Consider the following 72,089-nt stretch of genomic DNA (forward strand, 5'->3'; position numbering starts at 1 on the left):
CTGTAAAGGATAAAATAAACATATAGCATATATTATATGGAGATATGTATTCTGTACATAAACATATATTGAATGGAGATTTAGCTTTCTGTTTTCAAAATGATTCCAATCCTGCTGTATTGCATATTGTTATTTAAAAAAAAAAATTAAAATTGTTAATGCCCTTCGCAATGGTATCGCTTGTTCCTATGTCAGTTCTTAAGTTTGGAGAAGATCTTTCTTCTCAGTATCCTTGTAGTACACCTTTGCAGCAATATGAATAAATATGATAGAAATAATGGAGCGTGGTAAGGAAATACTTCACAGCTGAGCAGGAACAGACTGCAGGAATGCTGAAACCCCATGAGAGCTGCCCAACCTGAATGTGGCTGTCTCTGTCTTCCTTGTGGATGAGCATCCACAACAGCAAGCCATGAACAGGCAGACCAAAAACACTATCAGGTCCTAGTTGGTGCCAAAGCCTGTAACATGGCATTCACAAGAAAACTGAAGCACTACTGTTTTGAATGGCATTATTTATAGTTTCAGGGGTACCTCACACTCAGCATTATTTTAGCATTTATGCATCTTCTCACTGCGTACCCTGCCCTTACTCAGGCAATTTATTTGCTGCTTTGAATTGCGTAGGAAAATAAAATTCTCAGATATAGATGTCCTAAAATATATTTGTTGCAAATTTCTTTTTTTTACAAAAATCTATTGAACTGAGTGATTTAAATGGGGATAGAGCTGTTGTTTTATTTTTTAACTCCTAAGAAATTTCCATCAAAAAGAAATCAACGTTGCTGAGTTCTGAAGCTCTAGAAAATGTAGTTCACTGGAAATGGAGCATGAATCCTAAAATTACATTACATTTGAACTGAAAGAAGATTTATTTTAAAGTAGTGCTTCTGAAAAATAGGGGAAAAAATAAAAAGAGAGAGGAATAAATGACTGGAGATGTTCACACTGGTAAAGCAGCTACTTAGGTACAAGGAAGCACTGATGAGTGAAGAATGTTGCCATTGTACCAGGTAGGAAGTCTAAACCAGTTTCATGTTTCAGAAAAAAAAAAAAAGAAGACATTTCCCTGAGAATCATTTTTATCTACAGAGAGATGTTTCATTCAAGCAGTGATACACCTTTATCTTAGACTTGAATTTAAAAGTTTTGATGTTTTGAGTTAACCAAAGGTGGTCATCTGCAAAATTCTTTGCACTACTACTTGATTCCTTTTATGTGTAACCAATTAACATGGTACTCAGGCAAGGTCCAAGGCAGAGGTGTGGATGCTGACTTATTCTATCCTTTCTTGCTTCGCTGATGGCAGGTATCAGCCGACTTTATATCACACTGCTGTACTGTTCAGTTGATTTATGAATTGTAGTCAGTACTTCATTGTCTCAACACAAGACAGTCAGAAGTGATAAAGGAATTGTCCAAAGAAATCTCCCAGTATTGCAGATATCAAAAGAGGTGCAGATTTAAGGATGTATATGTAGTGGAAAAGAACAGACAAAGTGTGTAAATAAAAGATCAGTGATCCCAGTTAGTCCTGCGACAATTAGGTGATTTCTTGGGTTACTTCATTACTATCTGAGCATGTTAGAATTGCTTTTAAGTTTTTCTCTCTGCCCTGGATTAAATAAGAGTTAAAACAATGTTATCATGTCATGCAAGTACAGGGAAGACTGTCCGAGTGAAAAATAGTTCACAGTGTTTACCAAATCAAGATTAAAGATGTTAATTATTTATTAATGACTGATAAATACTGTCAATCAGAAAAATATACATAAACATTCAATATCAGTGATTCAAGAAGGAATCCATAATATTAGACACATAGGAAATATTGATAGACAGCTACACATTTCTTAATATTTTTCTGTAATTAATCCAAAGACCTCTACACTCATGGTTACAGAATTACCTGCCCTCAAAACAAATCTTACCCGTACAGTCATTTAAAGTACCCTTTTCTGGGATCTTCGGGACTCCGACTTACACAACTCTCCTGTGAGGGATGTGATTACCCCAGTTTTCTGTGCACTCCTACTGCTTCCCACAAGCTCTTGGCACACACACCATTGAGAAAGCCCCCCAAGGGGCCAGATGCACATACTCATGTTGTGGGGTCCCACTTGCTGGACCACACCATATATCACTTCATAGCAGGGTGCACGTTGCTGGCAGCACTTCATGAACATCATGTACTGCCCACACTGGGCAAACATGGGTGTGTCATCATGGGGATCTTAATAAGTCCCACAGTGGTGGTTTCTGCTCTACTTCCGCAGATTTCCCTTTTACTATACTCTTTTTCAGACTGACCTCTTTCCTTCAAAAGTATCTATGAAATTCCTGGTTAATTTCTAATCTGACTAATGATCTTCTTCCTCTTTAACATGATGTGTTTTTGACTGAGAACTTCCAGACCACTTTTTATAGTCAATATACAGACACACACACAGTTTCACAGAATCACTGAATCACAGAATCAAAGTGGCTGGAAAGGACCTCACAATATCATCAAATCCAACCCTCTGATAAAACATGTTCCCTACAGTAGACTGCACAGAAAAGCCTCCAGGAAGGTCTTGAATATCTTCAGAGAAGAAGATTTTACAGCTTCTCTGGGCATCCTGTTCCAGTGCCCTGTCACGCTCACAGTATAAAACCTCTTTCTCATGGTCAGATGGAACTTCTTGTGCTTAATTTTGTGCATGCTGTCCCTTGTCCTGCTGCTGAACATTGTTGGAAAGAGAGTGACCCCATCCACATGGCTCCTGCCCTTTAGATATTTATGAGTGTTGATAAGGTCCCCGCTCTCAGCCTTCTCTTGTCCAGGCTTGACCTCTTGTCAAGGTCTCTCAGCCTTTTCCTGTGCAGGAAATGCTCCAGGCCCCTCATCATCTGCTGAGTGGCCTTCTGCTGAACTAGAAGTTCCCCATCTGTCTTGAACTGAGAAACAGAGAATGGACACAATACTCCAGATATGGTTTCACCAGGGCAGAAGGAGATAATAACATCTTCTGACCTGCTGGCCACACTTTTTAAAATACCCCAGGATACCACTGACCTTCTTGGACATGAAGGCACACTCTTGGCTCATTTTCAGCCCATAGTTCGCCAGAACACCTTTGTCCTTACAGTTCAAAATCCACTCTCCCAGCTTCTCAGGTGGTGTTAAGTAGGCCTCTTGCTGAGGATATCTGTGGAGGTATCCTCAGGCAAATCTAGACACTCATCCCAGGTCAAAATCTAGGACTCATCTCAGGTCAAAATCCTCGTAAAATTATGTCCTTTATATGCTACAAGTTCAACAACGAAATATATTACTGGTTTGTTTCCTATCAGACAATAGTACCCCTTCAGTCACTTTCATAAGACTGGTGTGCAAGAAGTGCAAAATTAATTTGTGAGATGTTCTCATGAGATACAATTCTGCTGGGAAACCATTCCTGGTTTTGAAACATGCAGTAAGATTTCAAGAACATCTCATCATTCTCAATACTTTGGTGCAGGTTTGGAAACCAGCATTTTGAAGGCTTGTCAGTCAGTGCATATAATTGCATTTAGGTATTTATGAGTAAGATTTTTTCAGTATGAACATAAGAGATGTATTAGATTGCAAATTCTTTCTTCAACGTCAAGCCTACATTTGTGATTCAGATACACAGAGATTGTATGTTGCCTGTTGTGACCTACACTGCATTTTACAAGGCAAGAGGCCTGTCTGAAAATGGAAGTGCTTAAAAAGAGTTTGGGATGGCAATGGTGGAGTGAAAATATACAGAAAAGATTGCTGTGTTTTTTGTTTTTTGTTTTCTTTTTTTCCTAGGAGATGTTAAAAAGTCACATTATCACTATAGAAGTTCTTTCACAGGAAGATTCCTTTAGGCAAACTAAATTTGTGTACAAGCTCATTTTGGTAATTGAAATTCCACTGATTTCAGAAAAAAAAAAAAAAAAAAGCAAAAAAAAAAAGCTACTGTATTGTTTGTTTGTTTGTATATTTGTTATATGCATCTTTTCCACTGGTAAAGTCTCTTGCACGCAATGCTGGTTTTCCTTCTGAAAACAGCTAATTGAACCCTGCTGCATAGTATAATGATGCTAGCAGCTGTATTATGCCAAGATTTTTCACTTCTTGCCTAAGATTTAATTTTAAAGTGGCTAAGCCTTCCACAGTACTTTGAAAACATTTGTAAAAACAGTGTGAATAAACTGCTATGCAATATATGTGAATTGACCATTATTTTAGTGACAAGCTTAATATCAAGTAGAAAAAGAGTTGTTAGGCTTTCAGAAAAAAAAAGGTTTCTATAGGCATGTAAGGATAGTGAATTAAAATACAGCTTCAGTAACTTTGTGGAACTTACACAATGTTAAAAATTCAGAAGTAATGACCTCTCTTAGGACATTTACAATAATTTAGATGTTATCAATATCTTGTTTTCAGTAAAGTAATTGTGACATATCTTTTACAACAGTGCTTTTCATTTCCTGGAAAACATTTCAGAATCACAGAATCACAGAATGGCCAGGGTTGGAAGGGACCTCAAGGATCATGAATCTCCAACCCCCCTGCCACATGCAGGGCCACCAACCTCCACATCTAATGCTAGACCAGGCTGCCCAGGGCCCCATCCAGTCTGGCCTTGAACATCTCCAGGAACGGGCCATCCACCACCTCTCTGGGCAGCCTGTTCCAGTACCTCACCACTCTCTGTAAAGAATTTCCTCCCAACATCCAACCTAAATCTCCCCTCCCTCAACATAAAACCATTTCTCCTTGTCCTGCAGTTATCAATCCTTTCAAAGAGTTGATTCCCCTCCTTTTTGTTTGTTTGTTTCTTGTTTTTGTTTGTTTCTTGATACCTCCTTAGGTATTGAAAGGCTGCAATGAGGTCACCCCACAGCCTTCTTTTCTCCAGGCTGAACAAGCCCACCTCCCTCAGCCTGTCTTCATAGGAGAGGTGCTCCAGTCCCCTGATCATCTTTGTGGCTCTCCTCTGAACCCTCTCCAACAGCTCCCTGTCTTTTTTGCACTGGGGGCTCCACACTTGGATGCAGTACTCCAGATGGGGCCTCACAAGAGCAGAGTAGAGGGGAACAATCACCTCCCTATCCCTGCTGGCCACCCCTCTTTTGATGGAGCCCATTTCCAAAGATATATTTTGGCAGATGGAGTAGTATAGAAAAACAAGTTGATCAAGTTCACATTTCTGTAAGGGATATATGAACTTTCTCAACAGTTTAATATGCACACATAGGCAAGGCAAGGTTCAGAAGAATTGTTGTCTTTTCAAACCTGTCCATTGTAGGATTCTCACTTCTTCCATTTCAGTAAATAATTGAATACAGTATAAACAAGTTGTTCATAGAACGGGTGGATTCAAGCATTAGCTGTGGTGACTGTGTTTTGGGGTTTGCAGCAAGAAGAGGACTGGCTGAGTCAGAAGATTATAAAAGAAGTCTAACATCTTCTCATAATTACAAATGTTCTAGACTTTAGAAAAATAATAAAATTGAAAAATACAGATGCAGCCAAGAGGGGTGTTGCATCAAGACCAAGGCAAGGACAGAATAAATCCTTGCTGCCTGTGATGCCATGGCAAGAGTTCTGCTTAGTTCTCTGGGAGGCTTCGCATCTGTAGATGTCATGTGTGTGTCCAGCCAGATCTCAGGTTTCCAATTTTACTTTCATTCTTGAAACAGGAAAGTGAAGTTGCTTTTTCTTCTTCAAGCAAACCTATGATTAAAAACCTGCAGAGGACTGTCTTTTCCTGATGCTTATAAAAATATGGGCACAGGTGAATTTGGTGATTATATAACATTCACAGGTCTCCTAAGTTCCCATTTAAAACTTCCCAAAGCACCAAGCACCAGACTGGATTTATAGTGAACACTAAAGCACCAAGCAATAATGCATCCAGTAGAAGCAAAGCTTGCTCTCTGTTGGCCTTTGGAACTTTTTTCTTCCTTCCATAAAAGCAAAAGAGACACAGAGCCAGATAAATGAACTGCCAAGGAATTTACCCAGTGCCTTAGGTGCAACCTACTGTTTTCACACATGCTCTCTCTGGAAATGCAGGATGTCTACCTTACCTCTGCACTCTTACTATCCATATCTCTGAGAATGTGAGCAGCTAGATTCATGATTTAATTATGCTTCTCTTTGTCAGGCTGTCAAATCAGTTTTTTTTTTCCTGCTCTTCAGATATAAATGAGACATAAATCTATCCTTTGTTGGCCTGCACTCATTCTAATGCTACCCAGCCCATACTGCTTCACAGGATTATAATTTCTGCAATTGTAATAAGTTTACATTAAAAATAAAAAAGCAAACTGTTAAGAGGTCAGGGTTCATCAAGGGATTTTCAAAAGCTTCCACAGTTATTGAGAGAGAAGGTAAAATCACCAGGTAAAAATTGGGTCATTTTTGAAATTGTGGAGCATATGTGTAAATCTTCTTATGCATTTAAAGAGATTGAATGTCGTCAGAAAGGATATATTCCTGCTGCACTTATTATGGTTTCTATTCTCTTTTTATTCAGAAGATAGTTTAAAATTATTTTAATGATTCACTTTTGTGATAGGAATTGAAATAAAGCTGATGGTTAAATATTTGCCCTATTTTATAATACAAAAGTACATCTGGGGAACTTGCTTACTAGAAAAAAAAAAACCTAGAAAACAAAACTTTTGCAATGCAGGAGAATCCAGTAAGGGAAAGAATATTCACTTCATAAAGCTGGCAGTGAGGATCAGCAAGTTGTGATTTTAGTTTCTTATAGTACACAATAACACCTTGAATTCCCTTAAAATGTGTACATGAGCAAGAACAACAATGTAGGAAGCAGTCACAGGAGTAGGATTTGTTCCTCATCCATTGAACAAACCATCCATCAAATCCATATATTTCCAATTTGGACAGAAGGATGTTGTGGGGGAGGCATGTCAAAGGTTTACTGTGTGACATCAATAAACAACAGTAGTAAGCTATTGATTACACAAGTACAACTATGATTCTTTTTTGGAATTTTATTTTCACTTAGAATCACAGAATCACAGAATCGCTCATATTGGAAATGACCTTAAAGATCAACGAGTCCAACCACAACCTAACCATAGTGCCCTAACTCTAACAACTCCCCACTAAATCATGTCTTTGAGCACCACATACAAACAGTTTTTAAACACTTAAACCAAGGATGGTGACACAACCACCTCCCTGGGGAGCCTATTCCAGTTCTTACAACCCTTTCTGCAAAGAAGTTTTTCTGATATCCAACCTAAACCTCCCCTGTGGCAACATGAGGCCATTTCACCTCATCCTGTCACCTTTCACCAGTGAGAAGAGACCAACCCCGCTCTCACTGTAAGCACCTTTCAAATATTGGAAGAGAGCAATGAGCCTCTTCTTCCCCAGACAAAACAGCCCCAATTCCTTTAGTCACTCATCACAGGGCATATTCTCCAAGCCCTTCACAAGCCTTGTTGCCCTTCTTTGGACTTACAACATATATTCATCACATTTGGTGAAAAGAATACAGTGGGATCTCAACATGCCTTCATTAAAGTTATTACAGTCTTAAATTTTCTCTGCATGCTTAGTATGAACTTTGCTTGTGCACACCTGCCAATTCTGAATCTTTACCAACTGTGCTAAGGAGGTAATTAAGGTTTGGCTTTATATAGTAAGGAAGATAAATGGAGTATATAGTACATTTCCTTATCAGCTGGAAGTAGAATGCAGCTTTTTATGAGACAGCAGGATATATCACTGTCAGAAGAAAAAAGCGTCTTCATATAGGAGAATAGTTAGAAAGTGTTTACTTAACTTCTGCACATTCCAGCTTTTTGAGATTTGCATGGTAGTTTCATTCTTTTTGTGGTACAATTTCATTCCAATTGTATTGTCTTTTAAAAATAATGAGTTGTTTCTTAAATGTGAGAAGACAGCTAATATACTGCACTTGAAGTATAATAATTCAGAAAGATAGGCATGAAAATGTGAAATGAGAGCGGAATAGTGCAGGATTTCAGCTACCTTTAACTTAATATTTCAATTTCTCTGTGCCTCTATGTTAGGAGCCAAATTTTCTCCAAAGAGATACTATGCCAAATAAATAAAGAAAGTCCGCCTAATCTCTTTTGTAGACACTGCTTCTTTAGAATGGAAAAAATAACATGACCAGGGGGTTAGGTTCTAATCTTTGTCAAAGAATTTCTAAAAAAGTGATTATTTTATTTTATTACTGCATTTTCTTAGCTCTATTGTCTTGTTTCATACATTTTAGAAATGAACATCTTTTCATTTGCATTAAATCACTTCTTTTTATCATCACTCACATGGTACATTATAATGCCATACTTGTATTATAAAATACTATTATAATATTATTTAATGCAACTTCATAAATTTTATCAAAACCTCTGAATTATTAAAAAAATAAAAATAAAAAATAATAGGAACAAATCTGCATACATGTCATTCAAACAAGCAGAATGGCCACACTGTAAAGAGACAATAAGGAAACTGATTTCACAGTGTCAGTTCCCTATGCTGTCAAGTGGTGGATGTTCTGTTTAATTTGATGTATTTAAAGCCTTTTTTTAATTTTTCCATTTCCCTTCCCAAAACCTCATTATTACTTGTAAAGAGAACAGCTGCTGCTGTAGATTTTATTTAATTCTCAGACATCTTCATCAGAAAGGAATTTTATGGAAGTAAGAACACAAAGGGAAGCTCCTTATTTGATAGCTCTTAGCTCACACCTCCAGGAGAAGGGACAGAATACCACACTTTCCTGAACTCAGTGAAATGAAGCACTACCTTTAAAATCTCTTAATTCTCACATTTCATTCTGAACAAATCTCAACTTAATCCACTAACTTAATAAATTTAATAAATTTAATAATCTGCATCTCCAGAAAAAAAGGTTCTGAAAATGGTCATGCCAAAATTGACATCACTCTTACACTTTAACTATTATGAAATCAGTGCTCTTCTCTGTAGTGAGCACTTCTAGTGAGCACAGGAAATAATACTGGAGGTGTCTTCCAGAAGGAATGATAGGAGTTTCAATAACTAATTAATGATGATGGATGTGTAGGAATTTCTTAAGAGAAAATAGCCAGATGTCCAAGCAGTGGATTGAGGAACTAGGGTGAAGTATTGCCCCTGCAAGTCAGATTTGACACTGACCTCAGCGCAGAAAAGATACTGTTCTCTTAGAGATTCTGGCAATAACTTTTTTCAGTTTATTCAACCATTTTGCATACAATTGAAATCAACATATCTCCACAATGAACAGGGTCCTTCACATTTTATTTTTTATTTTTCAGTTGTTAAGATTTTATCTAAAAAGTGGATTTTGGATAACGAAAACTATTTTCTTTTCATGAAGTAAAATGAAGGCATCTTTAATGAGCCCTTGGATTACATGTTGTTAAACCCTAAAAATTGGTTATTCCCCAGGTAGAGAAGTGAAAAGACGGAAAAAGATGTAAAAAGCTAAAGGACAAGCAAATTCTACAGTATTAACTGTCTGAATTTATTATTTTCTGATGTTAATTTTTGAAGATATCAAGAAACTTGTCACAGATACCTAACATTTATTTGTAATGCTTATCATGCATACATTTGTGCTAGGATCTCCTCAGATAGTTAATATGCTATTTATGCTCTCAAGGAATATGAAACTGTAAGAGAAAAACAATGCCAGAAATAAAAAGAGAGAAGTAACTTCATAGGTGTCTGAATAACAAGTACTGTGTGAAAAGGCTGGCATTTGCTTTGAGGCAAAGCAGAACACAGAAGACCAGCCTCACACTTACCATCTGCACAGGAAACTTAGAGATGAAATTGTCCTCAAATATGTAAACAATGAGGTTGGAACTATTTGGATACTTAGTGTGCAGCACTTCCTAAGTGAAGAGGTAGGGTGATTTCTCAGCTGTGAAGATGCACCCTCTCATTCCAGCATGGCTGATTAATTTCTTCCTCTGACAGATCTTCAACTACAGCTTTGGAAAAGCTTAAAGATTGGAAGCTGGCTTGTGTCTAACCCACTTATTTGTAGAAAAGGATCCTACTTTCCTGTGAAGAAATAGAGCTTTGCCAATCTGTCATAAAACTTGGCAATTGAAAACAGATATCTTGGAGTTCCTTTGTGGTGATAAGAGTGCATGAAGTATGGTCTGTTCATGGGAGTCTACGGGTTATATGACATTCATCATCTTATTCTAAGCAACTGGATAAAAATGCTGAAAACCCAGTTTATGGATCTCTGTAGTGCTCAAAATGAGCAAAGTCAAAGCAAAATGCATTAAAAAAATTGTAAAATGAGCATTCTTAACAAGATGGAAATGAACTTTTAATGGAGTTATTATATGATAGGGAAACTACAAAGCAAAATAATTATAACTGTCTTGATATTTTTGCTTGTGTAAGATCTTTAACATTAACAAACACATATAAGGTTTTGCACCTGTTTTTAAGATTAATTTTAAAGTCTTCTTTCCCTTGCTGAAACAATATTAACTGTGAAAAAAAAACAACCCAAACTGACTGAATTAAGAACTGAAAGGAAGGGAACACTATTAACACCTAGGGAGGTGTATTTCCAACAGTCATCTTAATGAGGTGGCTTTCCTTTGAAGTCAGCCTGACCCGTGGGTAAATATTTTACACCAGTTCCAACCCTAGGAGCAGCTAGACAATATGTTACTCTATTAAGACTCAGTATTACAGTCATGTTACATGCTTTCAATTAAACAAATGTTCTACAAGTCTAGAACTCCAATGCTGCTAAGTCTGAAGAAAACATTTAGTTGTTCTGATAATAAAGGCATTTTCCTCTTTGTCTGGACATAAGCCAAGAGTTCAGATATGTCCAAGATATGTTTGAAACACAGGGTTAGAAAACAATGTCTAGAAAAATAGTACAACAGAGGAAATAAGAGTCTTCACACTGACTTATCTTTATGCTTGTAAATCTTTCCATGTTCTATTATGTTCCATTGTCTGAAAAATAATAGTGAGTCCCTTGAAAATAGTTAATATATCTTCCAGAATGTCCATAATTATCTTTATCTTATTTCCTTGTCTCGTATAGATAAATTTCATACCTTTGTTTAGATGAACAAAAAAGATGTGATTATTATTAAAAGTGCAATATCAAACTATCTACTACTCTGATAATAACAGAAGTCTATCTCAAAGCAGCATTTTTGTATGTTTCAAAATGATTTTTTTCAGTTTTTAATTTTTATTTTTAGCTATGAAATGTCTAAAGGAAACATTATTAATTAATTAATTAATGCCAGCCAAGATGAGAATATTGCATACTGATATATATATATTGAATTGAAGAAGTAAACAAAAAATGATATATTTGAAATTCTGGCAGAATAGAATATTAGTGTTAAATGGCTCCACATAAAGCAATAACAGAGATAAGCATGTAACTTTAAATCTTCCCCTTCCTCTTGCATTTGCATTTATTTTGCTAAGTCTTAAATGCAGCCCTGGACATTACAGTGATCATGGCTTCAAGCAACACATACATGATTCACTATGTTCGAACTGCCATACTGAGGATCTTAAATACACATGTTCTGGATATGAATGTTGTAGAGGCAGAAAAACAATTTTTAAAAATACCCCTGATGAAACTTAGGTTTGAATGATATTAGGATACTTTTGAACAGTACTTTCCAGTACTTTTAAAGATATTAACTTCTGTGTACCCTGAAGATGTCAATCACAGATTCTGAGCATTAAATTTCCTCTGCAGTTTTGGTGTTCCTGCTGCTAGCTGGACTGCCTGATGTGAGGTTACAGCTGATCTTCTCACTGCTGCTCTGTTGATTTGACAGGCTTCAGGCAGAAGGAGCATGCAACAAGTTCTCTGCAGATAATGCCACACAGCAGTAGTTCACTTAGCTGGAAAAGATTGAAAAAAAAAACCCAAACCAAAAAACAAAACAAACAAAAAACAACGCAGATGCATTTCAGAAGAAGAAAAAACTCATTTAATAAAGAGAAAAAATAGATTGTATTTCAAAGTGATTGAAAAATTTTATCAAAAAATATAAGTGATAAAGAAAAAAATACGTATGTATGCTGTCTGAAAAACCATTGGTATTGTTGAATCATTTAAAAATGAACTAAAATGAATTAAAAAAGTGTGGATCTTGAAGAAGAACTTCACTCGTGTTGGTTTTTTGTCTTCTTTTTTATTTCAAACATACACTAATTTATGTGTAAGAAAGAACATGATTTTAATAAGTTTCTGTTGGAAATCTGACTAATACTTCAACTTAGATTAAGAAGCTATGCTCAAAGTCATTATTTGTAGACAAGACTTTCAAATGTTTCTAAATAGGGTAGAGGAAAAAAAAAGCCTTTACAAATATTATTAATATTCTGGCTATAATCCTGGCTATAAGACTGTGCCAAAAGGCAATGTGATGTCCAGATGAAATAGATCCTATAGCTCTGTATACATAAAATGACCTGCACATAATAGATTAACTTGCCGAGTCTGCTCAATCCAAGGCCACATGTCATCTTTTTTTCTTTACGCTCCAGAAGACTTTACTTTTTTTTCTTTGAATACACAGAAAATCAAATTAGATGAAATTTCCTAGTGCTTAAAAGAAGTCCTGGACCATAAAAAGGTTTTGGTGTTTTGTTTTGCTTTGTTTGTTTGTTTGTTTTTCCATAGAAGAAAGTAAAAATGTAATTTCTTTCATAAGAGATAGTTGTAGAGAGTGATGAGGTCTCCCTGATCCTCCTCTTCTCCAGACTAAACAATCCCAGCTCCCTCAGCTGCTCCTCATAAGGTTTGTGCTCCAGACTCCTTGCCAGGTTGCCCTTCTCTGGACACTCTCCATGCTCTCAATATCTTTCTTATAGTGAGGGATCCAAAACTGAGCACAGTACTCCAACTCCATCAGTCTTTGCTCATATGATAGTGCTCCAGCCTTTGGTCATCTTTGTGGTCCTCCTCTGGCCCTTCAACAGTTTTGCAGCTTTCTTTTTCTGGGCTCCCCAAACGTGGTTGCTGTACTCCAGATAGGGTCTCATGAGGGCAGAATAGAGAGGGACAACCACCTACCTTACCCTGTTGGCCACTCCAGTTTTGAGACAGCCTAGGATATCATTATTGATCTTCCAGGCTGCAAGAGCATACTGCTGGCTTGTGTCAAGCTTTTCTTCCATCAGGATGCCCAAGTCCTTCTTTGCAGATCTACTCTCAGTGATCTTCTCCCAGTCTGTACTTGTATCTGGGATTGCCTCAACACCTTGCACTTGATCCTGTTGAATCTCATTAGGTTCATAAGAACCCACTTTTCAAGCTTGTCTAGATCCCTTTGGATGACATCCCTTCATTTTGTCCACTCTAATTTTTTTTCTACATTGTTCCAATATTTTAGCATTTGTGCTGTTGAAGTGCACATATATAAGGTATTACACAGAGGTAGCAATTGCTATCATTCAATAACCACATGAGCCTATTGCCATATCTACAATAATAAACTGTACCATACAAAGTTCTGCCTTACTCCTGTGTCAATATTCTAAATGTTAGTAAGAGAGATTTAGAATTCAAGGTCTAGTGGATATCAGTACTCATAGCTGAGTCCCACATCCTATTCTCTTTTAGGTGTGTATACGTTCGGAGTATTTCAAGGGTATGTTTATATTTAATTTGATGCTAAACATCTCAGAAACATTGTAAGCAGAATGAATCTTCATATGGGTTTCTTCTTCACCCAGAGTTGTTGACTGTCAGTGAGTAGTAACAAGATGGGAAGACTCCAGTACACTGTGCTGCATGTCTGTCAAGGTAACTAATAAGCATTCTCAGAAGCAGAACCTACATTTTCTCTCCATTTCAGGAGAATATGCATGTCCCACATGTGAATAATTTACTTCTCTGTTCCATTTTCAATGGCTAACATAAGCATCCTTTTCCTGCTTCTAAAGCAACTACTGTGTTACACTGAAAGAATTGTGCAACTTCTTTTACTTTCAACTGTATAATGCAGCTTAAAAACAAGGGAAGAGATTTTATTTAAATTATCTAGTAAGTCACTTTTCAGAAAGATAGAAGAAGAAAACTTTCAGCCAGAAAGTTAATGTTTTGAAAATCTTATCAGGAATTAAAGTGAATTTGTAATAATAAGCAATTCATAACATAGATAACTTCAGGAAACTGTGAATAACCTTTAGTTCAAATAATTTCTTCTTAGTATAATTTAGCAAACAAACAAACAAACAAACAAACAAACAAACCAGCTGAAAACAAGTTTGCCTAAAAAAAAGCATCAAGAACAGAAGGTTTTGAAGCACCAACTTTGTGTTCTAGGCAGGAAAGAACAGCTGAGCATAAGAAATGTAGAGGTCAAAGACAGTCTGACCTCTGGGTCAAAGAAGATGAAAAAAAGTAATCTAGAAATACACTTTTGTAAAGGAAAAAAAGAAGATCAATAGAAGGGAATTAAATGGAGAAAACTGAAAGCAACCTCTTAGAATAGTGAATGGGGCTTAAAATGTAGATTTATGAAGAGTTGAGGAAATGTCATATTTATGTAGATGCAGAAGTCAGCAACTATATAAGCAAATATCATTTTCATTTTTATATCCACAATCAAATCTTAGATATGTCACTGTTCTGACTCTGTTCTAACAGAGGATATTTACCTCTGCAGTTTCTTGTTCTGAAGCTATCCTCATGATCATTCTTGCCTTCTCTGAGAGGCAATGTTGTACCTGATGTTTTTTGATCAAAAGGAATTTTGCTTAATGAACTAAATTTTGTATAATCTGATACATAATTGCTTCAGGTAATGTGTTTGTCTGGTACTAGTCTTTTAGTCTAACTTGTCATACCTGGGAGATGTTGTAGCAAAAGTTCCTAGTATTTTTTTTATTTATTTACTTTCTTAATACTACTCTGTTATGCTCTGCTGATATCTGCCTCTCTGGCAAACTTTACAGTTCAGTTTCTACTTACAGAGACATATGACATGAACCACATCTATAAATCCATAACAGAGGTATAAAGAAATTAATTCAGTCTGTGCCATTCCCTTTTATCCTGTCACTAGGTGCTGCTGAGAAGTCTGGCTCCATCCTTTTTACTTTCCCCTGTATCAGGCATTTACACACAGCTGAGCCTTCTCTTTTCAAAGATGAACAACCCTAGCTCTCTCACTCTTTCTTCAGATGTTCCAGTCCCTAAATCACCTTTGTGGCCCTTTGCTGGACTTGATTATGAAGTGTGTCCTATCTCAACTTGGATACTATATTTGCCAACCTTGTCTATCACTTTCTCACTTAATGAAAGGTCTTCATGTGTCTCTCTTTGTTCCTAGTGTAAATTTGTTGTCCTCAGTTTGGTCAGCCTGTTGGCAAAGAAGCTTGATTGAATGTATTATCCTTTCTCTTCCTAGCGGTCTCTGATCCTCAGTAAAGGTTCCACAGTCTCAGAAAACAAAACCCATATGCTGGCCCCCACTGTACAACTAGTTTTTGACCCACAGAATATATCCAGTCCTCAAACTATTCCTCCTCACCATTGTGATGATTATAGGTATGTAGTGAAGCTGTGCAGGGAGAAAATTAGAAAAGCCAAAGACCAGCTAGAACTGAACTTGGCCATTAAGGTAAAGGACAAAAACAAATATTTCTTTAAATACCTCAACAGCAAGAGGAGGGCTAGGGAGAATCTCCATCCCTTGTTGGATGCCAGAGGCAAATTGGTGACCAAGGATCAGGATAAGGCTGAGGTACTTAATACCTTTTTTGCCTCAGTCTTCAATAGTAAGGCTTGTGACTCCCTGGGAACACAGCCCCCTGTGCTGGTAGAGAAGAATGGGGAACAGAATAGGCCCTGCATGATCCATGATGAGATAGTTTTGGACCTGCTCCAAAAGCTGGATGCTCACAAGTCCATGGGCCGGATGGATTGCACCCTAGACCTCTGAATGAATTGGCGGATGTGGTTGCCACAACACTCTCCATCATTCTTCAGCAGTTCTGGCTAACCAGGGATGTGCTGGAGACTGTCAAATGTGACACCCATCTTCAAAAAGGGCTGGAAAGATGATCCTGGCAGTTACAGACCTATCAGTCTCACCTCAGTGCTTGGGAAGGTTATAGAATGGATAATCTTGGAACCATCATGGACCAATTAAAGGTCAACTAGGAGATCAGGCCCAATCAGCATGAGTTTATGAATGGTAGATCCTGTCTGACAAACCTGATTTCATTCTATGACAAGGTGAACCACTTAATGGATGAGGATAAGGCTGCCAATGCGGTCTACCTGGACTTTAGTAAGGCCTTTGACACTGTCCCCCACAATATTCTTGTGGAGAAGCTGGCTGCCCACTGTTTGGATAGGCGTACACTCCACTGGGTGAAATACTGTCTGGATGGTCAGGCCCAAAGTGTTGTGGTCAATGGAGTTAAATCCAGTTCGCTGCCAGTCACAAGCAGTGTCCCTCAAGGCTCGGTACTGGGTCTGTTTCTATTTTCTATCTTTATTAATGATGTTGATGAGGGGATTGAGTGCACCCTTAGTAAGTTTGCATACTACACCTAGTTGGTGGGAGTGTTGATCTGGCTGAGGGGAGACGGGCACTACAGAGGGACCTGGATAGACTGGATCGATGGGCCAAGGCAAACTCTATGAGTTTCAATACTGCCAAGTGTCGGGTCCTGCATTTTGGTCACAACAACTGCAGTCAACTCTACAGGCTTAGGGAGGAGCAGCTGGAAAGATGATTCATGGAAAGGGACTTTGGTGTACTGATGGGCAGTTGGTTGAATATAAGCCAGCAGTATGCCCAGGTGGGCAAGAAGGCCAATGGCATCCTGGCTTGTATCAGGAATGGTGTGGTGAGCAGGACTAGGGAAGTAATCCTGCCCCGTATTCCGCACTGGTGAGGCCTCATCTCAACTACTGTGTTCAGTTTTGGGCACCTCAGTACAGAAAGAACACTGAGGTGCTGGAGCAGGTCCAAAGAAGGGCAACAAGGCTTGTGAAGGGCTTGGAGAATATGCCCTGTGAGGAGTGACTAAAGGAACTGGGGCTGTTTTGTCTGGGGAAGAAGAGGCTGAGGGGAGACCTTATTGCTCTCTTCCAATATCTGAAAGGTGATTGTAGAGAGAGTGCTGTTGGTCTCTTCTCACTGGTGAAACTGGTCGACAGGATGAGGGGAAATGGCCTCATGTTGCACCAGGGGAAGTTTAGGTTGGATATCAGAAAAACTTCTTTGCAGAAAGGATGGTTAAGCACTAAGGTTAACCATAAGGTAAGGTTGGGGAATAGGCTCCCCAAGGAGGTAGTTGAGGATGTGTTTAAAAACTGTTTGGATGTGGTGCTCAGGGACATGATTTAGTGGAGAGTAGTTAGGGTAGTAAGGTTAGGTTGTGGTTGGGCTAGATGATCTTGAAGGTCATTTCCAACCTGAGTGATTCTATGATTCTATTATCAGATTTGAGGAGACACCACCCAGAGCCCCATGCCCTTCACCATTGCCCTTAGCAATATGTAGTCATTCTTGAGGCCTTCCAGGTCATTTCTGATAATTTTGTTGATGAATACATGAAAAAGTAACAGGGATCTGTTGTTGTTTGGGATCTAGACAAGCTTTGGCAGTTTTCCCACAATGTCCCAGACCCAATCTCCAGCAATCATCAAATCTCTCTGAACAGGTCAGGTCAGCAGCTGGTGGCTCTGTCCCCTGCACCAAAGACACTGCTGTCACTCACTACTCACTAGGAGGACACTACTCCTTTCACTATCATGTGATTTAGGCTCAGTCATCTCAGAAAATTCACTGCAGAGAGCTCCCACTGCTCATCAGGAAGTATGAGCCATCTTCCTGGTACAAGAAGTCACCAGCTTCCAATCTACCTTTTGGGCAAGAGACTATCTGTCTTTTCTTCAGTATAGTTGGGTGTCGAAGCCCTTGGAGAAGATTTAGTAAATATTTTCTCTTCATCACACCATTCTCATTCTTTGGTCACAAATTTAAGATGTTACACTTGTAACAGTATTTTGTTCATTCTAGTGCTGTCATGCAAACAAAACAAAACAAAACAAAAACAAACAAGTAAACAAAAACAAAACAACAATAACAACAACAACAACAAAAACAACAGTAATTCTGAGCAGGCAGCTTGAATGAGTGCAAAAAAAAAGACTGAAAGGATAAAAAAGGAATTCCTTGCCCAGTTCTTTTTAAAAACCCCAGCAGCATTTTGACACTAGAATACTCAGAATAAATCAGATAAGGTCAATCAAATATGGAGAAGTAAATTAATTCATAGGGAAAAAAAACTCTATGCAAAGAAAAGTCAGTAATAACACTCCCTTGAGCCTGTAAAGCCCTTTTCTCAGCCAGAGTTTCTTCAGTATGAGAGACATAATCTCTCCATTGATCATCAAAAGTAAGCATGGAGTCACGGAGCATTGATAATTTATAACAGATACTATAAAGAGAATCTTACCTTTTTGACTTCTAGTATATCCTTCACCTTCGGGCCGAACATCAATCTATTATTAGTCTCTCAAAATGTATGTACATATAATTCATTCAGGCTTATCACTGTTGCTATGCTTAGGCGTTTTCTTTCTGGTTTACAGGAAATGCAAAGGTTTTTTGGCATTCTGCTTACCTTTTACTCTGCAGAAGCTGCCCTCGTATTCCAGTAACACCAATAACAGTTGAGAGATGACTCTCTGGGAGTTCAAGGGCACCTATGAGGCATGATCTCAAGAGAGAATACACTTGAAACACTTTGACATGGACAGGCTATGGTGAATAACGTTTGGCAGTTATACAACTTTGTGAAGTAGCAGTGAAGGAGGATGCAAAAAAAGTTGCAGCTAACAGGGAATAGCAGGCTACCTCTTCCAAATTTGTCAGAGGAAAGAAAAATGAGCCTTTCTAAGATAATCTGAAAGTCCCCACCTCTTTCTGCAATTCTGTACAACTAGTAGGAATAACTGTCCTGAAGAGAAGTGGATCTTCAGGTTTTCCAGGTTTTAGTATTTGATGAAAGAGAAAAAAAAAAAATCTCTTTCTGGCACCCACCTTTGAAACCAATCACACTCTCCAAGAGAATGCAATAAGCATTTCAGTCAGAAGACATATGTCTACATTAATGAAAATGTAAACTAGGAAATTGTAGAAGGCACAGGGGCTAGAATTAGGTGATCTTTCAGATTCCTTTCAATCCCCACCATTTCATGACTCCATAAGATATAGAATTTGGAAAAGTCACCTAGCAAAGTTAGAGACAAACAGTTAATAAGCTAGTTAGTGACTATACCAAGATATGCAAATGTGAATAATAACAAGGGAAAAGCAGTAGCTATTTCCAAATATCTTCTAAACAAGATATGCATATGGTCCCTTATTGACCACTTAGATTTTTAATACTTAGAATCATAGAATGCATTGGGTAGGGAGTATCATCATCAAGTATCAGCAAACTGCAACCCCCCTGTTGCAGGCAGGGTTGCTAACAAGTAAAGCATGTTCTAGATCAGATTGCTCAGTGTTCAATCCAACCTGGCCTTGAATGCCTCCAGGGATGGGGCATCCACAATCTCTCCGGTCAGTTGTTCCAGCACCTCACCATCTCACAGTGAAAAACTTCCCCTGACATCTAAACTAAATCTTCCCTTTTGAAGTTCAAAACCATTCCCTCATCCTATCACTGTCTACACAAGTTGATTTCTGTCCTGCTTATAATCTCCCTTTAAACACTGGAAGGTCATAATGAGGTATCCGCAGAACCTTCTCTTCTTCAGTCTGAACAAAACCAACTCCTTCAGTCTGTCTTCAAAGCAGGGGTGCTCCAGCCCTCTGATCATCTTCATGGTCCTCCTCTTGAAAAGCTCAACATCTTTCCTGTGTTGGGAGGCCTATGTATAAGGTTTTATTCTAATTAAATTCTTTTGGTATCTAGCTATATAATAGTTATCATAAATAATGCATGCACACAACAAATCATCCCATTACATTTATGGCAGTTTTCCAAGGGATTTTGATGGTTATTATGAATATGTAGAATTAGTACAATAATTGATGAAAATCAAACGGGTCAAATCTCACTTTCAATGCTTTGATTCTACGAAGACTGGAGGGTCCAAAAAAAGAACAGTTTGATAAAATGAAAAGTTGTGTGCTATACCCAGAAAAATTTTGCTTTACAATACAGACGATCCTCTACTCAATGTTTTGAAATCTGATGTATAGTCGTTATAAAAAGAAAAGGGGGGGAGGAGGGGAGGGGGCCGTGGGGGAATAAATAAATTTGGGGAAACAAACATTTTTTTAAACAAATATTTATTATGTAACAACTAAAATGACAAATTATTCAAGATGAGTGCCTTGTTTGACTCTAATCTGAATAGGAAGCAAATCTATTTCTACTGTATTTTCTAAAATTATATGAGACATTCTTTGTCATTGTACCTTCTCATTACACAGTACTATGGAACTATCAAGCTGTCTATACCATGTGCTTTTAGGTCTTTATCAGGCAATTCATTCTAGATTTTTGCTATATAAAAGATGACTAATATCTATGTTTACACATCTCATGTATGTATGCTGTAAAATAAGGACATTTATCCCAAATTCAAGAGTTTGCTATATAACAACATATACATTTATTGCAATTCTATGTTTTAAAAAGGTAACACATTGTACAGAAATCAAGATGCAGAACTGCCAAAGTGCAATCTTTAAGTAGAAATATTTAACCTTGAAATATCACTTTAATGATAATTAAGTTCTCTGAGATCATGGTATCTTTTTTCCTACTCTATTCTTATCTTAAGAGTATCTAAAGTTTTCCTGTGTTGCCTGAAAGACAAATAGGCTGTTCACACATTATACATAAAAGTGGCAGATAAGAACAAGGGAAATAACAAGTTGGCAGAAGGATCAGACCTGCTATCTAGGCTTATTTGAGGATGACAATTTTAACTATGCATTAAATCATAGTTTAGATCAGTGGTCTGAAAATAGCCAGTCATTTTGGTTTACTCCTGAACTACTGCTTAATTATTATTTTTTGAAAATAAACCCTTTTGGCAGGGTTTATTTCTCAATACATCTGCATAGTGTGGAAATCATAATATGAAATAAGTATTATGAGAATCTTAATGAATTAATAAGAATGGAATGTCTGCAGCAAGATAGACAGAAAAGCTCCTATATCCATTCAACAGCCAATCAAACATAGTTAAAAAGCAAACATTTAAACATAATTTATAAGAACACTACACTATATAAATACTTGTTAAATGGATGAGGTATTTTACATAAGTATTGTTATGGGAGGTTTTTTTAATTCTCATCAAGCACAGACAGAACTTATCTAAATATCTACTGTGTCTATTTTCTACACATTCCTTAAGACTGATGCTCACAATTATTGAGTATATTGAATTTCTTCAGGACATGCCTTCTATTATTAGAGTTTGCAGTGAGCACAGAGATAAATGTTTTTAGCAATGAAGTTTGCAAGCTAAACTACTGTATATCAGATCAAACATTCCTCCACTATGATGGATGACTTCCTTCAGCTCTAAACTTCTGAGGCTGTTCTGTTTATTTCATTTCAAGCTCATATTAATACACATTTGAAAGAGCCAAATCTATATTCAGTGTTGTGACTGAACTGTGTTCCTGTCAGATCCTTCCCTTTATTTTGTTACTGATGCTATTTAAAGGTTCTCTGCTAGAAAGCTTTGAATTTAAAAATATATGCATGTTAATTTTGCAATCTATATGCATACTCTATGATAAAAAATGTTTCTGTAGCTAACAACCATATAACATGGTTAAGAATTCTCTAGTTAAGAATTTATTTTGCCATATATAAAATGCTACACTAAGTAGTCAAATTAGGTCATCAGATTAGGTCAGCAAGATTTTTTTTTCTTTCTTGTTGCTATTTTGAAAGTTAGCAAGTAAGAGAGGCTGTATTCATAGTAATGCCTTCTTTCTTTTCAAGTTTGATCCAATTGGCTTCCGTATATTCAGAGATGTCTGAAGAGACTCTGCTTTCAACATCTGCAGTAGTTAAAAGACTTTCTTTTTCAGTGTAAAACCTTTAAATCTGCTGCCAAACTGACACTAGGCAAGAAGAAATCTCCATTATCTTCACCTGACCACTCTATATTAAATACAATTTCTTAATCTTCAGCCAAAATTAAAATGTTTCCCTCTTGTATTTTAGTTTGATAGTGTTTGTTGTACATATGATCATAAAAACATAGAATTCAGTTTTCTCCAACTCTCCACTCTCATCTCTAACCTCATTAGTAACAGCTAAGGGAATGGGTACATTTAGTAGTATGATTCAGATCCTAAGCCACTGGCATGATGTTTTGGTCTCATAAGCATATTAGACAGCTTTATGAGATTTACATTTAACAAAACTGTAAGGAGATTAATTACTGCTTCTTAAGGCACTGGGAAGTAATGTAAAATCAATTACTTTATGTAATTTACTTAAATCACATGGTGTCAGGCAGGACAAAAATAAAATAAATATAACACTCTTAACTCTCCATTACAGGTTCCCATTATCAAAGACTTTTCAGATAGGTGGAGATGATCATGCAACATAGGAGAGTTAGCTAATTTTTAGCAAGGGGACTTTTCTGATTTTCAGTGATTATTAAATATAAAGGCATTTTAGAATTACAAAGGTCTTTTGTGTTTCACTCAAGACTGATGAAAAATTCCGCAGATAATGAATAGCAGCCCAATGTTTTATCCCTGCAGAGACACAGCTGCATATTTAGCAGCTGATAATCAATGCATAGCTCAGTGAGAATAACTCCATTCTTTTCAAACTAGTACAGTGTTTACAATATTAAGCTGAATTACATTTCATTAGGAATTTTAAGCAGTTCATTGTAAAGAGTCAGATGAACTTTTACTTATGGATTTTGAGAATAAGACTGAAAATATTTGATGCTTTTTCCTTAGTTTTATGACTGCAAGTTAAGTAAATGTGTAAACACCTTCCTCTCTTATATTCATTTCTCTAATTTTTCTGATATATTCCTTCCACGGTTTCTTTAGAACACAGGATATTTTATATAAGAGATATACATTCGTTGAGAACATAGACTAAGGTCCTCCTGGCCAGTAGTTTATGCAATCAAAAGAGAAATAGACCAGGCTGAGCTCAGTCTCCTTTCTTCCTCCCAAGTTCATAGCATATCATACAGAAGCCCATGGCTTCATGGCAAATCACACATGGTAGAGACATACCATATATATAAATATAAAATACAAATCAGTATTAGTTTGTTCCAAATCAGGTGAGATTTTTGTCTTTGAAAAAAATAGGGATAAACACAAAAATAAGTTTTGAAGAACACAAATTCTTAAGAACAAATACTTCCTGGGAGGTTCATTACAAAAGAAACTATACTCTGCTCTTTTACTAGGAAATAAATTTTCCTGGACTGAAATACGGAGGAATGACTTGGTTCTGTGGCCACTCCCAAGTGGGTCAGAGAGCAAGCCCCTGCAGACTGTGGCTGCTGTGCATTAGGGATTGATGGAGACTCCATGAGCTCTCCCACACAAATACCTCACACGTTTTCCCATCTGGTTGTTGGAAAAAAGATGGGCGTGAACAATTATGTAACAACTTCTGGCAAAATAAACACTCGAGCTGTTTTTGCCTCTTCTCCATTTACTTAAATGAAAATACTCAAATAAAGAGGTGATTAGGAGAAATTTCTCCTTCCTTCATTGGTCAGGAATGTGACTGTCTTAAGATAAGGCTTGACAAAATCATTTCTGGCCAGAGCCTTGGCACACCGAATTAGATAGGAATCTAATTGTGTCCTTGAACAGCTGGTCTTTAAATACTTATCTGATGAGAGAATGTGGTGAAATTTCCCATTCAAGATGCTTAGAGTCATAACAGCCTGAATACCTAAGAATGATATCGCATAGGTAGAAAATGTCTTCTGAAAGGAAAAAAGGTCTCAGATTACTTAGGTTTTGATTTTACTGGCTAATCATCTCCTGACTAATCCTCCATAAAGTTGAAGTTTCAGTGATTTCCTCTTACCTTCTTCCCTACTGGAAAAGTATATTCATCCAGACAGGAAGCAGGAGCAATCGTATGCGACATACACAGTCATGAATGAACACTTTGAAAAATGAGCAACAACAAAATCACTTATGTACATTTTTCCTATAAATTATTCCCTCATTTCCAGCATATTTCTATGAAAGACAGTATAGAAAGTTTTAACAGAGATATATGATATCTTTTCAGAAGAAAATATGCTGATAAGGAGTAGCACATGTAATGTCAGAGGCATTTCTTCTTAGCTCACTACCTCTTGCTCTTTCCAGTTTCAGCTCCTTACCTAGATGAAATATGACTAAAAACTAATGGTTAAAATGCCAAAATGCTCTATCATTCACTGTCCATCCTGTTTTTATCATCTCCACAGGCAGATGCATGGAACTGTGGAGTGAAAATGGTAACTCAGTGAGGCTGAATTTACTACTGATTTTAAAAATGAGCATCATGATTTGCTACTTACTCTATGTGAGCGCCTGCAAACATATATTCAGGGAGATGAGTAAATGCATTAGTGAGCATTTGTATACATGTGTGCATGTGCATGTTGGATATGGTATAATCTTGTAAATGTCAGAAGATTTATTTTTGGTGGGATGGGTGACATCACACATGTTTGTCAGCACAGCTTGCCTCCTTAGAAAATTGCAATATTATTAAGAAGCATTAAGCAGTGAATGATTCCCTATCTGTAATATAAAACATTCATGAAAATTTCATAAGTCCCTTTTTGCAGTAGACATGCTAAGTAGACTCTGTTATGGTTGAACTTGCAATTTTACATTTAAATATATATTAGTGCTTTAACTATTAATCCTAATATGCAGGCTGATAAAACAGTATCCAGAGCAGACAAGTTCTCCTTTAGTAAAGGTAAAATACATCTGGAATAGAAATGATCACCCTCTTCTCCTTTGAAGAATTTAACTGCTCTTTACTAAAACTGAACTCATGTAGGTTCTATGAACTCCTTCACAGTGGATGAATTAGTTTATCCTCAGTACCTCTCTGAGGCAAATTCATTTGAGGAAGGTCACTATCAGATTGGTTTATCTATGAGAGATGCCAAGGAGGGACTATTCATCCTATTTTTCACATAAAAGATCTGCAATCTGCTTCACTTTGTGAGCAATGGCATTCCTCTACTTCTTCATCATTATGAGTGCTTCTCATGATGAGAAATGGTAGGATAGCATTTGCACGCATTTGTATGACTAAATTCAAGCTGTAAAAAAGCATCCAATCTTTCAATTTGCTGACAAAATAGCAAGCAAATGGCATTTGCAGGATTTCTTTCAACTCAAGAAGTAAAAAAATAAAAAAGGATCTGAGTTACATTCAGACAGTGAGTCAATAAGATGTGAGTAGAGCCATGACAGTGAACTGTGCAGAGATGTAGTAGAGATTGTTCTTATGTCCAATTCCTCCTGAGAAGCAGTCATCAGCAAATAATGAACTACCAGATAATTATGCCACAACTATATAATTTAGTATACAACTGCTATCTAGAAGTGAAAACACTAAATATTAATTGGATTCTAATGGCACAGAGATGCTCTTATATGTGCAGAACTTTTGAAGGCAGCATGTGAAACATACAGACATACAAAAAATCATTGTTCTACAATGCTTTCAATGGAAACAGAAATCAATGTACTGAGATCAGTGTCTGCCACTATTTCTGCTTCACTGTTATCTTGTGGATGTCTCTGTCTCTGCCTTCTAGATATCTCTTGCCTTACCTTTAGACTACAGTTTTGTAGGGCAGACTGTCTTTTTGTAGAAGCTACTTCTGTGCAGACAAACAAAATGGTCTTGGGCCACAGCCGATCCTCAGTCTGATGCACACAGCATGACTCTCACCTAAACTTTCTCCCTTCACCCCTCAAGCTGATCTTACCTAATCGTACCATCACTAAGAACTATTCTAGTCTTCTGCCATCCTTTGGGGCAGCCTCAGCTATTGTCTCAAAGATTACTACATATTGCAAGCCAAAACCAGGAGTGTATTGAAAACTAAGTATCTGTGGGAGAGCATTCAAATCTGAATGAATCTGTTTAGATACTCCAGGAGGTGCTTCTAAAGTACCACAGAGCCTTCATTTGGGCTTCTTTAAGCAGTGAAATACAGTGAAAGTATTTCTGAGGCTAAGAAGCTCTGGTTACTAGTAAGCAAGTTGCTTCATCACTAAGCTTCATATCCCTGTTTTGGGTTAGAAATATATTCCTACTATGTAAAAGGCAAATGAGATAATCTTAGTTCATTTTCACAGTGATTCTGGAGTCTTACAGTCCCTGAACAGTTTGTTGTGTTCATAGAATCATGCAACATCTCGAGTTGAAAGGGGCCCACAAGGAACACTGAGTCCAACTCCTGGCTCCACACAGAAATACCTAAAAATTAAACCCTTTGTCTGAGGGTGTTGTCCAAATGCATCTTGGATTCTAGCTGGTTTGCTGCCATGACCTGTTCTCCTTGAAGCCTGTTCCTGGGGTGCTTGTGTTACTGATTCATCCTGATACATATCCTGTACAGCCATCTACCTAATTTTCTACTGTACTCATCACATCTGTCTCTAGCCAAATTTCTATTAAAAGCAAGATTTCAATATCTTTCTTATTTTTCTTATCTCCTTTGGGGAAAAAAATAAAAATAAAAGTCCTTAATTGAAACTGTGTACCAAAAAGATAAACTAGCACCTCTTTCCTCTTTCCCATGGAAAGTCAGTAGAAGTCCATTGTCAAAATAGTACTCCATACAATGAAGTTCTGCAATATTTCTAAATCACTGAATGATAATTAAGATATGAGTGTGAACGTAGGACCTTTATTCTAACTGAATAAGAAGTTTCAAATTCTCTGTTCTCTTGTCTTGGTTTCAATTTTGCTCACAACAAGTGAAAAATGAGACAGTAATACTGGTGATTATCTTCTAGCTGTGTACTAGATAATAGGAAATATGACATTTTAAAAAAAACAACTTAATAAAAAATTGAAGTAACTATCGAAAGTTGAGATGAAGTCTCTTTCCTATTGATCATTTGTAAATCAAAACTGAGTTCTTTTCTTTTAAAATTATGTTTTTATTCGAGCAGCAAGATGATGCTCTGATCTGTGCTTTGGAGGTCCACATAAAAGATACCAATGATTGCTTCCAGTTTTCTATTAATTTACTTGATTAGCTAAAATATCAAAGCCTAGAAGTTATTCTAACAAGCTGATTAATCTATGTCAAAACACTGAAATTTCAGTTATTGCAAATATTATATATGAAAAATTGTACAAACAAAGACTGTTAAACAAATATGAAAGAATGGTTAATATTTAGTGGAAAATATTCATGCCCCTCTTCAGTAAATTTCTATTATCTACTCTCACGCTATTCTAGTTATCTTAAACCTTCAAGTGGCCCTAACTTTATTGAAACAGAACCATGGCTGTAAAAAAAAAAAAAAAAAAAAAAAAAAAGAACAACAAAAAAAAACGGAACTGTAGAGCTGCATTCAGCAATTTTTGCTAAATCTCATTCCAACATACACTTTTGTACTCAGCAGCACATGTTCTTCAAATTCTTACACAATCTTTTCATGAAGGAGAAGAAGCCCTGTGATTTAAAACTAAGTTGCACATCTAGTAAGGTGAATATTTATGAACATTTACCCTCATGCTGTAATGAAACCAATAAGAACACACTGATTTCACACTAGCCGAAAATGTATGCTTAGTATAGAAAATCTTATATTTTGCATGAAATTAAAAAAAAAACCCTAAAGCTGAAATTTTAATTCTGGAATATTTAGTCTTCAGTTCTGTTATTAATATGTCTCTGAATATCATAGAAGTTTAACCTTATGGGACTATTATAATTCTTCTAGTACCACATATTTTGCCATTCCCTGCTCAAAAGTAATGCCAGCAAGAACTATGCTTCTGAATGTAAATAAAACTGTTGAGGAAAATTGTTGTGTTTAGATTACAGGTCCCAAAAAAACTGGGATTCTTGTGTAAAAGTGAAGAATAATGTGCTTAGGAAATAAATAAATCTAATTGGTTTTAGATGTACTCAATGTGGTTGAAGTCAGCTGTAGTTTAGTAATAGCTTTCTTTATTTAGGATCTGCATATTCAGACATCGGTAATATTTTAACTGTATTGAATTGTTATCACTATATCTATCCAGTCGTGCATTCTCTTAACTTTAAATGAGGATTCTAGATCTCATTTCTTAATGCTCAGCAGTAAGGAATAGCCTAAAGAACATTTGAAAATCTGTCAGCTCTGATACACAATTCTGTTGAGAAGTAGCATATTCTTCAGTCCTGAAATGTACCTTTGAACAACAGAAGCAGACTAAGAGTGAACACCTAATAATTTCACTTATAAAGATATGCTGCACACAACCATTCCCTAAAAAGCAAAAAGTGTTTTACAGCAAAATGCATTTGCTCCAAAAGAACAAGACACACTCATATACACACAAAAAAGTCACTGCAGTCAAAACCCCTTAGCATTTGTCTATATAGTATAAACACGTATTCCTAAAAACCCAGGAGGTGGGAGTGAAATCAAATGAAATTCTGTCTCTTTCAAAAAAAAAAAAAAAAAAAAGGAAATTATGCCTGACATATGTCAAAATTCCTCCTCTAGAAGTACGGCAGGATGGATTATAAGAGAAACGATCTCTACACTTTTGCAGCCAATTGGTGTTGGCTCCAGCTCAGGTATGTGACAGAAGGTCACAAACTTAAATTGCACTGCTGAAGTGCTGACTTGATAGAAAAATCTAAAGTTCAATCGTTGCCAAACTGCTTCCTCCAGGTAACGGACATTTATCTATTTGCATGCTCTAAACAAGCTGTCTTCTGTAAAGCTACGCTCTTGTGCCAGTATCACCATAAACCACAGTCAAGGAATGAACTGAATCATGTTGCAAGTGTTTCCTAACAGAGAACTGTAATGCAGACTTCATCATTTTATACTTCACCAGTACATATTGCAGCATGCTTATCATAATCCCTTTGGAAGTAATTCGTATTTACAGTGAAATTGTTATTTATGCTTAAAAATTTCACAGCACAAGACCTTTCCTTGATCTTTTACAGAAAACTTTTGGGAGAACAATGCTTGGTCGTAAGTTAAATACAGCTTCTTTCAACTGTCCAACTTCTTACAAGACTTTTCTTTCACATTTGATTAAGTAATGAACAGTCTGAATGCTTGTGGGTAAGAGTGTATAATATTTTCTTTTGTTGGAAAGTATATTTTATAAAGATTAAATGTCTGGACTGAAGGCAAAAAAAGAATGAAAGGAAAGTAAAGCAGAATGTCATCAGGAAGGGCCTAACTAAGCATTTGATTTACTTCTTTCTGTTATTTGTTTGTGTTTTTAAATATTAAATAAAGTCTAAAATTCTTTGTTAAGTGCTAAGTAATTTTTTTTTTTCCAATACAAAGCCAGGTTTGACAAGATAGATGGTCACTCATTTCTTCATATATTCACGATAAATTAGATATCAAAGAACAACCAGCAGATTTCTTATGTATTATAACAGCTTAATCAAACTTTTTACTAATGGTGAAAGATAATGATGTTATCACACAAAGTTTTCTATGAATAGAAATGGAAGCCTATGTTCCAAATAAGCAGCGAGGACTGCCACATCTGAGATACGGCCAGATGTGAGACATTGGTTGCCTCTATGTGGGGAGGGATCTTCCTGCAGACAAAAACAAACAAACATATGAAAAAACAAGCAAGTGAAATGATATATTTTAGATGACTTTGTTTTGCTTTTTGTGCTTGAACATATTAAATTAAAAAATAAATAACATAATGCCTTCATGCAAACTCACCCATGCCTGTTTTCTCCACCCAAGATTCTATGCAGTCTCCAAAACTTCTATCCTCAATCTAGAATTGCTGTCACAGAGTCACAGAATTTTGAGGGTTGGAAGGGACTGATCTCTTAATGGTCTTAAATCATAGCTACATCAACAGTAAGCCATTAAAGGCTTACCCTTGACCTCTGGATTCTGTTTATCAGAGATGGTCCTATCTTTTGCTGTCTTCCCACAGTCCTACAAGATGGACTTATTGCTTATCATCTTTTTCTCTACAATGAACAACACTGGCTCAGTGTATAAATTCCCTGACCTGTTAATGCTGCTGCTTTGGCCATGATCTGGTCCATTCACATCTTTCAGACTGAACCAAAGAGCTTCCCATTGAACCCATAAATTATAAGCAGCTGATTCAGCTCCCTAGTCCTATCATACCACCTCTAGAAAATTAGGGAAAAAACAAATTGTCTGGATGAGACTTCAGTGACGGAACTGAGATAGCATGAAGATGAATAATTTATCCATCAGGAATCAGAAGAAGAAATCAATAATTATTTCTCGATGAAGTCTTCTCCCTCCTCCTTTCTCAGCATACATGCATGCTGCTTTAGATTCATGTCATGTTTTGCAATGTGCAATACAGCATTTCTGCAAATAGGAGATTATCAGCCAAGCCAAGAGATGCAGCAAATACAGGACAATACTTGCTAACGTGTGTAGTACTATGTGAGTGAAACGCCAAGTTGTCTTTCATTTGTACGAAAAGATTTCAAACTAAAATCATTAGAAATAAAAAAACCATGCTGTTATAATGGAAATTAATAAAGAAGAGCAACCAATGAATGATTCTTGGTAATGAATACTAATCATCACAATTCAAGCTACACATAGGAGTACACCAAATGGAAATTGATATTCTGCCAAAACGAAATATTTATAACTTAATTATCAATATGACTCTATTTCTCTATATGGGCCCATAAAGGACAAATATATTTCCTGCAGCACAAAACAAAACAGTTTGCATGGAGTGTAGATTTGTGCAACACTGAAACCCATGTTACTGGCTTCTTGAAGTCCTCAAGCTTCACATCAACAGGAGGAGAATATGCTTCCTCTCAGCAGCTGGCAAGTGGCCATTCACACTAGCAAATGTCAGGACAGGTGGTGAGGCCTCAGCACTGGAACACAGTTATTTCTTCAAGAAAGATTAAAAGTAATGCTATTTCCTATATTATATGAGACATCTTTGAATCATAATGAACGTAGTAAAGATATGTAGGTCACTCTGAAATTAATGTATTTTATGTATTTCCATGGAGACTACAACAGCTAGATAGAACTCAATAACACTATTTGATAGATCAAATTCTCAGCTATAAAACACTGTTTTTCAATACAGTCACTACCATTAGCTATATATTTTTGCCAGCAACAAACAAGAGCCCGCATGCTGTGCTCATAAAATTCTGCACCACTGGAGGTGGAAGCTGTGCATGGCCATCTGGAAGAAGGCTTGACTATCATGTGGCTGTCACCACTGCTGAAATGCATCGCCTACTGCCTCACCGTGCTCATATCCACTGTTTGGTCTCCATCAACATTTAGTGAGCATCAGTGAATATCAATGTGTGCCAATTTTTCCTCATGGAGGAATTCAGTGATATACCTTTATTCCATATGCACTTCCATGTCAGACACCATTTTGTAACACTGCCCATCTGCTGCGGACAGTCACATGGTAACAAAATGTAATATTGACGGGAAGTTTTAACCTCTACTGCCATACCATCAACATACCATCAGGATGGCCCCTGATGTTGTGGGCCAACATCATAAAATGGGAGGCAATACTTTCAGAGCAACCCTCATAATGGCCACCCAAGCATTCTGTTGAATAGAAAAGATGAAGAACCATGGGATACAAAAATGCAGTCACCCTTTCTTTATCTCATTTTCTATTATTTTATTTAATCACATTGCAAATCAGAGGACAAAGCCCAGTATTAAAAATAATGGGATGGAGAAGACAACAGCTGCCTGAAGAAGTCCAGCTGTGCAGCCTGAGTTCTGCTTTCAAGCACGTTTTGTGCAAAGTAAGTGAAACTGAAAGCTTATAATAAAAGACCAGCAATCTTCAAGGTTTCGTAACTTGTTTTGTAGCTCATAGGAGATTCGCTAAGACCATGCTGGCACAGATGAGAAACAGAAGTGAAAGCAGGGAGGAATTTGCATACAGAGTACAGAATTCATTGTTCGTGGCAAAGCTGCCCCTGATTTGCTTCAGTCACTGCAACAATCAGCCCAGCCAACTGTTTACATGCTCTCCATTGTGTGAGTGTTGGCTAGGAAATGGCAGGCGCAGGGAGGCTTGCTTTCCGCTTATACCCTGGGGAACAGCAGGAGTTCACACACTTGACAGACAGACAGGCAGACAGGGATCTCTTTCCAAGAAACAAGAGCATGGTTTATTTGTTCTAATTGTGGCAATGAAGCCAGAAGCATGTGCAACTTGAAACAGCACAGTCTAGGTTTTAGGGGAGAAAAAGTGAAGATTTAATTAAAGTAAAGAAACAGCTACAAAGAAAGCTTTAAATAACACATCCCCATTAAAACAGCTTGCACCTAAGCAACCAGAGATATTCAAGGTTAGGCTAGACCAAGCTCTGAGCAACCTGATCTAGTTGTAGGTATCCCTGTTCATTGATGGGGAGTTGGACTAGGCAGCCTTTAATGGTCTCTTGGAACTCAAACGATTCTCTGACTCTTAAGTAATTTTTCCTAATCAAACTAGGTAAGTGGACTAGCAGAATATATGCCTATATAACAACTAAAAAGGGCCTAACAGGAAGATGAAACTCAGTCTGTACTTTTCCTGTACAAGGACTTCAGTATTATTGCTGTCATATCAACATAGTCACAGCTGTAAACATAATAAGCTCTCAAATTTAAATATAATCACAATCAAACAGAAGGCCCATGAAAGGCAGTCTCCCTGTGCTTCCCCCCCTCCCTTCCCCGCCTCCTGCATTCACAGCTTCTTAATAGGTTTTTGTTGATAGGTTTCTCCTCCTCTCACCCAGGTTTGATTTGCAATGCATGAATGGAAACACTTCCCTAAGCTATTTGTCAAACTTTGTGGAAAGGCTAAAACTGAGCATTTTGTAAGTTGCACAGTCTTATACCTTATACCTTTCTAGAACAAGAAACAGGGTAAGTTTACAGTCCCACAGTTGGAAGTGTTCATTAACCAATTAATTTTTACAATGTTCATAGTTTAAGGAATAGAAAGATTATCCTATGGTTTAAATACTTACAGACCGTGGCTACAATACAATTTTTCATATTTTACTTGTAATTTTGTGTTAAAGTCTGAACTGTAACCATTACTATTCAGGCAAAGCTCAAACTTACTGCTGGGTATGAATACATAGGCAATTTGTTGTTACTGTAGATGATAATCTGTAGTCAGATGCATTCAAATGCTTACAGTTCTCTTTCAGACTGTAGGGAAGATGTGCTCCAGATCTTCGCTGACTATTGGTAAGGAACAGTAGTCAAGTTTTTCTTATCAGCCTGCATGCTAGAATGATGTGATATGCACCACTGAAAAAGCATTCACTGTGTTGAAAGTGATCAAAATACAATGATTAACTTACAGACTTCAAGAGCAAGGGAAGAGTTCCTCAGCCAAAAAAACCACAAAGGAATGTGTACTTGACAAGAGAGAAATCAGACTGGTGCTATCGTAAGGCTGAATATTGAAATAAAATATCAAGGAATACAATTTAATAAGGTAGAAAGCAAAGCAAGCATTTTACATTTCTATTGAATTTTCCTTACAAGTTTCCTCTGCAAATACAGAAAAGATGAGAATACCATTTCCTTTACATGGATTATTAAAGTTTCGTTCAGTTGTGATTTATTTGAATAGAACTGACTAATGACTTAAAATGAAATGGCAATAGCAAGGAAAGTATAAATTATATATCTGGTGTATAACACTGCTTAAAACCTAAACATGTGTTTATAGTTGCTGTTTTGGGAAAGCTGCCAAAGAGACATTTTGCTTAGCAAGCTATCTTAATATAAGCATTTTTTTTTCTATAAACAACAAAAAAAGTCTCAAAAAATAAACCAAAAACAGTAATGGGGGCAGATCACATTTGTCTGCTATGTTCCACTATGGAGCATTTATTATTAAAAACATTTACTCTTGAATTTTATTACATAAAAATTATGATTGAAAGGAAATAATAATTAAAAAAAAAAAAAAAAAAAAACATTTAACGGTCATTGAATTAGATGTCCACAGTAAATACAAACTCCATGAAGCTATAAAAATTTAAGAAAAGGCATTCTACTAAGTGTAATCATATTTAACTAAGAAAAATGGAAAATAGATTAAAGTCCAGACAATTATATATAAATTCTAATAAAGCAGGTCAGAACACGTTTTACTGAGCTAACTTGCTAACAGCGTAGATACTATTAAAGAAAACATTTTTAAAACTTCAAGAGTAGGAAGCTTGCTGAGAGCTAGTGGGGCCAATACATAATTGAGTTGAAAAGGAAAACCAAAAGAAAATAAGTCAAAAGAGTCTGGGGAGTAGCTGTCTGGTCATCCAGGATAAAGTCTACCAATAGTGTAATCACATAATTTTAGTACGACAGGACATTCGAAGTTGGAAGGGACCTCTGGAGGGCATCTGGTCGAAGTCCCCTTCAAATAAAGTTAGGTTTTTTTGAAAATATCAGATCGTGAGTACCAGACTTTATTTACGCTAAAAGTAAAATTAAATTCAAATACAAAGTAAAAGATCTACCAATAGTTTGAACTGGAAAGATAGTTGATTTGAAACAAAAAATAGGTACCTAAACTTGAGACTAAACATTGAAAGTATTGTGTTGATCAGTTTAATACAATCTTCGTACCTGTAAAACAATATACAATGTAGACAAAAAAAAACAGTGTAGTTACATAAGTATATGAAGATTTTCACTAGCAAGTGTGAAAACGTTATCTGGAGAATACTGTGTAATATTTGAGGGGAACAGCAGTGCTAAAAACTACCATACAGAAAGTTCTCCTGGCCTGCATTAGAAATAGTGTGGCCAGCAGGAGCAGGGAGGTGATCGTCCCCCTGTACTCAGCACTGGTGAGGCCGCACCTCGAGTACTGTGTTCAGTTTTGGGCCCCTCACTACCGGAAAGACATTGAGGCCCTGGAGCATGTCCAGAGAAGGGCAACGAAACTGGTGAGGGGTCTGGAGCACAAGTCTTATGAGAAGCAGCTGCGGGAGCTGGGATTGTTTAGTTATATCTTCCAACCTTGTGATTCTATGATTCTATGATTCTATGATTATATGATTCTATGTTCAGATACATTAAGAAAGAGGAAAAGAAAACAACAAAAAAAGAACAAATGAAGCCTGGAGACATTTTGCCTCTGCTCTTGATTGTTTCATGCAGTTCCTGTTTTCTTGTTTCAGAAATTATACAGTTAAGTGAGAAAGGAAGAAACACTAGAAATGAGAAAAACTGGAGATACTGAATGATCTTCATGCTAAAAGAGGTACAAGGTAATAAGCAAAAAGATTAAGAATTGTCCTGATTGAAAGAGAACATCTGAAAAATAATCATGTAGAAGTCAAGAAAATCATGATTCATAAGATCATGAATGAAGTTGTGATCTTTCTCGCGGTGTCCAAGTCTGAAGTCACTCAATGAAATTAACAAGGAGCATGTTTATAATCAAAATAAAAGGAAAAATTTATTTTCACACATTGTCCTAGTAGTGCATGGATGTTGTGTAGACTAAAACAGATGCAAAATAGAAATAGTATAGCTGGACGAGAGACCATGAACAGGCTAGTAAAGTCAGTGACTTGGACACAGCCTAATACAGAGGAAATCCTGAAACTACTACATGCTACTAGCTGGAAGATGTAGACACAGAAGAACTTTTCTATACCTACTCTCATTCTTCAGTTTTCTCTACTGATGAATACCAAATTCAGGGTAGTAATATAATGAAACATTTGATCAGTGCTAGTGCCATCATTCTTACTCATATTTGTAAGAATATTGAGTGAAAGTTGGTGAGCAGATTGTCAAGAATAAAAACAAGAGATGAGTGAAGTCTAATAATGCCAGGAACACTGCAAAAAGTCTAGCCTAAAAAGATTAGGACAATCACAACATGAATAATTGGATGGATACTAGGCCAGGCTGAAATTTCTTTACTTTTATGGGCCACTTTTATGGGCCACTGCACTAAAAGAATCCAATACTGTCCTGATTCACTTAACCACTTAGGATAAATTCTGCTGCTTCTATAAATGAAGCAACTGCACATAACAATTTTATACAAATGCACATGCTGATCACATTCAGACTTTCTCAGACAGCCTTGAAGGAAGAAGGGATGGGAAGAAAATGGAAAGGAAATGCAGTATTCAAACAAATGGCATATAGTGCAAACATTTTTGAGATTCTAGTTAGAAGTATACACTTTCCCAGTGACTGAGGGTAGTCTCCTAAATCATACAGATTTACTTAACACATACTTAAGTTTTATTTCTGAAGAGCAACTTCACTTTGAGATGACCTTTGCTAGAATGACCAACAGGCTGTGAAGAAGCTGTATAGATGACATAACTTCAATAGTTAAGAGAAATCTATAAGTGAGAATAAAAAGTTAATGAGGATAGATTTGTTTTGTGGTCTCATTGTTGTCCTTTATCTCTTAACCTTTATTTATTCTTTTTTAAATGAGCATTCACTGCCTATTTCTCTCAGCAAGAATTTATTGAATTATCAGGTACAGGCTTGTTAGGCAGCTCCATTCATTCAGTTGTGTCATTTCCTTGTTTCATTAAAGACAGCTTTCATTTCACAGTTCCAATATGGGTTTGTTTTGGGGGGCAAGAGTGGAGGTTAATAAATCTGCTCATGGTTCCAGCTCGTTATCTTTAATTTTATCTTGCAAGGACAATTGCTTTCCATTACAAATAGTAACAGTAATAAATCCAAACTCTGTTGTTACTGAAAGGTAATATTTCAGGTCACTTTTTGCCAACAAAGAGCCACAGCTGAAAATGAATATTTTACTATGATTGCAGATGGTACTGTTCTCTCTTTGATTCAGTACATACCAGAGAAACATCCATGTGTCTGGGTGGATCTGTACTTTATTTATCCATGGCTCAAAAGCACTACTGAGACTGTAACAGGCAGTGAGAAGGTCACTTAAGTCCTCCAGCCTCCCTGTGATGCCTTATTTAGCAGCACACTTTTCCAGCTAATGTGCTTTTACAATATTATTTTTCACACTGAGGGAATGGTCACTGTTACTTCAGCCCCTCTTTCAGCAGTATCTGAAACTCATCCCCTCTGACTTTTCTGCAGATGAATGCCAGATGAATATTTATACATATTGATTTCAAGAAGAACTAAAATGCCAGAACCTAAAACAAATTGTGTGTGGTGATACACAGAGTGGCAACTCCAACAAGTGAGGTGGCAAGTTGAGAACATGTGACACTCTGGAGATATCCCAGAGCTGTGAGCTGTATCTCTGCTGCCTGCTCTCTGCCAGATGAATGCTGGCTGGTGCAGTCCAGGAGGGAATTTTCTTTAGAAGTTGGCACCTGCCAATCCCAGTTTTCATGATATCTAAGCAGTTTGTTCAAAAGCAAGCCCAATTCTTGAACCTCTTAAATATGTCTAATTAGGGGTCTACCCTGTGGTTGCTTTAATTTATCACTTTAATGAGGTTCACTACTACTGGAAACATATGTTAACTCTTTGTTCATTTTTAATATCAGTCAGTACAAAGTATAAAAATGTATTGGCTTGCTGTAGAAAAGCAAAGAATGAAGATCTCAATAGAAAAGTACAGGGCAAGACCACATGCATCAGCAAGTAAAATTCACTTTACCCTCTGCTTGAAAATGTATTTAATTCTTACTAGCCCAGGGATATTTCTCATAGAATTCCACATCACTGAGATGTACTCTGAAGGCAAATGGAGAAGGCAGAGAATTGGGCTCACTTACTGTGAGAATCCTTCTTAGTTTTTTTTTGGCTCAAAGCTTGCTTCCTGAGGTTTTTCTTGTGATAAGACTCTGAGTGACTTGTCAAGGAGGCAACTGACGGGTGCTAACTGTGTGACAATCGATATCGCTTTGGGAACATTTGCAAGCCCCTTCCCCCAGAGCTGCTTGCTCTGTAGAAGAGCGGAAGAGAGTGCTCAGAAGTGTTCACTGGCAGAAGATCTGGCCTGTGGCCAAACCGCTCCAGCTAAGTATGGAAGGCTGGGGGATGATACCATTGTATCTTGCGAAGGCAAGATGCAAGTTGGTGCCTCCCTGCTTCCTCTTATCTGCTGGCAAGGCCAGAAAGATAAGAACAAAGAAGGTTCCTGCTGAGATCCCAGAGCCAGAAGCTGCCACCGCAAGGAGAACTGACTCAACCACCTTGGGTTTGAGCTGTCACTCAAAGGAGAGCTGATTCGACCACTTTGGATTTGAGCTGTCACTTCAAAAACAGCTGACTCAACCACCTTGAAGCATTGAAAAAGGGCCATCATCACCATGGTCGTAGTCGTCATTGGCAACAGGACAACTCTACCTGACGACCCACCGCTACTGAAGATCAAAGACTGAACTATGAACCTCGCTGGATCCATGGTGGTGACTATCTCCCTCTTGCTGCCTATAAAGACCCCTTGCTTCTCCTTTTCTATCTTTTCTATCGCCCTCCTTCCCTTCCCCCATTACCCTAATTCATAATAGTGTCCGTTCTCCCCTTCCCCATTTCCCCTGATTAAGATTTATAATAAACTGGTTGGACCAACATTTGAACCGTTGCTTCTTAATCTCACGCCAGGTATATAGATAATAAAAGAACCTCCTCTCCCTCCTATAAATTGGAGCGAGACACTTACAAACCTGGGGCTGAGCTAGTTTTCACTTTTGTTCACTCTTACTGCTCAAATTGGAGACATCTTCTATTACCCATTTCTTATTCTTAACTCAGATTATGCAAACACCTTCTCCTTTCATTTCCCAGGGAATGATTAATGGAACTCTGGGCAAAATATAAAGGTATGTTATGTTTACAATTAAAGCAATTTCAAAGGTGTCACAGAATCCCAACTGCCAAAGCAGTGTACTGGATTATGTTATACGGAATATCATTGTGCAAACTTGTGAAGCCGAATTAAAAACAAAATGATTTTAGTGCAGAATGATAGCTTATAGCATGTCTTTATGAATATAAGAAGATACATCATCATTAGCAGTGACAAAGACCTCTGAGACCAAATCAGCTGAAAATCTTACATCTGCACCTTTGTTTTCATCAGTACCAGAACAATAAAGAACTAGAGCTTGAACTCGTTCTTTTCCAACTATCTCATGCAGAACAACAATGATTTTTTTGCAAAATTCCAACAGTCTCAAGTATAATCTAAATGTCTATGTATTCCCCACAGTGTGAATCTGCATGTGAAGTGCATATTGCCTCAATGATAGTTTTTTTAACCTTCTTTTAAATTTACTGCCTGCATACCACCTCATCAATATACGATACCTATGATCAGCCTTCCTCTGGTGCCTTTCTGCCTAAAAATATTATCTTTTATTTATACTTTCTTTTTATATACAGTTGGCATTTTTTCAGTTTTTAATGGCATGATACTATTCTGAAGATGTTTTAAAAGTAGTGACTTGGAACAAGATAGATTTAAACAAACTTCACAACTATTACTAGCAGTTGATGATAGGATTAAAAAATAAAATAAAAAAGGGAAAAAGAATAAAAGAGAAAATTCAGTAGCAAAACAGAGGAGTGTGAGAAAGAAGATGAGATAAATGAAAAGAGAAACTCTAGAAACCACAATTTAAAAAGCAAATACAGAGAAATAATAATGTCAGACTTCACAGACAGATAAAGAAATGCGAAGCCAGCCAACGTAAGGAATGGAAGAACAATATTATAATTGTTTTTTGAGAGATATGGCAATGGGCTACTTATCCTGCTTGTTTTCACCTTGGGTCATTGCCCAGACTGGACAATTTAAAGGATTTTTTTGTCATAAAACCAGTCATTTTACTTCGCCGCTGTTAAAAAATAATGTCACTACCAACTGTGCACATTGATTTAATCTGTAGTCACAATCTGTAGTTGAGCTACAGTCCTGAAAGCTCAAAGCACAGCCCTAATGTGAGAGGCCTTTAAACATCTTGATGAGTTTTCAAATTAAAAGAATGACTTTCTAGGAAGTAAATGAAATTTCATCTTCTTTTTTCCCACCACAGAAATTCTAAATACAAAGCAACACCCAAATCCTATATTTATGATTACCTAGATTTTTACTCTCTTCCATCCTGATTGTTGACATTTGCCAAAAACACAATGAATCTTTAAATAAGAACTTCTGAAGAATTCTGTCCTTTATTTTCCATCCAGAGCTAAAGAATAGATGGTGGTTAGTGCACAGTGTTTTCCATTTCAGACTCTAAGCACATCTGTTTTCCAAGGCTGTTTTTGTTTCTATGTTTAGCAAATAAGGGATCTCTTCTAGATGCATCTGATCTCAAACGGTTAAAACATTTCTAACACTTAAACTTTACTATAGAAAAGAATTCTGTACCTGTACCTAAAGAAATTTTTATATAAACAGGTGCCCTGTTTGTTAGGAGCACCTAGCATACTTGGATATACTGCTGTGAAATATCAGCAGCTATTTTGAGACCACCTGGTAACTTCAATCTTACTAGTTTTGGACACTAAAACTAATTCCACCTGTCATAGATTTATTTTTTATATTCTATACTTGTACATTTTTTTGTTTTTTCATAAAAAATCCTGCTGTGAGAAACTGTTATCTATAAAAAAAAAATTCCTAGGTAAATCCAGGCAAGTGAAATTTAATAGTATCTTTAAGATTACTCATTTATTTGAATATCTTCCCCTTTCTTTGCACTTAATTGAGCATTATTATTTTCCTTTACCACAAAAACTATTTTCATCAATATCTCTTGTTCTTTATAACTGTTCCTGTATTTCTAATCCAAAGTAAGTGGAGCAGTGTTTTCCTTTGGCAAACCAGAAACCAGCTAGAGAAATGTGAGATTATGTGGCAAAAAACATCCTTGCACAAAAATGTATATTTTTGCTTATTGCATACTTGAGTGGCATGTAGCAGATAATAACATAATCCTCTCTCCATCATTTACGATATATTACAGTAGTCTCCATTTCATATCTGCTTAACATCATACTGCAAGACAGAGAAGTGATTTGGAAAAGAAGTTCTGATCTCAGAACTTCACTAGATAGATTTCTCTTATATGTGTCTATACATACATATGTATGTATTTGCACATGCATATTTATATATGCAGGTATAGAATTTCAGATCACAGCTTTCTTTAAATCAAAGCATAAAAGAACTAATGTGATAATCCTCACACCTTCCCATTTTGACTTGTAAGGTTCTTAGTTCAGAACCAAAAACATGCAGAGTAAGAAAGGATTTGGGAAAAAAAAAAGTGAACTGAATGCAATTAGGGATAGTTTTTCAACTGAGAATGTCTTACCAAATTTTTTGTGAAAAAAATTCAGGTGTGGAAGACAGCATCTGTACAGATGCGGACAGATACGAACCTTAAGTAAGAGAGAGCTGAGTTTATACTGCCCTGTAAGACTTCTCCATTTTTAAAAGAATTTTTGAATAAAATTGCTGAGACACGTGAGCTCTTCTCAGTTGTCCTGCTACCTCCTAATCACTGGCAACTGGCACGCTTTTCCATTTAGCACAGCCAGAAACAGCTTAAATAAATAAAATGCCAGTGGTATAATCTGATCTGCAGTAAAGGAGTCATTGGTCTGGAAACACCTGACTTTAACATGAATTAAAATCTGAAAGTTTTTCTAAACTTTTTTTGCCTTCCTATGTTCCTATAGAGATTGCAGTCTCGTGATCCACAGCACCATCCCTGGAGTATTTTCCTTTTCTATAAGCTCTTTCCTGCAGATTGTTGAGATGTTAAGAAAATTGATTTTACATATACATGTATAAACACACTATACCTGACCTTCTGCAGCAAAAGAAGAGGTAGGATGTAGAGGGGATAGAGGATAAAAAACAATCTTTAATGGTTCAAAATAATATCAGATGTGGGGCTAACTGGAAGAGCACTCTGCTGTCCTAAATGTAGGCAGCTATGTGTAATGGCATCCTTTCACTCCAAGTAGCTGGGTCTGTTAAAATATTTTTAAATATTAGTGACTGAATATCACAAATTATGTTACTTGGCAATCTTTGTAATCTCTTTTCCCTCAGGGTGAGCAGCAGGGGTAGTGAATTTGGAAGATACTACCAAGGCTTTTCGAAGCTTAAGTGGTCTGTCTCCAAATTGAAAACCTCTTTATCTACTCACTGAATTTTACAACACAAACTCTATTTCTCTATACATTTCCTGTTCTAGATGTACTGAGAAGAAGCAAAAAATTGCTTTTCAAGTAGTTTCCAGCTGCTACATGCCAGCTTGTGCAGTACAGAAAAACATGTGAGCAGATTTTCCTTTTCCAAAATATTTCAATTAGTAACAATCAGTTATGCTTATGCAAAAGTATTTGAGATTTTTTTTTTAGCAATTTTCCTTCATATTTTTCAATTCTTCTGTAACTACCTCTGCTAATCACATGAATATTGTTTTTCCTCCTCTTATTTCTGTATTTCTTCAAATGTGCTCTTAATAATCCCTAGCCTTTGAGCTCATCAGACAGCTCAGTGATCCGGGCAGATTTTTTAACTGAGACATGTATTGAATTTTTTTTTTATGCTTGATGGGGGAGTGCAAATTCCCATGTGCATTGCAATAATAAAGTTTCCTCTGGGCAAGCTGTGCTTAGCAGAGCAAGGCTCTGACATTCAAACTGACTGGTGTGGTGATGCTCAGATCAAATATCACTGGTTTGAGTTTTACTGGGTCAAAATACTCATCACCGCTGCTAAACTTGCTTCCTGCATCCTTGCTCATCTGAGAGTGCCTTTCAGGTAATGAGACAGAGTCAATTTGTGTAGGCACTATGAATGCCATCTGAGATAATTACTTGAAGGTCCCTGAGATCTCAGCATGGTCTTTCCTGTTGGGAAAACCTGCATCCTCCCAGAGCAACATTTACTCAGGACCTTTGTACAATGATTTAAAAATACTTAACATAACTGTCTGTTTATGCAGGAGTAATAATCACAGTCAAGTTTTATGAACCCCTTTGTAGATTTACAAGTGAACTAAAAATGATTTTTTACTCTTTGTTCATAAAAATAGTCTCTGAGAGCAACAAAAACTTTGCATACTAATCAATAAAGATCACTCAGACAGTTTCCAAAAATAAGATGATAGGAATAAAATTGAGACAACCTGAATGTATGCGCGGTTTTATTCTGATCATCGGTTGCTTTCCTTTTTGTACTGTTTGGATCTCCAGGCATATGCTTTATTTCCTATAGTATGTTTATGGAAATTTGCTCCAATTGCTACTTGCAAGTGTCCAAAATATGACAAGTGTTCAGACATATTTATGTGACCTACCCTTTGAAGAAATGATAGGAATATTACAGCACCCCTGTTGAGTTTCTGTAGATGAGGGCTGTCATGCTTTCTATTCTAAAATAGTATTTTAGAGGGTTTATAATCCTGGAACAAAAATTCTCTTTGGACCTTAGTTTCATATGCATGACTGAAATAACATATTTCTGGATACAACGTGAGAAAATATCAGTTCCATAGATTTGATAGAGAAAGTGTCAATGAATATAAATGATTTGCAAGAAATGGAGTTTTGTCTATATGAGTTTATTCTTTAAAATATTCTTTAAAATCAGAGTTTATGGCTGATGTCAACTCTGCCATAGCTACACAGATTTTGGATACAAGCATGCACATCTGTGGTAATTTATATAAAAGTAAAACTGTCCTGTAAGGATGAAGAATGAATTGAATGCCCCTATACTGCAGGTGTTTTTAGACAAAAGATGACAACAATTCAAAAGAGTGGTTAAAATGCAACTGGAAAAAAAAAGGGGAAAAGAAGATAAAAACAGAATTCAATGGCTAACTGCTGCAAGATCTCATGTTTCCTCTGACACATAGACACATGTTAAGTATATTGCACACACAACCGTTATATTTCAAGATTTCATGTTTATGTTACTTAAGTATATGGAAATATTTACCCCAATCTAATGCTCCTTATCAACTTGGAGAATCAATTTGGGCAGATGTTGTCTTTCCCCAAGTCGCAGTACCTTATGTTCTGGCCCATCATTTACATAGCCTGGAATCTTTTACTGGCACTAATGCATTTGAAACTGTGATTCTTTTCTAGGCATTTAATACTGAAGGAGTGTATAATGGCTAGTTGTTCTCTTTAGGATATTATAAATTGAGGAAAATATCACCTCTCCGTATCCTCTGATTCAGAGTAACTTCTGATTCAGTATCAGTAAAAAATGGTGTGAGTTTCTGTTCACCAGGATCCCCCACAAAACCTAGTGACTAGTTGTGTCACATTGCAGTGAAAAGTTTCTGCTACAAGAGCCTAATCATCCAAAAAAACCAGAAATGTTTCATTACCATACTTATGCCCAGAATCTCACGGTATTGCCTAGGACACCAGCAGATGACGGATCAGCAGAGTTGCTTTGATACTGCTTAGTCTTCTGTGCTCTCTGAGATTGTTTGAGAAACCAAAATGGTACAAAGAGCATCTCAGGCTTGGCAAGCAAAATCATCCTGTAAGAGCTGGGAAATGTGAAACCAATTGTTTGTATTCTAACGTTCATTCTTATTTATTGCCTAAATAATATGTTTTCAAATGACCTATGTGTACAAATACGAGCACATCACAGCGTTACATCCCCAGGTGAGCCTCAAGTTCACTTTGGAGTGAAGGTGAGAAGTACAGGCAGGTGAGGCCAGAGATCTCCTGGAATGGAGGTGTGTGATATCAGAGTTATCTACCCAGTTTTGCATAAACAAAGAAAGAAACACATCGATAAATAGATACATACATAAATAATCAAATAAATAAATATGTTTGAATACTTCTTTGCTGAGATTTGGAACAGAGGATTAGGATTCAGCCAAGGTACCTTCTCATAGCTAACAGTTCTGCTTTTTTATGGACTTTATACCCCCTAGACGATTGAACTCCTTAAGCACTTCTCCCTTCCCCATAAAGCTCTGAGTCACTAGGCTTAGGCATCCATGGCATGCCAAGGAACATGCAGAAACTGCTTTCTGCCTACTAGATAGGAAAACTCTCCACAACAAAAACTCTCCACAGAGTGCTAGAGGGAGCACTGGACTACGAGGTGGGAAGTCATGCCCTGTCTTTAAAAGTTATAGGACTTAGCTGGCTGAGAAGAGAGTTGTTTCTGACTCTTTTCTCTTTTCACAAGCAGGATAATACATGGTTGAAACAGAGATCCGAACCAGGAGTTCAAATCTTCAATGGGGCAAGAGCTGCTCCACTGCTTGTATCCACGAGGAAACACGGATCCAGCTTCACCAGGAAAGTTAATAGATATGATCTTCTTTCTATTGTCCAAAGGTATGGAAGTGACATTATAAACTGTGGTAAAATGCATCTTCACATTCCTTCCTCCATACATAGGCATATACATAGGAGAATGGCAGGAAGTAATGATCTTTTTTTCAAAATAAATCTGGCCTTGCTCAACTAGGTCATCTGTATTTCAAAATGGATATGGGTGCCTCGCCTACCATTTTCTCTGGTATACCAAGCCTTCAGAAATGAGTGTACTGGATCTTCATCTAAGATGTACTTTTCAATTTAGGAATTTCATACAAAGGCACTAGATTTACCCCTCCTTTCTCCACCTTGCAACAAATTTGCCTAACGTGCTACTTAATTCTTGCTTCTACCCTGAATAAACTACATTAAAAATGACTTTTGGAAATAGAGTTTGGCCAGGTTCTTTCTATATAAAATTCCTTGTTTTAAAATAACAGCTTATTTTAATGCTATGAGCAAATGAATAGTGAGTTAAGAATTCACTAATTCTTCATACTAAAAATTAAAAGAAAAAAGAAAAAAATCATCCTTGTACATTAAAAAATAAATGCTCTATTATAAATCACACTGATACAGAGAGAGAAGATAATTCTGTGTTTTGGTGAGCCTGATGTGAATTATTTCAGCTATAATCAGAAGCAGGGATGACGTACCTACAACATTATCTTTTATGGAGATTCTTCACGATCAGCAGTCCTGTGTGGGATGACAATCCTCCTTAGCCTTCAGAAAACCACTTGTCTATTAGTAAATCTATGTCCTAGTCCACCTGCTGCCATGGCATCATGCCCACTCACACTAGGTGAGTAGATCACAGAAGCCAATCAACAAATCTCTGCAGCTTGAGGAGGTTAATACACAGAATGCCAAGAGTCAGGCTTTTGAAGGGGCTCCTGGCATATCTTGTGTTTTTAATGATTAGTATCTCACCCTCAGGGCTGTGTGTTACCAGCTTAGTCCTTGTAGCAGGGACTGGAGCAGATGGCTTGGCAAAACCAAAAGTCTCTTGTCTTTTCAAAAATTAAAGATTAATTTGTTGTTTTCTTCTAATAGGAAATTTCATGCTGATGAGCAGTATTGAGTTGACAGGCTGATATTTCTCCATCCATCTTCTGCTCAGAGTAAAGCATAACCATCCTTATGTCAACTCCACAAAGTCTACATCCTCCTATTAAATGATCATAGAATATTTCTATGTATCAATGCTGTGGTTTCCAACAAGGATGATATCACTGTATTTATAGATGTACTTGTTTGTTTTTCATGATGTGGACAACTGTCTACTGCAAGCTGGCCCGAGATCTGCAATTATATCATATAAACCAACCAACTATCTAAATCAGAATTAATTACTACCCTGGGCTAAAGGAGTAGCATGAGAGGCACAACCTTCTTACTGCATAAGTACTTATTTGGTCACTTCAAGGAGGTCAGTAGCTAGTGCTGATCTCGGTGAACTCTGTTGGGTCAACACTGGTACATAACACCAATTCTCAGAATATTATAAAAGTGCAAAAGTTGAAAGGAAATTAACTCTTTTCTACACAGGGGCAATTAGAATTAACCATGTCTCATGACTCTTCTGTTGGAAATTCTCATGTTTTTGTCCAATCACAATGGATAACAACAAAGAGTTTGTGTAATTAATTCATTTTGGTAACTAGTTAGTTTAATCAATTTCAAGACACAAATATTGAACTAGCATTTTACTAAAAATGGCAAGACATTTCAGTAACGTTATTTATCCAACAACCGTAACTCTTAAGGCCTTTTGAAAGCCTACACTCCAAAATCTTTACCATTTTGAGCCACGAATTCTCATAGGAGGTTATTAAGTATATAGCAGTGGAATTGCACAGCTGCTCCTCAAGTCATACTAATCTCCAGACAGATGCTCTTCATGTTCATGTGCTGTGATGAATGCCAAAGAAACTATCAGAGAACAGATTGACCACAGAGAACAGATTGACTAGACCACTATCCTTGGAGAACTGGTTTCAGACTTTCAGAAAAGCTGAGGGGTCACAGAGGGAAGTGCAGAACATGACAATGTGAATAGAGAGAGCTGCCTTTCAGGTAGATTTTTTTTCCCTCAAGCATTTCAGAATGCATCTGTGTTTGGAGTGCCAAAAAACAACACTAAAGCAGATTTCCATTGTATTCTGTGTTTACTTATTTGCTAGATTTTCTGCAGCTAGCTTGGCTGCTCAATTTCATCTGAGTCTGACTCACAGGAGATTCCTAGGCATTTTTGTATAGATCCCATGCACACTCTCTGGCTGCTGTGATCTGATATTGCCTGCATTGGAAATCATAGTATGTAGCAGTAGGAGGGCTCCAAGCAGCAAGTCATTCCCCATAATGCTCTTCCAGTCTGTAGAGGAAGCCTAAAGTCAACTTAGTTGTTATGAAACTGAGAGATCACACCTGCTCCTCTCCTCTGAGACTCACAAGAAAGATCACATGCCATCATAGGATTTGAGTCCAGCACATGTCAGTCCAAAGAGAGGTGTCATCTGTGGTACATCCCACTTGGACTTTACTTTTCTGACCTCCATAACCACAGCAGATGTTCTTATTATGTTGTTATTCTGAGGAAGGGGGTTTGTTGGCCTCTCTGGTCTCCTGGGCGCTCACCCAGTTGCAGCTGTGGAAAAAGGATACATATAATAATAATGGAATCTTCTTTCTGTCATTTCAGCTTACATCATCTTGGCACTAGTAGTCAAGGTAGCATTAGCCAGTCCATCACAGGGTTTCTGCAAATTCCTTCTCCAAACCACCACCCCTCCATCTCCACTGCCACGTTGCCTCTGCTCTTATTCACCCCTTCCCCAATGAAATTATTTCAGAACTGGGGGAAAAAAAAAAAAAAAAGTTGTTTCTCTGCTGAACATTGTGCATTTCCTCAGCTCATAATTTTTGCATGTGCTAACTGTGATATTTTCAAAATACAGAAACCTGATTCAATTCAGTTATGCTGTGCCTATGAGAAAGTCTTGCAATGATAAACAAATAAGACACAGATAAACACAGATAAACAAATGCTTATACCAGTTCTCATTCTATGAGATATTTCTTTGGTTTCTACTTCTATAAAGAGCAAAATCTAACTGTTCCTACCAATAATTCAAATGTGAATTCAAGATGAACATCTCTGTACATATACCCTAAGCAGATATATCCCTGAAGGATCTCATCCGCATTGGGGAATATCTTAAAAGATACTTGTTTTACATATAATCCCTTCTTTTTTTTAATTATATATGGAAATCAATCTATTAAAACTCCATGTTGTTATGCAAGTATTTTCTGGTTACTTCATATAGACAGTACCTGCAGGAAGGCACAGGATCTATGAATAGAAGGCTCGATGGGAAACAGGGCATGCTTGTGGTAAGGAAGGGTAGTTTAAAGTATGCTATATTATAATGATGGAATAACCTATCATATATGTATATCTATGCCCTCACAACTTTTTGATTATACTAGAAATTCTTAGATGATGCCATCCAGACAGAAATGATAGTTGCCTGTTTCATCTGTAGCAATGCTCAAGCAGGAAAACAAAAATCATTTACAGTAGTTTCCATTAGTTAAACATTAGTTTAGTAAAATTTAATTGATGAAATAAATGAAGTTGCTCTTGGTGCGTTCATCCATACTGATCAAAACAAATAACTTTCTTAATCTTCCTGTATCTTGCTTGAAAACGTTTATTTGAAAAAGTATGTTGGTAGAAAAAAACAGGCCACTGTTGTACACTGACATATCAGAAAGAATGAAAATAAAATGTCTTTAACTGAAGGACAGAAAAAACAGCTGAAAGGAACTGTAGTTAAGCAGATAGCTAACAGATTTGATAAATGCAAGAAATTGCAATGATTTTTTTCCTTTTTAGCAACATTTTAAAGTGTTGCTATCTGTGTACTTATGCTAAGTTTGCTGTTCAACTAAAACTAAATGTAATTCCTAGCCCAGAGAAGAAAATTCAGGAATATGAACACCATCTTCCTATAAAATTAGGGAATCCATTGCCTCTCACAACAATCAAGATGTGAAAGCAGACTGTGTTCCTGCAGTGGTCTCTACTTGAACTTAAAGATCCAGTATGCTCAAGCATTACTTTGCATAAAAAGGAAGCATATACTTCTTTTCTTGTTACAAGTCAGTGATCACCATTTCTTCCCTTCTTGCTGTTTCCTGTACCTGTCAGATTCCTCAGGGAAGCCATCTGCAGCATGGACAACACAAGTAGGAGTTCTTTTTTCTTCAGCTTTGTTTATGTTTGCTATACTTCCAGCATTTCCTATCTTTCTGCCAAATAGCACTTGACAAAAGCCCTCTAAAGAGAATAATAATAAAAAAGCTGAACAGAAGGTGTTTAGTCTGAATACTGTCTTCATTTCACCAAATCAAAGTTTCAGACGACTTTATAAGTTGCAATCTCAAAACAAATGTCAGAGACTCCTCATATTACACTTAAGGATACAAACACTGGTTTCCCATAGAAGAATAGCTTTTCTAGTAGATAGACCACTATGGAAAAGATTTTAAAATCAAACATTAAGTAATATGCCATTAGAAAAGGACAAGAAATAGAAGGCATTTAACAGTTATGTAGCTGCATTTTACTGTGACCAGGGTTGAACCCCTGTATTTACAGTTGAGGAGAAAAAAAATATTTTCCTGACCACAGCTGAAGAGAGATCCTGACAGAGCTTTCCTGCTTGCCATCTCCCATGTCATCAGTGTTTTCTGGGAGAAGAATTTGAGGTGGTTTTCCACCTAAGTGGTTACAGCTGTTTCCACAGGATCAGTCAGATGGAGTTTCTGCCTCTGTTTATTTTGGCTCTGATTTTCGGCTGGAGCCCGGCAGGATGACAGTGTTTGCTCAGGGTCTTGGGACTCTGAACAAACATTCCAGAATTTCTGACTTCTTAACATTAATGTTTGATGAATTCTGCTCTTAATTTCTCCTGGAAAAATGTCAAGCCCACTGGGGATTACCCTTAGTCTTACAACAGTCTTGGTTTTTTTTTTTCCTTTTTTTTTTTTTTCTTTTTAAGAGAAGAAGAGAAAATAATTTGTAGCCTGTGAAAATGAATGTACTGTAAAAGCTGGAGAATGTAATTTTCTGAAATGGCAGACTTCAACTCTTTCATAACTTTTTTCTTGATAATAATACTCTGCTTGACAGGAAATATCCACTGAGATATACCTACAGCTAAAACATGTGTAAAAAGGTGTTCCATATAGGGCATTACTTGAGAAAGTTATTATCTAATAGTTAAGCAATACTTTCTCAAAACGTACAGCATCTATACACTACTGTCAAAAGTCAGCTTTTGAAAACAAAATAACACCCAGGTGAAATTCTGAACTCTGTGGAGAGAATAGTTTTTTTATTTGACTCCAGCGAGGTCAGAACTTCCTCTTGAACAACAGAAAAGCAGAAGTCGCAGAAGTACATTCACCAACTCACAGAGATGGATAGACAAGTGTATTTTCTACAGTATCCAAAAATATGTAAAAATGCTAAATTAATATGTAAAAAACTAAATTAAAAGTGTATTCAAAACTATGTTCAATGAACATAGTGTATTATATGGGCTTGCTGCTGATCTATGTACCTACTCATCTTTAGTAACTCATGAAGGATGTCAAAATGTGTCTAACTGCATAATCATCACTTGACTCCAGGCTAGTTATACAGCTGTACTTTAGAGGATGGCTTCTTATTCACAGTCCAACCTGTAACCATTAAATGTGTGATGGGTAGGACAGATTTCCCCCATTTTTCCCCCATTTTGCACGCATCAGGAGGGAGCAGGTAGGGATTAAGTCCAGACAGATTTGGGAAGACTTTAGGTCTCAGATCTCTCTATCTTTTTTCTTTTCTTTTCTCCTCACCTCTTCTCTCTAGTTTACTAAGAAAAGAGGAAAGCACAGCTTCCTCAGGTGACAGTTCTGATCTTATTTTGTTGATTTACACAAGCTAAGGAATTACCTTTGATAGTAATTATGCAGGTTTTTTACAAAAAAAAAAAAAAAAAAAAAAAAGGAAAAATATAAATAAATACAGGAAGATAGTTTCCTAAATAATATATAAGCTTTCACAGCAAAACCTTTGTGCAAAATGTTCCACAACATTGCAGAGGCTGCAAGTTATGGGGCCCCTGGGCCAAATGGTGGTGTTCACCCATCTGAAGAAGGTAACACAAAGAACAGATCTGACTTATTTGTTGGAGCCTGATAGCTGGCACTTCCTTCCCAGACTGTTTATGTTGTCCATGGTCTAGATAAAGCATATATTTAATCTTTACCCTTGCATTTAGATTTTCCATGCATGACAGCCAGAAAGGACTGGAAAAGTTTTGTGGATGCAAAACTTCATGATTTTACTTACAGGCTCAGAAAGGACAGATAAAACCATATCATTTATTGACACAGACACCACAGTACAGATCCCTGTAGAAAGTAGCCTGTAAAGATGCCTTCCCTGGGTCTTTTCTAAAAATAAATATCCATAGGCCCTCAGTTATGAATTTGCTGTCTTGAGCCAATCATTATATAATTGATATAACCTGAAAGTCCTAAAGAGGAAGTTGATTCTTTCCCACATCTATAATCAAATTTAATTTGCCTTTTGAGATCTCTATACAATATTAACCAATCTTTCATTTCAGAATATGAAATTATTCATAAATTTATCTTTTTGTCTCAAAAGGAGAATTTTAAAGAGTTATTGTCAGTTTTGACTCTCAGACCCTGATCTGAAAGAATGGAGAATGGGATTGTAGAACAAGGAAATGTAATGTGTGATCCCTGTGGAAAATAGATGCTGTGAGAGAAAGCAATCAGGGTGTAAGTAAGTGAGTGTGAGGCTGTATTTTTTTATCTGAAGGCCAAGGAAGAAAAGGAAAAACAGAGTAAAGGAAGTGACACAAAAGGAAAAAGAAGGTGCTCAGAACAATATTTTGGAGTTCTGGCTTCTCTTTCCCATGGAGAAATAGTGCATCTGTCCAAATGACTTCTAGAAAAGGAGGAAGATCCATCCTAAAGGCACTGTTTATTTTCACAGTGCATCTTCTGATTAGCCACTCAAATTTTCATGGGACGGAGGAACTTATATAAATTCTTTGGCTGTACCTTATCAGATACCTAGGCCAGACCCTGAACAATGAAATGCAGTATCTGGAATACTTCGAAACATGGTTATTTAAGGTCAGAGAGAAGGTTGCAGTGGATAATAAGGATTTGAGTATACACTTCACTTGTCTGCATAGTTGAACAGAGTGGAGTTACTGAGATGTTAACAGAAGGAAGGACAAAAACTATTTATTGAATTCTCAGCACTATTGTTGTATAATATGTAAAAATCTTTTTTTAAAAAATCAGATGTAATATTTCCTTCTTTAGAGCTTTTTTTTTTTTCTATAAGAACTTGTAATAGCATCTAAGTGGGGTATATTAATCAGGAGCTGAAGTTACAGTGGAACAAGGTATACAGCACCAAGTGTATGCGATGACTGAAATTTGTCTCATGTTTCTTTCAGTAATGCTCTGACCAGCCCTCAGTGACACAAGTAGTTTGTCTTACAGTGAGGTATGTCTTTAGATTTTTAAAAAGGTGGAAGTTAGAAGATCAGCAAATAGGGAAAAAAAAAAAAAAATCTTTAACTATGAATGTTGTTCCAAAAGTAACGCCTCCTATTTATTTCTGTGGAAACTATAGCAAATACAGAGTATAACAACACTGTTTGATAGAGAAAATTCTTAACTACAGAATATATTTTTTTTCAACATAGTCAGCCCCAATAATTATGTGTTTTTGTCAGTGATACATAAGCATCTTCATACTGTGCTCAGAAAAAAATCTGCATAACCATCCAGAATGTGACTTGTCTTTTGTGTCACTGTGACCGCTAATGAAACACCCACCACCTCACTGTGCTCACATCCATTCTTTGGTCTCCATAAACAATCAGCAACTGGTGATGAATGTCAACGGATAACATTTTTTCCACATTGAGGAATTAAATGACACACCTTTGCTATATACCTACTTCCACATCAGACACCAATTTGTCAGACTTCACCTCTGTGGCTATCAGTCTCATGGCAACAAAATGTAAGTGAATACTGAAGGGAAGGTTTAACTCTATTGCCACACCACCAGAATACATTTCTGAAGATGTGGGCCGACAGAATAACAAAATAGGTTGCATTGCTTTTGCAGCAGCCCTCATACATTAATGAAAGTCTGTTCACATTTGCCAATTGCGTAATTAGTAGAGGAAAAGGTTGGATAGGTTAAGCTCAGATGTAATTAATTCAAGAAGAATATGAGTGTGATACTTGTAAAAAGAGAACCAGGCAAATCTATTGCAGAGTTGATGTTCCTCTGAATGTGATTTGGTAATGTATCGTTGCAACATTCAGTATTCTCAATGTTTTGATTATAGAGGCCTATTTGACCTATTTCATTAGTTGGAACTAATGGATTCCACTATTTCTACTGTTACTTCATATAAAAGTAAGATACAACACTCTCAATGACAATCTCAAATAGAACTGTAGAATGGAAATGACCTGAGTAAACCAGGAAGAGTTTTCATTTAGAGACAAGTAGTTGCAGTATTTAAGTTTTTATATAATGCGATGTTACAAATATCACACTATATTAGCAAAATATGGGAAAGCAAGAAAAATCCTTTTATGTCTAAAGCAGTATCATCATCTATTGTACAATTATTTGCAGTAGATAAGTGAGTAATCTGGAAGGACAAATGGTGCTGGAAGATACAGATAAGTCTGTTGCTGTCTTCATGAGGCTGATTGTTGTTCTATCAATTACAGAGTACGAACAATGTGTTAATAGAAATGCCGTCAATAAAAGCTGGTAACATTTTTTTGCACAACTAAAGAAAAACAAAAGTATAAGTGTAAATCTGGGATAGAGGAAATAAAGGAGACATCTCCACTCACATATGAGAGCCTCATGCTTGGCACATACTTCCATCACCCAGGAATCCGGGAGTAGCATTTTTTTAATTACCCTCAGTGATAAAGCAATATTTAGATTATATAAAGTATGTACGTGTACTGAATGTATAAACATCATTGCCATCTATAGGAGCACCTATAAATCCAAGTCCTAATTGAGCAAAATGCTTTAGAAGATTGGCCTTGGAGATATGCTGAGAAATTATCTCTGGAAGTCAGACTTGAAAAGTACTAGCAGCAGCATGTGAAAGTGCTGCCACAGTATGTGGATTTTAGCTGCCAGAACAGATAGCTTTAAAAATCAAGTATTTAATTGAAAATCTTAAACAAAATCACAGGAACTTAGTTAGTGTATTATTTAATAAAAGAGTTACTGAATTCCTATTTTTTTGGGGGGGGGGGTACTGGTGCAGCTGATGATCATCAAACTCACATTAGAAAATGCAGCTACAGTTTCAAGCATAAAAAAAGACCTGCTGGAATACAAAAGACAGAACAAGATATTTTCAGTTGCACTGAAAAAGCCACTAATCATTCCAGCAAAATAGTTCGGAAAATGCATTAATTGCCATGAGGAAGTATGAAGGGCACAAACAGTTCTCCATAGCTAATCGTTTACTGGTTCCTAGTAGTTCTTACAGAACTGACTTTGTAGAAATCATCAAATTGTGATTATTGCTAACAGTAAATTCAGTGTTAATTTGTTTTCTTTTCAGACTGATTTTCTTTTGCTTTTTCAGCAGCAGCTTGCATCAAATACAAGACTGACATGTCATTGTTGCTTGTCATTCATTACATTGTTCATTAGACTGATTTGCTCATCTCAAAGCAGGAGAGGTAAGGCAAATGTATGTGCTAAACAAGTGCTCTACACCAGTCAAGACTGTAAATAGACAGACCTAAAAGTACCTTCCACTGAACCACATAAATAGCTTTGTAGAAACAAAGCCCTTCTCCATGGAAAAAAATGTTTCCAGCTGGACTACAGTTTTTAAAAAAGCTTGCTGATTTACTCAGTGTATTCGTAAAACAATGTAAGAATACCCATAGATGAAGTGTTTCTGTCATTTAGAAGCTTTCATGTTGAACTGATCTTGTTTTGAGCTGCTTTTAGCATTCTCTGCCACAGCTTAACAGCTTCAAATATTTATTTTAAAAGCCAGAAAATTATTGTTAATTTTATGTTGGCAAACAGCCAGCTCATGCTTCATTTGGGAGTTAGCAGAGAGAGACAAGTATAAGAAACATCCTGCTATCTAGTGGGTTGGTAATTGTGTTATAATCAATTTAACAAATTGAGTGTAAAGAAAAAGTGCTTCACAAAGGAAATAGCTCAACATTAGTGTTGAATCTCAGGCAGTCAGCTAACCCACTTTTATATCAGACCTTCTCCTTGTCCAGTCAGGATTCTAATTCCATATCCTCTTCCACTATGTTTTGTTTTGTTTTCACACTCCTCCTGTCTCCCACAATTTCCTTCAGCCTCCTTTTACTCTCCCTCCTTCCAGACTGGATGCCGTTAGTTCATTCACAGGTGCCTTCTCCTGTTGTAAAGAGTTACTCTTTTTCATGTATGTCTAGAGAGCAGACGGACTCTAATCCATCTCTTTAACTGCATATGCCTAAGGATGGTTTCGGTAATATTTTCATGCATTAGCGCTTTCTTCTTTAAAACAAAGAGAGAATTTTGGCTTACTCATTGAGGACAAAGTTTAATCCATTTCAGGACTCAGGAGAACTCAAACAGTGTATACTTTGGACGTGCTGATTTGGGCTTGCTGATTTGGACTTTCTAATTTGGACTTGTCCATATCTATTTAAGATGAAGTACTGCAAAGAAAATACTGCTCAATACATGCTAGCTCCCACAGCTTTCATGAGTTCACCAGTGACACTATACCTACTGATGTCAAGGCCCGGGTAAAGCCAGCTCAGAAAGGGAGGCAGAGGACTACAGATAGACATTAGCTACATCAGGTTTGCACACAGAAGATTTTTTTACATTCTGGTTAACTATTTCCCTACCATCCTTCTGCTACAGTCTCACATACTAATGATAAATTTTCCTCAGCTCGTCTGTAAATATTTCTGAACCTGTGACTTTTATGCATCTTTAAGTTGATGCTAATTTACAGATCTTTTCACAACAGTGGTAAGCTACTTCTTATATAAGAAATACAATTCACTTTCATTAAATTTGAACAAAAATTATATGCCCTAGTAAAGGGACTGAACTCTCATATATAAGTAAATACTTATATATGAGTGTATATATATATATATATATATATTATATCTGTCCAGAATTTATTTCAGTGAACAGAAGGGCTTAGTCAAATATTAAAGTCGAGTTTTGCAGAAGGAACCTGTTTGCCTTCCGCATTCACTGGATTTATCACAACTCCATTTGCAGCACATTTTGGAAGAGCATATTTTAAGACATATTGCTGTACAACAACTAAATCTCAGTTCTGATAAATCACAGATCTCATATCTTGTCTAAATGTCAAGAAAAAGAAGAAGGAAGAGGGTCTCTGAAAACTTTTAAAGCTGGCTAAGAGAGGCATATATGGAATTTCAAAAGGAACATACCTCTCCTAACAGTTAATAACAGCTTTCACTTATAGAGCAGTTCTTGACAAGATGGATCCCAAAGCACTTTACAAACTCATGCTTCTATGTGCACAACACCACTGAAATGCATTAAGATATCCTCTGGGAGAAAAGGGTAGCTGGTACTGTGGAGTAAAGGGCTGTGTGACACTGGATACGTATGAAGGTTCAGTTGTTATAAACTAATACTAATACTAATACTAATTCACATTAACAAAGAGCTTGCTTGGGTCTGTAGAGGAAAGAGACATCTTGACACACAATTGGCCTGCATCACTCTGAGTGTGAAAGGAAGAAAGATTTCCTGACAAGAACATAAAGAAAAAAGTATACCCTCTTGAAAAGCATCAGGGAAATCTTTGATGAGCATGGAACCATAATCAAGGGAAAGATATTTTACCTTTGCTGATGGAAAAACACCTACTGTACTCGCTGATTCCAGCCCAACTAAAATGACATACACATGATTTGGTCATGCTCTGTTCCTGTTGTGGTTACGTGCATTGCAATCCTCTCACTCAGATCACTGAGTCACTTTTGTCAAGGTTTTGTCACAAGTTGAGGTTGAGAACTGGATGAAAAAGTTAGTATCAGGAAAAAAATGAATTAAGACAGAATTGTAAAAAAGTATCATGTCATAAAATGAAAACTTGTTGCTTGGTATCCATGGCAACTTCAGAAACCAATGCTCTTTCACAGCCTTGCCGGGAATCATATAAACTGCTTTGATAAAACATGAATCGTGGCAGATGGATATGTGAAAATAAAAATAACTTTATATCCAATCTATTGCCCACATGGGACACCCTTGAAATAAAGCATGAGTTATATAACCCTAACAGGAATCATTTTGTTCTGCTGCTGAGACCAAGATAGAGACAGCTTTTTTTGCCATACATTTCCACAGAGGTAAAAAAGGAATCAACAGCAACAGTGTAGTGATTAAAACCCAGCAAGCAAATGCACCTGACACTATCTGAGTATTAATTCTAACTCTCAGCTCCATGTAAGAAATGCTATGATAATCCTGTGCCAAGAACAGGAATAGGTCTGGGCTTTAATCCTATATCATGGATAAGTACCTGATACATGATGTAGGCTGAAGCTACCGAAATGTTTTCTGTAAGTAAGAATCATAAAGGAACCGTGACAGAGATGATTGGAGCAAAGCAACTTCCCCCAAGCACAATATTTCTCCATGAATCTGTATTACAATATTATTTCACTTGTGAGTTCCTTCTGATTCAAAATATGATATGATTCGAAGTTGATTTGTGTGTGGTATTGGTTTTTTTGTTTGTTTGTTTGCTTGTTTGTTTTTTGTATTGTTGGTTGTGTTTGTTTTTGTTTTACCGTCAGAAGAACAAATCTACCCCCAGATCAATATAAGCTGAATTAACTGGATAATATTAAGATTCACAAAAAGTTACAACTTGGGTACACAGACAACTGATTGCAGCTACTGCTGCAATCTGATCTAGATAAGCTGTTAGGAGAGCTATATACATACATACATACATGTGAGTGTGTGTGTTATTGCAGTGTCACTTGAACAGAGATGCTGCTACAGGGAATGGGATCAGTGAACTTGAGGGACAATTAGGACTTGCTCCAGGTTCTGAACTGACATTTCTGATAAACAGAGCTCATATTTATTCAAAGGTTTTGTGGTCTGAACAAAGGTACCTCGCAGGCCAGGAACATTCTCTGTCCAAAGCATGAAAAAATACTTCAACAAAGTGGCTCTTTGCAAAACAAGACCCAAAGTAGTGGACATTTTTTGGATCCTGTGATTTTGTATTTTCCTGGAAATTAAACTGAATCTGTCAAACCCATTTTATAAGATCTGTTAAGAAGTCATCAAACAGAAATGACCTTTGATCTGTACAAATATGAACACATTAAGCCAAAGGAACCAGATTTTAGAAAATGAGGAGTTTCAGCGTAAAGATTTTGAATTAACATCACAATCCTTGGGGCTGGTGTGCTTTGACAGTACTAAAACCGAGAGGCATCATTCATGATTGGCAAAACTATCCTTTTCCTCAGAAATATTCACAGCATTTTTTAAAGAATCCTAATATTCTTATCAGGTAGTAATATGTACAGTCTGTCTACACCTTAGGCTTATCATATCACCAACAAAATCAAAGCAAACAAATGTCTAAAACATGTGCTTTGCAAATAGGACCTCTTCCACTGGAAATGCCATGTCTACTGCTCATTTCCCTCTCTTCTGGAGAGCTCCTTGACCCTTTCAAAAAATGCAGATCACATGAACCCCTGGAAGAGTGGTTTTAAGTCAAAATGAGGTCTAGTTCAGAAATGAGGTCAAACACAATAATATGAGTGAAACAGGAATAGGCTGTGTAAACACTGAAGGCCAACTACTTATTTCATCGTTGAGGTGCTCTAGGAGCTGAGTTCAGAAAGCTGTACAGCCAGTTAATTGTAAATATTAATTTATATTATCCCATACCTTGCACAAATCAGATATTAACTCAACAGGTTTATGACAGGACCTTGAGATATATTAGGGTTTGAAGCCCATTTCTCCTTTTGCTGGGTTCTAACCTGTTGTCTTCTGAGCAAGCATTCTAATTAATGGTATGTAATTGTTTTTTATTTTATTTTAAAAACAACTTCCAAAACTTAATACTCAGTGTTCCAGGTACATAAGACCACATATTGCTTTTCAGCTGTGTTTTGCAGACTTGGAAATGTCTGTTTTGTCATATGACCATGTGAATTATAGCACTGCTGGAAAATGGTTCTTTGAAAACTGGAACTGTTTTGTTCTCTACACTTAAACTTTTTATTCAAGTTCTCCTATCCAGTCTCTTTGGCTCCATCTTGTGATATGCTTCTATTAGAGTCTGTACTTTGCAGTCACCTCCTCCTTTTTTTGCTTTTTCCTGTTATTATTTTTTGGTTGTTTTGTTTGTTTTCTTTTTCTCAATAATCAGAAAGTTCAATTTGTAGCAGCTCAGGACCTTGAACACATTTTGTATATCAGCTTCTATGCAGAAAAACAGTGGAAGTGGATAAAACTCTAGTGATGTAGTCCCTACAGATTTACCTCAACATAAGAAATTAATATTGACCCCTTTTTCTTGAAGCATTAAGAACATTTGTAGTGCAATGTACATATTTTCAATAATAATGAAAATGACAATAAAAATATGATTATTTTTACCATGTTTTTATGTGAAGTCTCTGACTAAATATAACTGATTAAAATTTTACAGATAATACTTTTGAGACACTAGTTATGTCGTGATTTTAGTATAATATTTTTATAAACTGTGTGAAGGAAGCGAAGCAAATCACGATGTCATATTTCAAAAGTAATAAATGTAGTAGTGTGTGTTATTGACTAGTGCATGCAATTTCCTGAATACTAGTTTTGTATAATTCCGAAACGATATTGGTTTTGTTTGTCTTCCTTGTGGGAATAGAATAATTGCATAATTATAGTTACATACTAGTAGCACTGGAAATTAACTGAAAGAAATACACTTCTGAGCTACTTTAAAAATATGATGTAGCACATGTCAAGATTCAGTCCACTTCATGTTGAAGTTAAAGGATGTTGCAGAACATACTGAGTCTGCTTCCAACCACACAGAGAAAGGTAAAATTTGAATGCACTGGTATGAGACAGAATTTTTTATGTTCACAGAATCATAGAATCATAGAATGGCCTGGGATTGGGCATAGTTTGTCATAAGTGATATTATGGTAGGGAAAATAAATCTTGTATTTCTGCCTATTTAAAAAGACACTTTCATAGCACATGTAGTTTTTATTAGGCTTTGTGTACATACAGCTGCAATAAGCAGCTGAACAAATGAATGAATGTAAACCATTAACATTTTATAAGGCATTTCTGAATACCTCTTCAAGACCTGATATGTAACCTGCTGACTTACATCAATTTGGAAACACACCTCAATTTTTTTGCCACAGCTTTACTATTAGCCCAAATGAAAACAAAACACAACAAAACTCCATCATCTTTTTCCATGTCATTTAGTTTTCTTTTCTTTCAACCATTTTCCTGTTTTACTTTGGAAATCTTTTTACTTGACTTTCATATTTCCTGCTTGCATCACTTCCTGTGCATCACTCACATCCTGTTCATATCTCCCTCACAGGTGGCATTGCCTTTGCTAGAGAGACTTTGCTTTGTTTATTGCAGCACTTCCTGTTCTGCTCCCTGCCTCCCTGGGGCCCAGGAGCAGTCCATTTCCTTGGGAACATTCCTGTCCTGAAAGGAATTGTCATCATCCTTCACTGCAAGTACGTGAAGGCCTCTGCTATGCATAAGACACAAAGAGAGGAAACAAGGGGAATTTAAAACTTTTGAGGAATATGGTAATTTATGAGGGACCCGCATTTAGAAACAAAAGCCAGCGGTGGCATTAGAGGGTTGAGAATAGTTTCCTCAGGAGAAATGGAACTATTGACACCATCAGCCTTTTACCTCCAATCAAGCTTATGAAAATAACTTTCACCAGAGGGGCTAAATGAAAAAGAAGTATTTCTAGACTTCCTAATCACAGTATGACCCAAAAGCAAAAGAACTGCTGTTGACTACATTGAATTTTCCAGGAACTTACTGTAAATGTAGATGGCTATCCCTCTTGTTACATGTCCTACATGCAAGAAAATGAAGGTTATGTGAAGGGAAAAATGATAAAAATAGTGCAAAGAAAAATGTCAAAAATCAGCTGTCTTTTCAGCAGTCACTGAGTCTGTTGTAATTTCTGCATGTAATTGTCAGATGTTAGCACTCTTAAAAACACCAACAGTTGTTTAACATATAATTTTGTTCTCAAAAAAAAAAAAGAAAAAGGAAAAAAAAACCTTGACTTTTCCTTTAGAATATAGCAACAGCATTCTATTAAGATACTCAGAAAAGAAGAGCAGGGACTACTGACATCAGCAATTCCTTACAAAATTCAGTTTCTACCCATGTCTCTTGTTGAAAATAGTTCTACGTTAAATTCTGTCTTGATCTTCCTTTCTCCTCTTCTACTCTGTGTGTGCCAGAGAAAGTGAGTCACCATCAAGAAAGAAATTGAAATATTCTGTGATAGCAAATAATGTTCTGTGGGGAGATTCCAGGAGAGTCAAGAAGTTAACATGCATTGACATGTTCACAGAATCACAGAATGGTTAGTGATAAGTGACATTTGGTATCTGAGCAGTCAAGCAAGCTGCTTTGCATCCCATCAGGAAACAATGAAATAAAAAGTGTTCAACATACACCATCATTGCATTTTAAACACTGACTGTTAGGCAACTGCATCAGCAGATTCAGTCCTTTGTGGCAACTTTCAGATATGCTCCACTTAGACACAAGCTCTGATTTGTTTACATTAAGTGTGCATATTTACCTCAAGTATGAATGCCTTTCCAAAGAAACAGGTGTAAACATTAATTTTGGAGAGCAGTGTATTTCCACAACCAATTCTTTTCTCCATGCCTTTTCATCTGAGAGTTTTGGCTGGACTTTGATGGACATGTGCAATATGTGCTTTCATGTATGAAATACTGTTAACTCAAAGTCATTGTATTTTTACTTCTTGTTTTTGTAAAAATATGTTTTGGCTCTTTGCCCGACCTAAAGAGACAGGAAATGGGAGTATCAAAGATCTGAAAATCTTTCAAGGAAAGGAAAGGAGAAAAAAAAGAAAGGATGCATTCTGCCTAATGCAAAACATTCTCTCACCATTTCTGTACTATTTTTGTGCATTTCTGTTATGCTTCAGCCATCTTCCCCAGACACTCACTTGGCTCCTCATCACATTCCTGATAACAGAGTGATGGAGGGGTGGGAGCACACGCATGGTGAGATTCCTTCCTCTACATCACTTATGTATGTATTGTGCAGTCTGGACATACAGCAGTGCTTTCATTGTAATGCATATGAGATCCTCACACTGTCTGTCAGGAAAGTACTATATACGTACCTTGCTCATGCATAACTCTTTTGTATCTCTAGCTTTTACTTTACAGAGACCTTAAGATGAAACATCTCCAAAAGAGAGATAGCTCTTGTTCCGATACCTCATGAGGTTGTCCCCATTTTCTTAAAGGTTTCACTAAAGCCCTTGCTACTGTTAAAAGCCCAACCATTTGAAATCTGTTAGACTGAAAATCTCATGTATCAGGGTTATCATGCTCCCACAACTACTGTCAATAAATCCCTTTGGAGACAGGTCTTTCCTGGGAGCAGAAGGCACATCAGTTAGACTCCAGAAATGAGTTGCCCATGCAGATCAGCAGCTAAATATCGCATAAAAGAGTATAGCTACTTCCAGCTGCTACTCTTAAAAATGAAACACAATTTTGGAGACATAAAATTTTCTTTCAAGTTCATAACTGAGGTTAATGAGAATGTTTACAGCACAGAAGTGGGCTGGACCAGATGTTCTTCAGCACAACTCTATAAAATATGGCAAGTGATCTTCATGTTCTCAGTTCCCATGTCAAGTCAGGAGGCATGCTCCCAAATGAAATCAAAGCTAGCAGCAGGAGGCTGGTTATAAAATAAGTGATGTTAATTTTTTGAGGACTGTACCATCTACTTTATTTGCTCCTTTATCAGGCAAGGAATTGTATACAGCCAATGCAAAACTATCACTCTCTCAAAATTTTACCTCCTGAATCTTACTTCAGCAAGAAGCCTTTCTGAAGGTCAACAGATCTACATTAAGCAGAGTATGCAAGACTTTTGTAGTGTGCCATTATGGACATACATTTTTTTCCTTTCCCTTTAGCTGGATGCTTTCTTCTCTCACTTCCATCTCAGTTTTCATTCTGCAGCTTGTCACCATTCTCTTCTGGAACATAATGAAGCTATTATTAAGAAAAATAGTTTTGAAAATATGAATTTGTGTATTATTTCAGTGGCACCATTGTTGATTTCTGGACTGAATTGGGTAAATTTAGTTGGGTTATATAGAGGCTGAATTGATGTTTTTAGGTAACTTTATTTATTTTTTTGTCCTGTTACTAGCTGTAGGCTTACATTCTGCATGGACAGAAAAATTTCTTGCAGAAGCAGCACTAAAAGGAGACTTTGAAAGTGTTGCTTTAACTGTGGCCAGTATTAACTGCATTGGTTTGCATTTTTCAGACCTTCCTCACTGTCTCCCTTGTGACAGTTGTAATGCACACAGTGGAGCCAAGTATTTACAGTCATCTCTTTTCCCTCCTTTTTGGCTTGTCCACACACCCCTGAGGAGTGTGCACACAAAGCCCAAGGAAGCCATTAGCTTAAGGTTTAGTGAATACAAAAAAGCATGAGATTTACAGAACTTGCCAGCAAAATTCTTTGTTCAGCTCCAGAATACATTATGCTGTTTCTGGTTGTGGTTTAGGGGTTAAAACAGGAAAGCAGGATTTCAGGTTTCTGGCTGCTTTCCTGCAAATCATCCTGCCTGAAAGTTTCTCTGCCTCAGTTTACGTTTTGTAAAGTAATAACCATAATTAACCTTCCTCCACAAATTGCCAGGACTTCTGGTACAAATTGGAACCCTTAAAAGATTGCTAGGAAACTTGTTGGAGAAGCATATAGGCAGTGACTTACAACACAGACAACTGGGAAATCACAGGAAATACAATAGAAAAGCAAGTCTGTGCTAGAAAGATGAATGCTTATGAAATGCATTTAAGAAAGAGTTGCTACAAAAGTTATCCTTTCCGTTTCTATCAATGCTTAGAGCTCACACTTTCCAGAATGAGAACACAGTAGTCATCTACTTTGGTCCCTCCTAACTCAAGACAGTAAAACAGAATTGAATTCCCAAAAGACAGAGGCACATGATTCCGTCTGAAGGTAAGTATTTAAATGTGTACATACATATGTATAAATATTCTGTGGATGGCAGGAAATTAATTCTTTCTGTTCTCACTGACTCGTTGTTAGAGCTGGTGTGACCTTGTTAGAGCAGCTGACATCTGCTTCCCTGGGATTTCCAGATTGAGCACAAGATGAGCACCCTTTTCTCCTTCTCCATCCCTTCCACTGGCAAGCATTGTATTACAACACAGTACCAGTGCTCAGAGGAACACCATGGGTGCAACCAGGGCAAAGGGAAAGTGAAAAGTGAGACCAGCTTCCAGTACTTCCTCTCCTTGCTATTGGAGTGCTAAGTTTACAAAGGAACATCATCCCAGCCACTCCTAGAGGAAAAGAAGCAGGAAAGGACCGTGAAATCACAACAGTTTCCTCATTTTAGCTTCATTTAACATGGCATGCATCTGGAAAACCAATACAGTAGCCTAAGAGTTTTATATGTCTTGATTGCTGCTGTTAATTTCATTTCATTCTGTATTATTCAGGTATGAAATCCACAGGGATTACCATCTTGCTAAATTCAAATCTTTCCACACTCAGCCTGTGTTTGGCCCAGTTCTCACATGATGGGCATGTGGATCTACAAGGTGGTTTGGCCTTAAAGGAAAACCCTTGCACCCTTGCAGAGTTTGCTGCTGCATGTTTTTAAGAGCTGCTGTCCTTCTGTGGTTCCTCTCAATGCCTCTGAGACCTTCCATGGACCTTTCACAGCAGCAGAGACAGACTCACAAGGAGTGCATGTCTTTCTCCTCTGGACTTAAAGGGACTCCCAGAAAAAAAGAAGAAAAAAAATGTGCTTCATATTGTCTCTAAAGATTCATATCCAGGGAATATCCTGAAATTCACAGGTAACATAGGCATTATGCCCATAAAATGGCTTCTGCTTAATGGATAATCTACAGTTCCTTAGCTCCCTGACTTTATGTTTACTGAATGCTGTATTCTGCTCCATTTTTCTGCCTTAACATCCCTGCTATTGAGTGGCAAAAGAAGCATTGTGAATCTCTTGGACTTTAGAGAATATGTGTCATTTAGCCTTACTTGCACAAATCATTTCTGCAGTAGTGGATCTCTCTCTCCATACTTGCAAAGAGACTAATACTACAAATCAGATGCACAAATGTTTTGGGAAAATAAGTACATTGCATCTGCACCTGTTTTGCCAGACATTGAGACTGTTAGTGAAAAAGGCTGCATACTCTGATGTCAGAGGAAAACGTTCTGCAACGCACTGACTGTTGGATGCAGAAAGAGCCACAGTCTGCAGATCGGGATTCGCAGAAATTTGAGCCAGTGCCATGGCAACAGGCACCAGTACCTGTCAGGAGCTGGGATATCACAGTATTTACGGCATGCACTATTGCTGTGCATTTGTTTCACTGACACTGAGGCCACACTGCAGTTTACAATTTAAAAACATGCTGGTGATACAGCATCATTCTCAAGTGGAGTTTGGCACTGAAACCTGCAAAAACAGATTGAAACAACATTTAAATCATATCTATGAATGCCTCTAAATGAAAATAAAACCTGGTCATGGCTACAGGGATTTTATGGAAGAAAAGTCATGAGCATTATTTTCTAATTGCTAAGCAATTGGCCGATTACGTTACAGGACTATTGAAGCAGGTTAAATTAACTAGCAGACAAAGCTGATTCATAAACAAAATGGCTGGATGTTGAGGAACCAATTGGAGAAGGAAAACTGTCAGCAGCTGGGAGCCTGTCAGAAGGAGGCTGTTTGGAGCAGAGCTGTCTTATCAGCTTGTTTTGTTAAGTATGAGCCAACTATCTGGATTGTAAAATATGAAATTATGTGTATATTTATTTAATCTAATACATGTGGTGGCATGTATTTTATAGAATTATATGTAATATGTGATACAATTTATATAAATTTGCCTGTTGCTTTAAAATTGATTTTAATCAAAACTCTTGCTAAAAAATCACATTTGAAAACACAAATTCAAGGTACCTTTTGAAAGCATTTATCCTGTTTCATATGTACTTCTCTAATCTGAGAACACCCTTAATACACACTCTCATCTTTTCAGAGTTGTAACAGTATGGAGCATCATTTGACTGCATGCAATTATTCCTCATGCAATTGGATTTATAATTCATTCTTCTTCACTTAAGGCTACAAACATAAACTGCTCAGTAACGGAGACAATCTGGAGATAAACTCCATAATCAGCAGTTGCACAAAGGTAACATTTATCTCAAGGGTGCTTCAGAATGCAGCCATTGTTGTTTTAGCATTTTCAAGTGTCAAACGGTCATATTCTCCTGGAATAGTGTTTATTAGTAAGCTGTGAGTCTGATTGGTTCATTTGATTTACAATAGTGGTGGCCTCAGTCTGGGAAACATCACAGGAAACCACAAAGCCACAGTCAAATTTGTCATAGCTAGGATTATTCAGGACAGGTATAAAATATGCTGAACTTCAAGAAGGATCTTTCAGATTCTCTGGCCTTACCAAGAACCAGCATTACAGGAAGAAATCTCTTTTGAAACGAATTGGAAAGCAGAAATATTGAGGCAAAGCCTGAGGACTTTCTTGAGCGTTACTGAAGAAGGGCTCTGCTCTACATCACTGCAAGTCAGGTGCGTACAAGAAGTAATGTTCTCTTTTAAGTGTCTTCCTTCACGTGCTTCTTTACTCTCTGAAGAAGTAGTCATTCACTTCCAGTAAAATCAAAGGAAAAGTTAGGAAATCGAGGATTTTCAGCAAGATTGAAGAGCTCTAAATCAGCCTTAGTAAAAAATGTTACTAATTTTTCAGATTTACTAGTTTTTGTGGAGTGAAAGATATTTATGCAAAAGACATGTATCTAAAAATATAATTGCCGTAGAGGCATCTTTAAACCTTGGGTTAAAAATCTGTATATACCACATAATTACTATTACCCACATTACTCCTGGTGTTCTGATTGCTTCTTTTTTCAGCCAAAAGTTTCTAATGAAATCATTGCTGTGGCTGGGCAATCAGCCTGTAATCAAGATTTCCTGACACTAGGGCTTTAAATATATAATCTCCTGGATTAATTGTAAAATATGACCAAACTTATCTCAGTCATAATCCCAGTTGAAATTACCTAACAGATTCATATCCATTTAGTGAACTCAGAACCTAATCCTCATCCACTTAGTGAACTCCTAGAGCTTTAGTGACACTACTACAGTATAGTATCCATTTAGATAAAGTCTGATTGTTTCCAAGTAAAGATTTTGTTTATTCAGTAATCCTCTTTCATTTCATCTGTGAACTCACTTCAAATGGCCTGTGAATTCTCATTTGGTTGTAACAGAAAATAAACAGCATCTCTGGGTCTATGATAGCCCTGAGAATGTGAATGGGGTCAATGCTGGGAGAAGGAGAGAAGTTGCAGCATGCAGTCAAGCCTGGAGTAGTACCGCTCTGCCCAAGAACTTGGTGTGAGCTGCCTGGGCTGAAGTTCAGACACCTGTGCCAGCTACCCATAGCTTCATAGAATGCAAATGGTCACGTAGAGCTAACAAACTGATGAGCATAACCTTCTGAATGAAATATTAGTAATTGCACACCAAGACAGAGAAGGCCTGCATTAAAAAATATTTCAAAGCAGGTTATTTTTTTCTTTGTTTGTTTGTTTAGAAAAGGAGATGATAAAAATTTTTAGATGTGTTCTTCTTTGTTGACAGGAATACCCAGTAGATATTGTCTATTGAGTGATACTGAATACTGAGTGCACATTTTCTGTTCCAATTCAAGTGGGTATGAAAAGGATGAAGAGCAAAGTGTGAGTTGTCAATAAGGATTTACCCTGTTAATCTGTTGTTTTGCATGTGTTAAAGTTAGGAGTAGATATAAAGGGATACAGTTGCTTTTCATGATAGATTTACCACAGAAAGATACTTCATTAGCATCTCATTAGTAATCAGAAAAAAGGCACCTTTGGTCTTTCTTCAGGTTTTGTTGGAATGAGATGTTCTTATGTTGCTATTAGTAGTGCTTGAAGAAATTGTTTTTGCTTAAAATTCAAGCTTCAGTAAGAATTAAAAGAGGAAAAGAGGGCTCAAAGACACAAGTCCCTCTGTCACAGCCATCCAAAAAGTGACAAGGCAAAAATACTTCCATTGTAAGTGCAAAAGAAAAAGATGTCACAGGAAATAAAGTACTGTCATATTCTTATGAACAATAATGCTGAGGACTACTGTTTGCTGAAAGAGTGTCAGAGTGTCTGCTGTACCACTAGAAAGAGCTTGAGATACTCACAGGAACAAAAGATATTAACATCTTCTGAACAGGTTATTTGCCGGGTTCACATGCAGTACATAGTTTATTTTTTAGTGTTATTCAGATCCATGTAATGCTAAAAATAGAAGATGATAATTAAGTCATTTTTGTAACCTCTAACTATCCAGCATAATTTAATCATAAAGACCCACAGAACTTTAGAAAACCGGTAGCAGAATAGCTAGTTGTTACCATTTATATATCTAGATTCAATCTATGTTAGGCTCTCATTATGATGGTATCTAATGATTTTAAGGTTAATTGGATAAAGAGTTATCTGGCAGACTTCACACTGGCTTATGCTCTCTTCCTCACTTTAGTGTATAAACTTTTGTTTTGTCTTTAAAGGAGTTAGCTGAATGTGTGAAAAAGTTGTACACAACAGAATTTGTCATCTACACAACTCCTTTTTCCTTCCTGAGGAGATTCAGTTGGCAGTAATAAACAAATTAATTAAAATATTTTCCCCTTCTTATTTGAAAATAAATAAATAAATAAAAAGGAAATATAGCTATCACAAGACAAATTGGCTTGTTAAAATACCAGCAGTAAAATAGTGACTGCAAGAGAACAGAGTGTTTCAGAAATCACTTGTTACTATCCAATAGCTAGGATGTGTAAGAAGAAACAAAGATGAAAAGCCCAAAGGGAAGAAATAATTTAATGAGTTGCATCATGAGATTATTTTAATGAGGCTATAGAGCACCTGAGAGAGCCAGAATATTGCTGCCTACCTGGGTAATGCTGCTTTTGTACTCGTGCTCAAACACTCAAGAGACAGCAACAGCCAAGCAATGAAATAATAATATTAACACCGAGCAATACTGACTAATGGAGAAATTATTACTTCTAATTGGCTATAAAATCAAGTCAACTCTTTCACTGAGCCACCTTTGAAATCTTAAAAAAAAAAAAAAAAATTAAAAAAAGTCCTATGGTGGTCTACAGTTATATGCATTTGCTAATTTCTTAAATTTTTATCTTCATCTGTTTGATGATGCGACTGAGGAGTCTGACTAAAAGTCAAATACCCTTCTGTACATTTTTATAATTTCTGTATACGTGTGTGTCTCAGAGGTTTTTTTTTAATATGTAGTACTTGTATACTTTATACCTAAAAAGGTCTTAGTTTCTTTGTACTCAAGTATTTCAAAATAAAGATTTTTTTGCCTGGCATAAACCTGCAAAATTTCACTGCATATTTCTGGATCTGTAATGATCTAAACCAAATGAAGGGCTGAGACTTCATTTGCTTTTTGTACTGCCTAAGGTTTGTCTGGAAATGTCCTTATATTTTTCAGTTTCTTCCCATTTGACATGTTTTATACAAGAAACCTTTGTCTAAACATGCAGAAGTTTTATTAAAGATGGAAAATGATTACATTCTCTATCAGATCTTCTCTTTAGGAATTCCTGCCTGTTATGAATCTATTTCTGACATATTTTTCTTTAGTTTTCTTTAGTTTTCTATGTGTCTGCCAACTGTTTGGACCAAGAGAACAGATTTCTTTTTCTCTACTGTGTGTTGACATGCAATCAGTGATGCCATTTGATTTAAGTCACCAATGGCCTTGAAGATCAAGGCTGAGGCCTTACAAGAAGTGACTACCTGTTGGGATTGCAACACCTAAATGAAAGTTCATGGCTGCCTCTTTCATTTCCAGGGTGGCTTTCTGCTCACTGTTATTACTATCTTAGTGACCTGTCTGGGAGTGAAAGATTAAAAGAACAGTAGCTGAGCTGGTGATTTTTAGAAAAAAGTTAGAATTTTCAGTTCTAGTAAAATAACAGTTTCTTCAATGACTGGCAGGTTCATCTCTGCAAACTGCCACTTCCACTCTCAATAGACAGAGTGGTTATTCTCTTTGGATTTCATAATCCTAATGTCACAGATATCTTGGTAGAACAGGTCACTGTCACCCACCAAGGGTTACAGTGCTCAAATGTTTCTCTTCAGCTTCTTACATTTTCTTATTTTCTTACCTCTTCTTCTCTATTTTCTATCTGTCAGCGTATGAGCCACAGTTCTTTTTAGGCATCTCTTATGTCCACCCCTTGTGATGTATGTTGTATTTTCTTTCGTAAAAAATGTTTTTTTTTTCTTCTTCCTCCAAATATTTCTGGCTAGTTCTGAATGATTGTTTTGAATCCTCCGCTGAGATTTACTTCAGAACATGGTAAACTGAGAAGCAGAATATAGTATACAGGAAAAAAAAAAAAAAATCCAAATATTAATACATTCAGAAAATAATAAAAAAATAATTTAAAAATCACCACTAAAAGGGAAAATCAAAGGGAAGTCACAATAAAAAAAAAAGTTAAATGACAATATTGCCTGTGCAGTTCTGCATTGCAGTGTGCCAGCAATACCGCAGCCAGTTTAGCATCTTGCAGTTCTGACTTCCTATTGTCCATATGGACAACCTCTTGAAAGTCTCCTTCTTCCTGGAGGCCTTCTTTCCACAGAAACTTGGATATGAGAGGCAAGGGGGAGGTGTTTTACACTCAGATCTCATTGAAAAGTTTGAGTTTTGTGTTGTTGCTTTTTTTTTTTTTTTTTTATCGTGGTGAATTCTCCATTTCTTCAGCGCCTCATGATTTGTCATGTCCTTAGTTGCTGTCACAGAGAGAAAACCACTTGATCCCTCCCAGGAAATGCCTTATGGTTGAGGGAGAAAGGAGCTTTTAATCCATCTCTTCACTCTTTT

The sequence above is a fragment of the Tetrao urogallus genome (genome assembly GCF_951394365.1).
Source record: "Tetrao urogallus genome assembly, chromosome: 2".
Taxonomy (NCBI): domain Eukaryota; kingdom Metazoa; phylum Chordata; class Aves; order Galliformes; family Phasianidae; genus Tetrao; species Tetrao urogallus.